General features: G+C 30.2%; 2 protein-coding genes across 3 annotated transcripts; one reads left to right on the top strand and one right to left on the bottom strand.

Annotated features, from left to right (window-relative positions):
- The first annotated feature begins 14102 nt into the window (after window positions 1-14102).
- AcCoAS (acetyl coenzyme A synthase) lies at window positions 14103-33590 on the top strand. The gene is made up of 16 exons (XM_067287948.1): window positions 14103-14506; window positions 18513-18604; window positions 18713-18816; window positions 19712-19784; window positions 19886-19961; window positions 20042-20156; window positions 20224-20339; window positions 20410-20602; window positions 20678-20811; window positions 24091-24223; window positions 24316-24372; window positions 24454-24534; window positions 25519-25627; window positions 31247-31446; window positions 32665-32710; window positions 32816-33590. The coding sequence occupies exons 1-16, from the start codon at window positions 14184-14186 to the stop codon at window positions 33013-33015; spliced, it is 2052 nt and encodes a 683-aa protein (XP_067144049.1). The 5' UTR covers window positions 14103-14183; the 3' UTR covers window positions 33016-33590.
- Window positions 33591-38388: 4798 nt separating this feature from the next.
- mtTFB1 (mitochondrial transcription factor B1) lies at window positions 38389-54071 on the bottom strand. Of its 2 annotated transcripts, none has more exons than XM_067287954.1 (6): window positions 53972-54071; window positions 52137-52460; window positions 49074-49156; window positions 42490-42761; window positions 39110-39263; window positions 38389-39034 (listed from the first exon to the last, which is right to left on the bottom strand). In XM_067287954.1, the coding sequence occupies exons 2-6, from the start codon at window positions 52446-52448 to the stop codon at window positions 38860-38862; spliced, it is 996 nt and encodes a 331-aa protein (XP_067144055.1). In that variant the 5' UTR covers window positions 52449-52460; window positions 53972-54071; the 3' UTR covers window positions 38389-38859. The 2 variants fall into 2 exon arrangements, with proteins under 2 accessions (XP_067144055.1, XP_067144056.1); XM_067287955.1 differs by lacking the exon at window positions 53972-54071 and adding an exon at window positions 53629-53675.
- Window positions 54072-72089: the final 18018 nt, after the last annotated feature.

Raw genomic sequence — 72089 nt, forward strand, 5'->3', positions numbered from 1 at the left:
GGATCATCACTCCTCAACGTATTATTATCACTTTCCCCGACTAGGTAATAACAGTATTCATAATAACCGGTCAATTTGATAAATTATTGAAATTTATTACAATGCCCCATTTTGTTGGTCATTGTTCATAATGACCGTATTAATCACTTTGTCCATAACATATAAAAAACGAGCAATTATTTATTGTGACATCATCACAATGCAAGGCTGCAGATTTTTAGATCTCGATGTATAATGCTCTTGTTTTCATAGTGTCGTGCCCCTGTACATCATACTTTTCTTGTTAATAAAGAGCCATGCCGGTCATCTAACTGTTTTGAAGAAAAATTCTGAGTTGAAATAACGTGACTTCCGATCCAAACTTGATATATAGTTAATCGCGGCCTCCGGCTCTTAAGTTTTTCATTTCTGGTCTCAACTTGCATCTATCTAACTCCGCTCTCGAGAATAAGGAAAGACGGATGGACTTCAGTGGGAATTTATAGGATTTATAGGCCCAATTAATTGAAGAAAATAATGATATGATTATAATGGAAGCAAATATTTTGTTTAATGAAAAATCTGCTGTTTACTTCATTATTTTTCTAGCCGACGTTCATAATTTGTGGTCTTTAAAACTTTTTACGATAGCTTTAGAATCCCGCTTTCACATTACATTACACAAAGTTTTGTAATCTACCAAATATATTTTTTAATAATTTAAAAAAAAATTTCTTTCTAAACATTCAATTCGAATACGTTGAAATCGTCGCGCGAATCACAGGTTCGCCTTCACTGCATTAATTGCCTTAGCACTGTAAGTAGAGTTGCCAGGTATTTGGGAATAAAATCCGGGACAAAATCCGAAAGATACTGGGAGGTTTCGGTTTTCAGGAAATGCAATAGATGTATATTTTTACTCTGCCAGTGACTTAAATATATTTAAAATGTGGAAAAAGGTACTCCATTGTAAAAACAGTTTTTAGAATGACGTCCTCCTGTCGCTAGATAGTAGTCGGAAAAAGATTGGGACATCTGACAATCTACCTATAAGATTTCTAAAAATGATATTTATTTTCTACGTTCCTTTATTATTTTATTACTTGGACTTATATAATTTATACAATACGAACTTTATCTTTATTTAAAAAATGTTTCTACTCTTACATGATAATAATTTTATTTAACAAATTATTTCGATTTTGTAAAGGTTCGATAGGGGGCGCGACTGAAACTTATTCAGTTTCCTTGTCACGTGACTGAAGAGATTTCCGATTTTTCAAAAGAAAGGAGTGGATTCGAATATTGGTATTACAATAAACGTGTGCAGGAAGCTTTGTTTTTAAAACTTCCGACAACAAACCATCAATTAAAAATTATCTGTTGATAGTCTATTAATTGCTGTGTATTTTTTCTAATAAATGTACTTCCAAAACCAATACAAAAAATATTTACTTGTTATTATAAATTAAGGAGGAGCTATTAGCGCGGAACTTCACCAGATGGCGTTAAAATCACATTAACAATGTAAACAATGAAATCAGCATACCACTATGATCGAATTAGGGCAAGTAGAAAACACCTCCGTATAAGGCCCCATCCCTTTCCACCCGGCCACATCCATTGTAGACTTGTCCGAACCCACGATGAGCCTTTTAAAAGGCCCCTTAATTTAATGCCCACAGGAAGGAAAAGTTGAAAAAGGGCGCAAATTTCAAACGATTTGTTGAAACCAGGAAATTAATAATAGAAACATATTTAAACTAATGTTATGTAGATGAAATGTTATTCAAAACAGAAGACGAAAAGAATTTTGTGCTGTTTTAAATCCTCGAATTTCTCACATATTTAAACACGTTTGTTAAATTTATTATTATAACTATTACTGAAAATCAACGTAATATCATTTGAAATATATTACAAGTACTGTATATAAATCAAATTTTTTAAAATCATATCAGGCTATCACCATTGCAGGAAAGCAAACTTAATCATGTTGAAAAATATAAAATGTATATAATTCTTCTTAATTTAAACCAAACTATATTATGGTTTATTATTATATATATATATATTCATTTTCTTCATATTCTACTTTTTTCTCCGCACGAATAAAAGTGAATAGAACCTTGACAGATCGAAGGTCGCTGACCCATGTAGTTTCTGTTTTGACATATGCTTGAAAGGATAAATTTTTTTTAATGCACTAAAAAAAGTATTTCTAAATTATCTTAAGGACAAGAACATAAAACTCTTATATTCTAAATAGTCTATGTGTTGATTAAAAGAATAAAAATAATAATTATTCTTGATTATCAACTTCCCAAGAAGAACGAAAAATTTTTGTAAATCATAAAGTAATTGAGTTTTGTATAGGTCACGAATTAATGCGGAATATTTATTATCTTCAAGGTAATACAATTTAAAGTGTATATATATATATATTGACGTAATAGAAAAGTTTTCCTTATTCTCTTATATTTATTCTGTGGATCGGAAATTTGTCGATTGACAAGTAGGCGTTCAGAATTTACTTGCGTAATCATTATTTTCTTTTTTTCAAAACTCTTTAGAAAAATTTATTTTCTAATTCAATCAATGTCAGGTAAATTTAATTCATTATAAATAAGACCTTGATTTCTTTTTTTTTAATTTATTTTATATCGCTATTTATTCAAGATGTCAAAACCAGACCTTAAACAAAGTTGCACAAAAGCTGAGAAAACTCTTATAAAAACTTGTGGAAGGAAAAAGTTCTTGTTAAATTGTATAGTGTTTATTCATTAATTATTTATTTCAAAAATCATATATTTATCGTAGAAAATTGCGTTTAAAATTATAGTAAATATCCACTTTTACGACCTATTTGATTCCGTCGTAAAACGAAGACTAAGGGTCGATTTACACGCAACAGTGACCGTTTGGTGCATAAACATCGATAAATATCATACATAGCCAATCAGAGTTTCATCTACGACACGTGATCTGTATTCTGTCAATCATATAAGTGTCGTACATGAAATTCTGATTGGCTATGTGTGATATTTATCGATGCTTACTGCACTGTGCCGGCACTTCACTGTTGTGTGTAAATCGACCCTAATTTTCAATTGGTTCAACGTTATAAATTAAGATTCTATATTCTTGGAAACAAACTGTAAACTATATAATATTGTACCGAAATAGTCAATATCAAAAACACAATATCTGAATGTGGAATTTTGTACGGTCATGATAGAATTTTATATAGGTCGTAAAGCGAAGGTTTACATTTAACTTATACTTTGATAAAATTAGGTCTTAAAATTTGGATTTAAAATTCTGTTTATAATATATATATGATCACGAGATGTAAATTAAACGAACGTATATGTGTTTATTCAAATGTTTTTATATAAAAGTTTTAAAACAGAATTATTCGTGTTCAATGTTTTTTTAGATTAAAAATAGAAACATAGAAATTCGTTCTATAATGTTAGTTTATCAATATATTGAACTACAGAAGATGAAAGATTAATAGTAAATGAAGGTTAAATCGAATATTTATGTTATGGTCGAGAAAATATAGATTAAATTTATTTCGATTTATCTTTAACCCAATTATGTATATACTGTATATTACCTCTTCGCCCTGTGGACACTAAAAAATACGTTTTTTTCCATACCAATCGTGGATTCGGCCAGGCCCACAATAAGGTGGCAGGTGGTGAGTAACGGAGACAGCCCATAAAAGATTTTTAGGGAATTGCTTGCTCACAGGGATTTGATCCCCGGCTACCTACAGCGTTAGGTTGATGCCTTAACCGCCTCGATAATCCGACCGTCACGAATTATATTTTTAAAATGTTAGTTGATAATCAAATATTTATGACTAATTTGTTTGATATGTTTCTATGAATCACTATATGCTTTTATTAAGTTTGCAGTTTAATTTAAAAAATACCTTGTAGTAAATATTAAAGAAAACTCGATAAACTCCACATGTCCAGCCCATTGGTCATGCAAGAACCCGTAAGCAAACTACCAGTGTTCAGTGGTTTTATCCATTCGACCATTGATGGGCTGTAGTTCATTGACTTTTACAATAAAAGGTATATAGAACAATACAATACACTATACTGAGAATGTTATGTTAATAAATGTAGTTTTATTACATAACCCAATTCTTCCAGAGATAGTTAAACTTTCAAAACAACCCTTGTGCACAACCTTGCTTCGACCTGTACTAAACAAAACTGAGACACGAACCCGTATACTCCAAAACAATACACTAACATCTTTTATCCCGTAGTAAGGGCACGATGCAATAATGAGATAAATATAATTCTATAGTAGAAGTTCGTTAATCCGTAATCTAAGGGATCAGAGTTGTGCCGGATTATCGAAAATGCCAGATTACCGGGCGTTTTTGTATTTTCGTAAAATTCAATACGTTACATTGCATTGAACGTTGCAGACATTGCTGTACATTTAAAACATTGTATTCTTTGTACACGCTGGTACAAAGGATATAGCAATATCCGACACAACACATAAGATGCTAGAAAAATGGGTCATTTTTTCCATCATATCGCTCTCGATCCGACGGTCGACCTTTCAACATGTAGCGATATACATGTTCACACCTCATCTTCACTTTCATTTCTGCACGAGGTCTTTAGTGTATCCAAATAAGTTCCGATTCGTGAAATACTAGCATACCAGACAATTGCATCTACCATTAACAAACAAAAAAGAAAGAAAGAAAGAAAAAGAAACTGGAAACAATTCGATCCGGTCGGCGATTCTCTCGTATTTTTATTTTCATTCTAATTGGATACATTCATTTCTATTTACAATCATTATCTGTTAACAAATAGAAGTTCCTTAAAACTATTAAAAATTCTCTAATTGTTAAATACTGTATATTTATTATTTCTAAGCATCAATACATTTTCAAATATTTCTCAATTACACGAGAATAATTATAAAGATTAGTACAGTAACATTAGTAATTATAAACATTAGTACATTTTTTTCATTTTTGGCTCTTCCCGTCCTGTGAACATTAAGAGGATTTTTTAATCATACGCAACAGAAGGCCGGATGACCGAACGATTAGGGTAATAGCCTACCATTCTGCTACCCTACTGCAAGCCCATTATGAGACCAACCGTCCCATTGTGGGGTTTGGTCGATCCCACAATGGGCTTGCTAAAGAAGCCCTCATAGGGCGGAGAGTTTTAAAAAATATCATACGCAGCATGGGTTCGTCTAGCCCCGAAATGGGGCGGCTAGGCAAACCCATGTTGGGACGCGGCTAACATATCCGGGAGTTTTTCTATCTGTCCGTATTTAATCCCGGTCCCTCTGAACAATAGGCCGAGGCCTTAATTAATCTCCTCGGCCTTTCGGCCGTCTAACGAATTGATTTTAGATCATCATACACCATCCAACTATTGCATTCTTGGCAACCCTCGAATACAAAACATGTATTCGAAGGTTGAATGACGAGATAAATTTTTAAAAGTACACGAATTAAAAATAATTATAAAAAGATAAAACACATTATGTAAAGAAGGAAAACTGTATATAGTATGACATGGCATAATAATAATAATAAGTCAAAACGATCACTAATAAAAAAACAAAGAAAAACTGTAATAAGAAGAATTTTCATATTTTTTTAAAATTAAAAAAGAATTTTGTTAGTCGTGTTTATCGGGATTGGAGTTGGGAAATAGTGAGGGGGATGTCACCCCACCATATATATCATTACTGTGCATTTACACAAAAATCAAGATTAATTCTCCATTTAATTATTTTTCGGGCTTCTGTGAGGATGATGGTGTTTGAGGCCGCACCCATGAAACACTATTAAAATGCATTGTCATCGAACATAGAAGGCTGAACGTTGAGGACACACCTATGTAAATTAGATGTGGATGAAATTTGATTTGCACACTTTGAAGACACTGATACAAAGCAAATTAAAAGTAATCTGAATTCTATGATGATGATGATAACGAATTTTTTCTAAGGACGAACAATATACTTACATAAAAACATCTATATTTTAAAACTACAGTACACTCTCGATTATCCGTGCATGAGTTTAATTTTTAAAAAATAATTGTGTGTGTATGTATTTTTTAAATAGTTACAACACGGCCCTGAATTCTGTTGACACTTCGTTGGAGTACATCGATCAATAGGAATTTGAGTATAACGACATAATAGCTCTTAGAAAAATTCGAAATGATATTTAAAAATCATTAAAAAGATTCCTTCAAACAAACCAAAATCACAGATTTTTTAAATGATAATGAGCATTAAACATGTTAAAATAATTGTCTGCCTCAGAAATGTATAGAAATGTATAATAGTATTTTAGAAATAAATAATTATAGTTCGGATTATCCGTGCTACCTCTCCCCATCATTAGCCCGGATAATTGGGAGTTTACTGTATTCTCTTATCATCTTCTATAATGATTTTCGAATTCACATGTTAAATTATATGTGTATTATGTATAGCTTTAATTTTTCCATGAAATGATTTAATTATAAATGCAAATTTCCATACATGACTAGAATTCTCAATATTTTTGGACTAGTAGCGTATACACCACAAAGATGCTCTTATATAGCTTACATACGGTGCATTCGTTAATAGCGATCGCTCCTCGTCTCCACCATCACAACCATACGCTGCTGTTCGTAGGCATTTAGGGACGACGGTGAGAAAAATAAATAATAATAAGAACCAGTTTCCGATAGAAAATCCTTCTGGGAGGCACACCCTTCTTGGCAGATAGTCCATGTCCGTATACAAATAAAACAAACAAACAAAACCCAATTCTATTAACGAGTGTTTTAACTAGCCGTTCGACGTTGTCAGATGGAATAAAAAGTGCCAGTGTCACACCTTAATGTGTCCGCTGCCTCTTGATTTGTCCGAATCTACATTGTCTGGCAGCATTCTGACACGATATTGTTCAAAATTTGGATGTTTTGATGCAAATTTTTTTGGTAATTTTGAAAAATGAACTTGAAGTAAAATATATAAACATATAGTGAAGCAGATCAAATTTATCAATGTCAGAAAGAAGGCTAGAATACACACCATTCAAAATACAACTAACAACACTAAAAATTATTTCATGTGTAGTGTTTTGTTTTTAAAAAGAATTGATAAAATAATATTATGGTAATTTCTGTTTACGGTATCTTTGATAATGGACATCGTACATATAAAGTATTTTAAATCGTTATTTTTGTTTATTCTGGGAATTTTAACTTTAACTATGTACACAAAGGTTCAAAACACAGTTTCAACACAAAGGTTCAAAATGCACTTTCAATACAAAGGTTCAAAGCAGGATTTTTTATCAATGAAAATCGCTTTATTTGTAGGCTATCGTGTGGTGTAAATGACATCCACACAAAACGTATTTCTATACTCGAGATAAAACAAATACTCGGCTCCCAAACATCTATTGCAGCATTGATTTCCATATCAGTTGCCCAAACTTTAGTACTTACGAATCAAGTAAATGTATCAGAAATTTAAAAAAATAATTGAAAATATATGCTCTCCACCTCAAGTTAGTAGTGGCTTGTCCCTGTACATCATACTTTTCCTTTAACAATACAGTCACCTATCTAACACCTTTCGGGGGAAATTTTTTAAATTGAAATAACATGGCTTCCGGATTGCGTCGGAAGTTCGTATGTAATTAATCGGGGCCTTCTGCCCCTAAGGTTTCCACATCTGTTATCGTCTTTCGTCTATCTAACTCTGTTCTCTTGATTAAGGAAAGACAGACAAACGAACGGACATATAGAGTATTTCACTTTGAGGTATGACACCGGCCGTGTAATTTTTCGAGTTGTAACGAACATCGTTATTGTGGTGCATTGCCTATGACGATAAAATTGACGTCAAGTTTTGTGTCCAATGTTAAAGTCCAGAAACGCGTGACGTGGCTTGTGCTTTGTCACTTCGGAAAAGCTGGAAGCTGTGTTCTTTGTATTGTATATAATTGTTATGAATTGGCAGGACCGAGATATGTTCGTATTACGTTCAGTATTGGCGTTTAACTGTATATATAGCTCATATATAAACGACTGGAGCATTAATGTTTTACATAATTATATTTAAAAAATACAAATAGTAAAGCAATTAACAAACAATTTAGAAAGAATTAACATTTCAAAATTTTGTAACACATCTATTAGAAGTTCGTGGCACATTTACGTGTCATTGCACATCCGTTATAACTTTTCTTTTCTCGAGTATGAAACAATTTTCCTAAAATTAATCAACATTAACAACTTTAGAACGATTAAAGCGTGATTCAAATTTTTCAGTTAATTTTATCGTGAGTCAATACGATAGATTATTGTATCTATATCGAACTCGGATAATGAGAGTGGAACGAGTGATGTAGTCACATCTGCCTATCAGATTAACAAATAGGAAAGGCAGAAGATACGCGCGATATACTATTATTGATTTACACACCGATTGTTTCTTTAAATAATCTATAAATAAAATTGATCATTCGGTTGTGACGTGATCGATGTCTCGCGATCGTTTGCGCTTATCTGAAAAGCAATATTATTTTTAGAATTGCTACGATAAGAAAACTAAACATTTCTCAAACTCCATATAAAGTTACTTTAACGATTTTTTTTTCGAGTATTGAAGGGAAGAGAAAGGTTTTTAAAACAGTAAAAAATATTCCAGAGATTTTTAAAAAGTTTTTTCTACTACAAAAAAGTTTCATTGATCTATCTTTACTAATTATAACGCAATAGCTCTACTTATACTTTACCTTTCTTTAATTTCTGTTAGTTCAAGGTAAATGAAATTAGGTCTTTAAAGTATATTTATATACATAAAATGTACAATACATACCTCTGTACTGTACCTACTTATATTTATGTATTTATTTATATATTTATATCGATTACTATTCATTTTATATTAGTATTTATCTTTATATTTTTTATACAATCTTTTTCTTTTTAAAGTTTCAATTTATAAAGTTGTGAAGACAAAATTGTTTATTATTAAATAGTTTATTACTTAAAAACTTTGCAGATGTTATTTATTAGTACACAAATTATAAACTTTTTAAAAATTTTTTGACAGGAAATAAGAAGAGACTTTATAAGAAACTCCTGAAAATGTTTAAATATAATTCGATGATACTCAGTTTAGCGTGCATATATTTACTGTACTATAAAAAAAGACAATCCGCGCATTCTTTTATTCAGCGCGCTTGCAGCGCTTTTAGCGCATGTGTTCAATTATTAAGCCTACTGCCAGAGCGCTTAAGCTGCGCTTTCAGCGCACTGGCAGCACCTCTCGACCACGCTAAAAATACTGCTTACAAGATGGACGCCTCCGTGAAGAAGTATCTTTTTCGATTACCAAACGATAAATAGTTTTTTTGCTACATTAAATGAGCAGATTTTTAACTCCTTTGCTTCAAGTATCTTTTTAATAAATGTGAAATGTATAATAACAAAACGAAATATAAGAATCTATTATTATTGTCTTTGTTTATGAAGTCAAACCTACCGTTAAAAGTTGGTTTATGAAATACTGTTTCTAATTTTTATTTACAGATTCTAGCAATTTACTGCAATATTTGAGAGAGAATAAAATTTTGCCTTCTGAAGTAGACTTATCATCATTAAATCATTTAAAAATACATAAAGTGTTAATAGAATCAGTCAACGCCAATGACACAAATAAATCATCATTTCTACGTTTTCTTATAAAAAACATCGAACTTAATGGCTTTTCTTCTAATAATACTGAACAAACGCGCGTAAATATAGCAGTAAGAGAATCATCGTTTACATCGGCCATTTTGAGATAGCTTTCTCTCCAGCAAAAGTGTTTTCGACCGTCAGCAGCAAAAACGTCACTTCCGGTAGCAACTGCTCAGCACACTACTGAATAAAAGAATGCGCGGTATACAGTAAAACCTATGTAAACCGGAATCGCACGGTACTGAAAATTTTTTTCCGGTTTGGCAGGTTTCCGTTTTAAACAGGTTTTTTTTTAAATAAACAAACCCGCTCTGTTCCGAAGAGAAGTTTTTCCGTTTACGGTGGTTTACGTTTTATTCGGGTGCCGTTTTTGACAGGTTTTACTGTATTTAGTATAAAAATCCATGTTTTCTTTATTACAATATTAAAATCTGAATAAAAATTATCTTCTTCATACATAAAATATTTTAGTTTATTTTTAATATATTACAAAATTTTTCCATCGTCATCATCATCATTTACAGTAGCCTATTCCTAAATAATTTGCATAAATACAACTTAATAAACAAGTCCTAAACAAGAAAAATATGTTAAAAATTTATATAGATGATTATTCTTATAAGCATTCGACTATACATACAGTTTAACTTTATTGTACAAAAGTCAATTATGACTCTAACTTTTTAAAGTTATAATGTGTTATAAATTTCGTACAAAACAAAATATTATATTATATAAATCGAAATAGTTTCGATATCATTAGTTTTATACAGATTTGTTGCATACAATTGACCTACATACTAAAATTATGAACCTGTATTTCCTGTATTTGAAGATAGAGGAAAATCGAAACTACTCTTTTGATGCGTTATTTACTTATTAATATTGTTAATTAATAATTTAAAAAGAACGATTATATAAGTCTCTTATAACTATAAGAAAAATAAAATAATTTTATGACTAGTAAAATATACTGCATAATAATTTTACTGAAGGAATACTTGCATCATTATATAACTATTCTTTGTTTTAAGAAAAGAACAACAAGCTATAATTAAATCTTAAGTTATACATAATTTAAAACAGTAATAATATATTGTATATTTTATTATATTTAAAATAAAGTATTACATACATAATTTTATTATATATGTATATGTAAGTGATATATCAATACACGTGTATGTATACATACATACAAAACTTCGATTATTTTATTCAATTTATGCTTTTATTTTTCTAATGCAAAAGTAATTTATAACATTTATTTGTTACATTTATTACAGCATTTCAAAGAACTCGATCCCCTAATTCCCAATTTATTTATATTTTAATGGGGCATAGGGTTTTCGGCTTACCATCCCAACATTTTAATTGTTAAATAAGAATTTTGGATAATGGGATGTACAGGATGAGTCAGGAGGAGAGGGAAATATCTAGGAAACGATAGTATAAGTCAGGGATTCCCAACGAAGTCGATATAGACCCCTTGGGGAGTCAATGGAACTGAAGGGGTTATACTTTACAGCTCGTGTCCGAACAGCACGTAATGTTCAGAGACAAAATTCGAGTTTCATCGCAGTATTTCCCGGAAATAGATGTTGAACATGCGAGCATGCTGATAGTGATAGGGATGTCAAGTCAAAGCGATGTAAAGTTCGATTGATTCTATTGTAGCGTGTTGAAGTTCAGGATTAGATTTCTGAGCATTTGTTTTGAATTTTGAATGTAACACACGTGTCATTCATTAACCATTATTATTGTTGTAAGTGAGCAGCTTTCGTGCGGCTGTATCTACGAAATTACTGAGACTAATACCTATATTGACTGACTACCTGAGCAAATAACTTTATGTTTACATAACGTTATTTGCTTACAATGACCTATATTACCGTTTCCCAAAATATTGCCCTCTTCTCTTGACTCACCATATATAATATAAGATATTGGAATGGAACTTCTATATCTGACCTTGTAATAACTATAGCTAATTAATTATGTTAAACTTTTATTTCGTGTAATCAATTAACGCGAAACCTTTGATTACAACACCATTTCCGACAATAAATATTCCATAATTTAAAATAGGAAACTGTTTTCGTCCTATTTAATTAATTTTCTCCTTGACAAAATAGGATTAATAGAAGGCAACGCTATTGCGTTGTATTCTATCAATCCTTGGGCGATCTGCCAAGAAGGACTTTCTATGGAAAACTGGCTCCTATTTAGGTGTTAGAGTTTTCTGGGTTTTCTTCACGTGTCTACGTGGCCAGCTATTGTTGAGGTGCGAACCCACGACTAACTACTGTACTAGTGTTCAGTAGTTTTATCCACTCGGTCACTTGAGCACGCTTGACAAAATAACTAAAGAAAAGCCAACTCCGATTATTTTCAATATTGAAAAGTTAAAATTGCAAAATGCAAATTATAATTGATTAATTAATTAATTAATCGTCAACATAATTAAAATTAATATAAACTATTACACGACATCCAACCATGGAGGGAAATATTTTGAAACTGTAGCTGAAATGTGTAATACTTCCAGTTAATGTCATCGTTGTGAAAGTAAATATTGGTGTAATTAATTATAGTTTCATAACATATTATAAATGAATAAAACTATAAAACAAATTATTAATAACTTAACGTAATAATAATAATAATAAATTTAAAATAATATTTTAATTGTAAATTGCAGGAGTCCGGATGGCCAAGCGGTTAAGGCATAAGCCTACTGGTTGGCAGAATCCGGGCAGAAACTCTTCAGGAATTTTTCATGGGCTGTCCTAACCGGATATGCTGGGCCAGTTGTGAGCCTCACCAAAACGGATGTGGAAGTAATGATGTGACTACTATAATGGGTATATGTATTGTTTTTTATGAGGTAATCACACCAGCACTGAGGCTTGAAAGACCCATAATGCCAATGAGGTGCCCCGAACTGATATTCTATAAACTCATTACTTTAGTAAGAATATCGAACTTTAAATTTGGCGCCATATCTGGGGATCCTAGATTACTGCTTTAGCGCAGCACAGAAGTAAATCCTCTAGAGGATACCGGAAAATTCCTCCCAAAAAAAATTCTCCTGAAGAAAAATGTCTGAAGTCAGCAGTATTGTATATGAGGACCCCTCATTCAAATTTGTCTGGACCCCGTGAAGCTATAACGCGCCACTGGACAAAGCAACTTTTTGTTTTTTGCAATTTCATTATTGTAAATACTCAGCCAATAAGTGTACAGTATATTTTAGATACTAAGACTATTGTTTTTATCCTCCTCCCACCCCAACCTCACCAATCCTCCACTCCCTTAATACAGACTATGTTACTGCAATTAAGACCAAACGGATCAATAGTAGCAAAAAAAAACAAATACAGTAAATTCAGTCTCGAAAGAAAATAAAAAATATTTTACAAAAATGGGCCAAATCTATATTTTTATTTCTTTATATTTCGTTTTTAAAAAGCAAATAAAAATAAAGCGCCAAAAAATTGTTAAGATATTACCACAGATTTTTTATAAAGTATATCCAATGGTCGCGTGTATGCGTACGTATTAATACATTATTATATTTATATAAAATAAATAATATAAATATACATATAATAAATGTATATACGCGCTCACATATACACAGGAAATTACCCATATACAGGTAACATTTAACACACGAAATTTAATAGTAATGTATACACTACATTAATACATATGAAATAATATAGTTTATATATAATTTATTTCGCATTCATATAAACAAATATTGCAGCAATTAAAATGTTTAGCATTTTTCCTTTTATGCTAGCTCTAATTTCTCCATTTTTATATTAAAAAAAGGGGGGGTTTACACACAAAGAGAATATAATTGTTACAGACATTTATACAGAAAAAAGATAAAATCAGAAATTTTGTGTGTGTAAATTAACATTAAAAATAAATAATAATAAACCCCGGATTTCGTCACTTTTCATAGAACTTGCTATTTTAATCCTTCAAATATTTTTTTTCTCCCATTACAATCGTCCTTCGAAAGTCACGTGACAGCTAACTATTAAACGTTGTGCGTCAACTGTCACGTGGTCCAGTCATGTAATTATTATTGCGGTTCGGTCGAACACTCTTTTTTTAATTTCTACGCGTGTATTATAGAACGGAACGTATATTAAACATAAAGGAAGGAATTTAATGGTGTTTCTAACGATTTTACGCAAGTTCGTTTACTCCGTTCGTACCTCTTCCCGACGGTAGCATTGAAAGGCGTATCCTTCTGTTCGGCGATCGTATCAGGTTGTAGGAAAACACTTACGTCATACAACTGTATAAAAACACACACGCGCGGCGCTGCCAGCTTCATTCATCGTTTCCTACTTAACTTGTGTTTGTATCTGTATCGTCGTGGCCGTCAGGTGGAGTCGAATCGCGTCCGAATCCAACATGGAGGTTGCTACCGAAAGCATGATCGATAAGATTTATTTTCCTAACAAGAATATCGAGAAAAATGCTTACGTTTCGAGCTTTAAAGAATACAGTCACATGTACCAGACGTCGATTAACGATCCCGAAACGTTTTGGGGTGATATAGCTAAACAGTTTCACTGGAATTCCTTTTGGAAAAAAGATTTCTGCACTTATAATTTTAATGTGGAAAAGGGTGAAATCAGCATACGCTGGATGGATGGTGCTTCCACTAATATTTGTTATAACGCGCTGGATCGTAACGTGGAGAAAGGCTACGGTGACGAGATAGCTTTTTTCTGGTAAGATTTTTAAATGTTTAAATTAAAAATTTCTGGCTAACGTTGTAGATATAAATAGAACATATTATATATAAATATTTTAAAAAGTACAGGGCGTAGTTTATTTTTTTTTAATTAAAAAAAAAAATGAAAGAAACTAGGCTACCGGCGGATGCGACGGCGCGCTTCGCGTCGCGCCCGACTCTATATATATGTATATATTATAATATTAATAAAACATAAATAATCTAGTTTTACGTACAAAAACTTAATACATATTTTATATATAACATATGTATAATAAATTGGCTGATTATTAATTTCCTGCGCTTAATGGTCTATTAACGCTATACAGCGCGATGATGCGTGTGTCGCATTTTATTTTATATACCAAACAGATACTAAATCTATACTGATGTAACTAAATTAGAAATATAAAATATAAATTAATCGAAAAACATATTAAAAATCTTTTTTTTTTTTTTTTTGCATTGAATGATATTCTAAAGAGGTGCGAAAGTCAAAAGTTTGCGTTGCGTATAGATTAAAGGCCACAATTTTTCCTTAAAATAATGAGAGAAAATTTGAGATTTTCTTTTATTTCATTAGTAGAAATATCGCATTAAATGCCCTTCTTTTAAATGCTTATTGGAAAGACAGACAGTTAGACAGCCGCACTTTTCCTATTATCGTAGAGTAAAATTTAAAAAGTATTTCGAAAAGATTGGTGGAAAATGCTTTTTAAGTTCAACCAAAAGTTTGTGGTAATTAATATGAAATATAATAATTCATAAATAATAAACAACACACTATAAGTGTGGAAGAATCCTAAAATAAATAATGATTAATTTAATTTTATTGAGGAAAAACATATATTTTTCAATTATATTTTCGACATTATTTTTATGTCGAAAAGTAGAGAAACAATTTATAAATAAATAAAAAAAAAATATATATATATATATAATTGCAAAATGCAATTCCTTTACTACAGTTATAGAATTTCCTATCCGGCAAAGTGTAATGTGTTAATTATCATTTATAATTTAACTTCCAATTAAATATTATATGCTACCTTACATAAATTTTTTTTTATTTTAATTTTATTGTATATGACCATAAGGTGGCTGATAATATAAAAGAAAAATAATTTTTATTCTATTAATAGAATTCTTTAAATTATTATAATTTTATTAATTACAGTTGATTAATTTAATCTCATTGAAATCTTAAAAAGTAATTTTCTTTTCATAAAACAGACTTTTTTTTTCTTTTTTCTAAGAGTAATGCAATTATCATTATTGTTTTTCCCCTTCTCTTTAAGATGAATTAAGGAAAAAGTATTCAGAAAATGAAAATTTCTATTAAACTGATTCAAACTTTAAGGAAATTTTGGTTGTTAATATTATTTATTTTTCTGAGAATTTTTCCTTATAACAACTACATTGCTCTATAAAAGTACTCTCTCCCATATACAAGTTTTGTATAAAGACTTTTTTTTTTATGAGAAAAACTGTTTATTTACCATCTTGAAATATATGCTTTCGGTTGGGTGTAAACACTTAAGAAAAAAAAAATATTTTAAAACACTTATGCTGAATTTGCTAAAATACTTTAAAAATTGCTTAAAGATCTACTTCCTTATTTTGTTTTTTCTTATTAAATTAGTTTTAAATATACTGTATATAAATTATTTGTTTAAAGAATGATAAATTTATGTTATTATTTAAGTATTGTTTGACATATTTTAGTAGCGCGCGTCGAAGATAAAGCAGTTTTTATTTTTTTAATATTTTCAATATTTTCTCATTTAATACATCGGCACATGCTCTTTCTTATCGTGCTCCTAATATTTTCCCATACGCTTACATGATTATATTATTGCAATTTGGAAAATGGTTTTAACCACTGCATCGTATAATTTACATTTAAAAAAATATCCTTAACAATATTTTAGATCTTAATTAATCATTTATATTAAAGAATATATTTTGTTTGAGGTTTAATATGTATATAATTTTAAAATTAATAATTCCTTATTAAAAATAAACGATGACCTTCGGAAATAATGATAATTAATTTATTGACGATTCAACAACAACTTGATATTGCATTTTTTAAATGTAAATGTAAAATATAATATAATAAATGTAATTATATCACAACTTTGAATAGTCGAGGGATTGTAACGGTCATCGCATAAAGCATTTATACTAGCCATATCAGCAAACACAAGGCACATATAGTTAAAATAAAAAGCAACTACACCTTGTATTCTCTACAATACACTTCATAATAGCTATAGTAAATGTAATGTACAGTACATTAATGGTTTTTATGACTATAAACAATAATCAATATGTATCATGTATGATACTTTTAAAGAGATCGTGTGACCTCTTCACCATCTGGCATTGTTATCATTTACGTATATTATTTAGATTTATGACAAAACTGAGTTACAACCAGGTTGTTGTAAGATGAGTTGTATCTATATTTAAAAATAATCATAATTACTGTTATTTGAATTTTATTTCAATTTAAATAAAAAATAAAATAGTTAAATTCAAATTTCTTTTTTAATGCATTATTAATTCCACTTTTTATTGTTATACTACAAAAATACTATATTGAAATATATCTTTGGAAGAATTAAAATCAAGTTAAGAAATTTTCAAACATTGAAAACCTTTAGACTTCTAGATTGTAAGACTGTGTCTTCATGAATTATGTTTACATTGTTGTAATTTAATAGATATTTTTATATTTTATACACTAGAATAAATTATAAATAATCTGTGAATATTTCTGATAAAAATGAGCTGTTATGAAAAATATTCTTTCTTTGTTTTAAATTTCAACCATTTTTAAAATATTTATAATGATAAATTTACTGTTTCCATTATTTTTTCTGAAGTTCTGATGTAGATTATATATTTTTATATTTTGACAGTATTTATTCATTTTTCAAATATTTATTACTAATGCCAATCTTTGCTAATCTAAAAGGCTGCATTCTGAATGAATGAATACACTTTTTAGCCTTAATACTCTAATCAGTAAAACCAATATTATAGAAATGAAATTGTATGATATAATGTTTTTTCAAATATCTGAATTTCACAATATGGTAAAAAAGTGAGAGAGAAGAAAGAAAGCGTAAAGCAATTTATTTACAGATAAAATAATATTAGTTAACATATATTACCATATTAAATAATAATAATGTTATATTTTAAAAAATTAACTTTTACCCTAAGTACACTAACCATTTTTGGTTAATGTTACCCTAGGTATACAAAATGGCGACTCGTCTCAGATTCCAGCAATCAGAAGACAGGGAACGGTGGGGACACACATTCTAACCTAACCTAACCTATTCTGATAATTTGGTTGCCAATAATTGTGGTAATTTATTAGAATAGGTTAGGTTAGGTTAGGTTAGAAAGTGCGTCCTCACTGTTCCCTGTCATCCGATTGCTGGAATCGGAGATGAGCCGCCATTTTGTATACCTAGGGTAACATTAACCCAATCTTTAAACAGATTTTTTTTTAAGTATAATTACTTTGCATTTCACTGAAATATACTGAAAAGAAAATGCAAATTGTTTTATAATATAATTTAACAATTAATAAAATATGTATAAAAAATATAATTAAATAAAAAAAGAAATAGTTATAGGAGTTTAAATATTTGTTTATTCTATAGTTTGTTTATTTATATCTTTCATAGAATCAGGAAATCATTATTTACATTTTTATTAATTATCCTTATCAAAACAATATCTCAAGGAAATACGGTTTTATGTTTCTTGACATCTAATGTTTTACAATCTAAATCTCTGAAAGAATAGCTGTGTGAAATTTTATTGAACGTAAGCATTTAAATCTAAACAATATGTCTAATAATTTAAAATTTTAAAGCATAATATAAACAATTATTGCTAAAATTAAATTTTAAAAATATATATCTTTTTCATTTAATTATTTTTTTTAAATTTCTATAATGAAATTTATTTTTATATAGGGAAGGAAATGATCCTGGTGACACCAGAAAAATTACATATAAAGAATTACTACAAGAGGTGTCTAAATTTGCAAATGTTCTAAAATTGCAAGGTAAAAAAAAAAATTAAAATGCAGAACATGAAATGGTACAAATATAATTCATTTTTATATAATAGTTATTTTAATAATTTGTCTTTTTGACATTTACAATTTTTATAGGAATTAAAAAAGGTGACAGAGTTGCTATATATATGCCAATGATTATTGAATTGGTAGTAGCAATGTTGGCATGTGCCAGAATAGGAGCAATTCACTGTATAGTAGTAAGTTATATATCATATATAATTTTTAATAATAAAATTTATCATAATCAGATATAATCTGCAAAACTTATATATTTTTTTAACTTTACAGAATAACATAATACTGTAATATAAAACTAATTATTATTAATGATTGATAGCTTCATAATTAATTATTTTATTATTCATTATCTATTTGTAAATACTTTGATAGGAATATCATTCAACTTCCTTATTATCTGTACTGATATTATTTTTAGCTATACTGTGGCTATATATTAGAGTGATTCAAAAGTCTCCAAACAGATGTTCTTTCAATGCATGTGCACATTTATCAGATGTGTTATCCTACATTTGGCATGAGTGAGAGGAATTCATTTATATGCTCATCCAATTAAGTGGCACCTGCATAATTATATTCTGTAATTTAAAAGTGAACCCTTTGTCCTTGCTTAGAGACTTTTGTGTCACCTTCTTTACCACAGTCTGGTAAAGAAGTTCACACTGGAAGCTGTAGTCAGATAAGAAATGTTCACTTAAGCCAATGTTATAAGCCAAACATAAGTTTTCATTAAACTAAAATTAAAAAAACATTTAAATAAACATTTATCATCACTCAATCCCATTTTTTATCTGTTAAGATTCATATTTTTAAAAAATTTTAATGCACAATATAATTTAAACAACAGATTTAAGAAAGAAAGTCGACTGTTAATATGCAAGATATAATTTAATTATTACAATGATTCTGATTTAGTTGCACAAATATTGGATAACAAGATTGTTGAATGTTGCAAAACTAATAAATTCTTATAAACCTTATTAGTTAATAACTAAAGTAAAATAAATCAATATTCAAAAACAGTTAAGTTCTAATATTAAAATAATTGCAGCTGAAATGTTTTGAAATTTGCAGTTTGGAGGATTCTCATCTGATTCCCTGACTGAAAGAATATTAGATGCAAAATGCACACTTCTCGTTACAGCAGGTATATTTTCAGCCTGCTGTTTTTTTTTGTTAATTTTCTACATTAATATTCATTTAGACTACTTTAATTATGCATTAAACAATAAATTTTAAATGTAACAGATGGGGTGTGGAGAGGAACAAAATTGGTAAATCTTAAAAATATAGTGGATGATGCCATTGAAAAATGTAAAGATAAGTAAGTAGAAACTTTAAGAATTAAAATTAACAACTTTTATATTGCACGTAATGGTTGAAAGTATATAATTTTTAAAACAGAGGACATAATTTAATTGCTAATATTGTTGTATGCCATCTAAGTCCACCATCAGAGATAAATGGATGCAATACAAAAGTGTGTCAGCCAGCTAAAAGGCCCACATATGATTTAGAAGTAAGTATAGCATTTGTTAATAAAAATGTAAAAATTACTAAATTTTTAATGTATGAGTATATTTTAGATCACATGGAATTCAGAAATAGATAAATGGTGGCATGATGAAATGTCTAATGTAGATGAAGAGTGCAATCCAGAATGGATGGAAGCAGAAGACCCTTTATTCATTCTTTACACAAGGTAATTATCTAATAATGTTTTGAATTTAAAATTCTCTAAATGAAAATAATGGTGCAAACTCTTTATTTAGTGGATCTACGGGCAAGCCAAAAGGTGTATTACATACTACTGCTGGATATATGATATATGCAGCAACAACCTTAAAGTATGTCTTTGATTATCACAGACCAGATGTTTATTTCTGTACAGCAGATATTGGCTGGATTACTGGCCATTCATATGTTGTGTACGGACCATTACTAAATGGCGCAACTAGTGTTCTTGTAAGTTTAATTTAATTATTGTCATACTTTATTCTATGTAAATTTCTCAACGTATACATGTTAAAATATTTTCAGTTTGAAGGAATACCAACTCATCCAGATCCTGGAAGATACTGGGATATTGTTGATAAATATGGAGTTTCTAAATTTTATACAGCTCCAACTGCTATTAGAGCATTAATGAAATTTGGAGAAAATTATGTAAAAAGGTAATTTTAAAAATATGAAAGACTCCAAGAGTTATTTTAGATATTGTTTATTATATATATAATACATTGGATAAAACTATAAATCACCCAATATTATAGACTAAATGGAAATGGAAAAACAAGTCCTCATTAGTGAAATCAGTCATAAAGACAGACTGAGTAAAGGATTTAGTTAAACTAAATTCTGAAATCGTTTTTAAGAACACAAATATGTACATACACTCATTGACAAAATAAAATTAACCACCTAAATATATGTATGCCAAGTTTTGCAGTAATTGAACAATTCTGTCTCTGACAGGCATGTTTATAGTTGTGGTCCATTGCATGCACACCAAGTAATGCCAGTAGAATGCCTTAAAATTGCTATCCCAATATATGCAGAAATTTACTGTGTTAAGAATTTTCGGAATACCTAATATTTGGAGGTCTTTGATGTTAGTCATTCCTGTACAAATCTAAGACATTGCATACAACTGACAAAGGCTTTTGTTAAGCTCAGTCTGTTGTATGTAATGTTTTCATCATCATCATTGGGTTGAGGGGAATCTGTGGAATAGTCACCATACTTACCAGTCATAACTATATTGGATGTTTTCCTAAAACATAGGGTCTATTCAACTTCTACAACTACCATTGCAAAATTGCAGCAGAATGTGCAGAAGTTACTGCAGACATCATTCAAAATATTTGATTCAATCACCTCCTCTTCTCAGTTGTGTGTTGATGTTGAAGGATGGCATTTTTAGTATATCATTAACTAAATTTGGATGCAATATTTAATGTTAAAGAAACTTCTCTGCATAGCATTCATTCTTTGTATTGCAGAAGTAAGCTACTCTGCATGCTCATAAATGTAAAGTTGACTTATTGTTTCATAATATGTTCTCGGAGAAATTTAAGTAAAAAAACAACAATTCAATAAAATTGATTTGAGGCAAGCTTTAGATGAATTTCATTATTTTCTACAACTTTACAATTGGAAAATTTGATGAATCTGCCATAGTAAATAAGATATTTGAATGCTCTTTTAAATGAGTTTCAAGGTATATCAACAATATTAGTAAATCATGTATGATAAATCTAACAAGTATCACTTTCATAAACATAACTTTCACATTTTCAGTTATAGTGAAGAAAGTATAATAAAGTTTCCACCTTTCTGAATCATCCTGTATATAAAATTCTTATATTAAAAAAAAAAAAAACATTCAAAATTTACATATATATTTGATGCACAATACAGCTCTTAAAACATTCAAACTGGATTATAATAAAGATAACTTCTTAATTAAATATATTCTAGTTATTAATTTAAAGATAAAAATTATGAACGTATATAAATTTTTTAAAAATTATATTCTATTTGGATAATTCAGATGTTAAATATACATTTCAGAGGAGAATAGAAAATGTAATGAATTTTTCCTATAGAAAAATGTTAGTTTTGGCATTTTCTCTCTTCTAAAAGTAACATATGCTGTATATCTCGGCGGATAAGACGATAATTGAAACAAAAAATGGCCCCGAAAATCCGGGGTCGTCTTATAGGACAGATACAAAAAAATTAGATTAAAATTTATATAAATTAAAACCATTATAAAAAGACAGACAAACTGGTAATTATTTACTAGAAGAGAGTAGGGTATGTGCACAAAATAGAATAGCCCATAGGATGTTTTTGTAAATAGTCTAGGTCATTACCCGAATGCCCGAATTAGTGCGAATGTTTGCAAAAATTGCCAGATGCAAGAAAATAAAATTGGTTCATTCGAAAAATTACAAATAGGACATAATTCCGTATACGCTATACAGTATTATTATTCAGATTATGATTACTGATCTAAACTAAATTCATAGGCTGTTGATAGTTTGGGGGTCGTCTTATAGGACAGATATATGCTAAAACTATAAAAGTTCGACGAAAATTTATACATTGTCTTATCCGAACGTCCTCTTATCCGCCGAGATATACGGTAACTATCTCTATTTTACTCTTTATATATTTATACAAGTGAAATTTTGATCTGAATAACTTATTTGTGTTCTTAAAAACTATTTCAGAATTTAGTTAGACTGAGTAAAGGATTTAGTTAGTCTTTTTATGACTGATTTCATTAATGAGAACTTGTTTTTCCACTTCCATTTAGTCTATAATATTGGGTGATTTATAGTTTTATCCATTTTTGTGAAAAGACCTACAAATAAATGATTTTGTTAGCAATATGAAACATGCTGATTCAAAAAGAGTGAATTGCTGAGGTTTGTGCATGTTTGTGTAGATTAACATACATAGAAGTATACACAAACCTTACCTAAAAATTCAGGAAGCCTGATCCCACCATGACCAATATCAGACTGTTAATTAACAAATTCAGGCGAATGGATAGAGTTAACTCTGTCCAATGTTCTGGAAGACCCACCATACCTTATGAGGAATCAGTTTAATGTGTAGAGATTGCAATAACATGGGTGGGAGGACTATCAACCAGGAGAGCTAAGCTAGGAGTTCAATGTGGATCCTGTGTCCAGATGTTGCATAAGCTGAAGAACAACTATGCCATCTGCCAAGCAATGCATCATGTTCTCTTGGTATAGATAGTTTTGTTGGAACATGTGTTTAGCAATAATATGTTAATCTACCCAAATGTGCAGAAATCACAGCACATTCTCTCTTTTCTTGGGTCAGCATGTTCTACATGACCTGCAAATAAATGTTTTTGTTAGGATTTTCACAAAAATAAATCAAGACTTTATAACCATCCTGTAGTTAATTTATTCATAAACATATAGTATTGAAAATATTAAACTTCATAATTTTTTCCTTCTATTTTGTAAAATCCTGTAACTTCCATAAAAGATAATTTATGCAATCATACTTGTAAATGAGAAGCCAAAGTTTTTCAAATAAGGATGTTTTAAAATAATTTGGATAATAGCGAGGTTGAGGCCGAAGTTTTAAACGCATAAATGTGTATGTCAGACGTTCAGCGCCACTTTCCTGTAAGCCTAGAAGTTTGGCAATGGCATTTGGAATGTCGAGCATGATTCCACTGACGTTCCAAATGCCATTGTCAAATTTCTAGGCTTACGGGAAAGCGGCGCTGAATGTCCAACGTATATGTTTTTGCGTTTAAAACTTCGGCCTCAACCTCGCTAATTATTATTAACAACAAAACAAAAAGTATGAGATAAATCATTACAAGTATGTTTGTTCTTGCTGTTTTTAATTCATACAAATGTATATATATATATACACTTTTTACAATATTTTCTTAGATATAAGAGAGAAACATTAAGAGTTTTAGGAACTGTAGGAGAACCTATCAATCCAGAAGCATGGGTTTGGTATCACAAAGTAATAGGAAATGGGCAATGCTCTATAGTTGACACATTTTGGCAAACAGAAACAGTAAGAAATTAAATATTGCTATATTAATTTTTTATTAATATTTTTAATACTTAATTTATAAATTTACAAATATACCTATTAATTAAAAATAGGGTGGTCATGTGTTAACTCCATTACCTGGATGTACACCCACTAAACCAGGATCAGCAGTGAGTCTTTTGATTCAGAAATTAGTTTGCCAGTATAATTAATCTTAATTTTATGGAATAAAATAATTATTTCTAATTCAGACATTTCCATTTTTTGGAGTTATACCGGCTATTGTTGATGAAAATGGTAAAGAGATAACTGGACCAGGTGAAGGATATTTGGTATGTTTTTAAAATCTTTTTAAAACTAATACTTGGAAGTTATTGATTGTAAACTTTATATATTCTTTATTAATGAAAAAGCTTCTTTGAAGAAAAATATTTCTCAAATAAACTTTTTGGAACTTATTTAAGAAACTAGTTACCTCTTTTATTTTTATCCTTGCATCTATAAATTATAAAAAATAATATTTAGGTGGTATTTATTAATAATAGTGTTAGTTTCATTTTTCCCAATAATTCTATTTTAAATAAACAACAAACTTAAATGTTGATGATACAACATCGTCGTGACTTTAAAAAAAATCATGCAACGTACATTATTTATTCTATTACTTCACTTATTTTTCAATTAGTGAACTAAAACAATAAATGAAATTTAACAGATTTCTTTAATGTTTGTTGTACTGTACATGATTCAGATATTTAATTCGGAATTCAAACTTTTTTTAAAAATTATTACTGCATTTTGAAATACTTTTGTGTTTCGTTTCCTAATGCAATGAGTGAATGATTCATCACAACATGAGTTTGAAAAGTCATACTAGCAAATTTTACATATATATATATGTCTTTTGAATTTATGTGAAAAATAATTGGACTATATAATTAATTATTTCTTCTAATATAATTGATTATTGTGATGTTTTAGTTTTGGAAGTCTTTTCACATATTTAATGTGTGAAATTTTTAAGAATTTTTAATCTATTTATTTTTAAATCATAAAAATTTGTTTAAATAAATCTTATCACCACCTAACACTTCTTACACGTGAATTTTTTAATGTTATTTAATAGTAATGTGAAAAACCTTTTAATGAAATGATATTAATAACGTAGTAGGATTAAAAATTGATTTATTGATTCAATATATATTACTAATCCGAAGCTTTTAAATCTGCATTGAGATCTCGTTTGCAAAAATATTTAATCATTGGAAAAATATATTTCCATAAATAATTTTATAAATACATTATTTTTTTTAAAGGTTTTCAAAAGACCTTGGCCCGGTATGATGAGGACTGTGTTTGGAGATCACAAGAGGTTTGAAACAACATATTTTCAGAAATTTCCTGGTTATTATTGTACAGGAGATGGTAAGATTTTAATATAATATTATAATTGAATTTATTAGGCTAGATTTTTATTTTTTTTACCTAAATATAAAACTGAAAATATTATAAACAAACTAAACTTCTCATATCTTAAAATTATAAAAACATAGATGTCATTTAGATTTTAAATTTTACAAAATAAGAAATAGAACTTAAAAAAAGCAGTTACTAGTTTTAAATACAATCTATTGCCTTTGAAAATAGGGTGGCCACTAAAACATTTGTCCAGAGACAAAAGATCTTTTCAGCATTGTACAAGTGTATGCATGTAGTGCACACTTCATCCAGTGCTAAAATAACTGAAGGGAATCAATTTAAGGTGATTTAGCATAACATATAAATAATATCTGACTGTAGAGAATAATGTCAACATTGCAAAAATTGATCCAAAAATGTGAGCTTTATTTTACTAGAGAAACACATTTAAAACATGTTCAAAATTCAAAAATTGTTGTATTGCCTTCAGCAACAATACAAAGATGTAGATGGTCAAACATAGCATTATGGATGGCACTTAGCATTCCTGGTGTCACAAGTCTGTCATATAGGTCTGTCCAGTTTGCCATCATCACACAACACTGCTGGGATCATACACTAATGCTTTTAGATGACTCCATTGGAAAAATCCAGAAGGGTCATATGTGAGAAACATGGCCATGGAATAGGGCCATGTTGTTCTATTCAGCAGTTGCCAAATTTCTCTGTGAGCCAATAATGCACATTTATCAGGTGCATCATTACATAGATATATGCCATTGGTGCAACCTGTTATAGTTGCACCAATAGCAAGTGATCAAGCCATCAACAGTCTTATTTAGGATGTTCAGCTATTGGTCAATGTCATTAGGGTGCAGTCTATTTGTAGAGCATGGTCTGCCTAGTGGCATTTTTTTATATAAATTAAATATCTATTCAGGTAATAGATTAAGCATTAATTATTTTATTACTAGAACAAGCATGCACCACATGCATACACTTAAGAAATGCTGGAAGATCTCTTTTGCCCCTGGACACCATGTATAAAAATATAGTATTGGTGTGGTTTAAGTAACATATCCACATAAAATAGAAAGATGGCATGATTTTCTAAACAGAGGGAAAATCAACTTCTTCAGAGCATATACTGTAGTTTAGGAATGCATTCATTTATCTTTAATTTTAACATTCTGATTGCAAAACTAATGGAATTGGCAATATTCTTCACTGTGAAGAAGTTATCAATAGCAAATACATTATCACGAGATAAAGATTAAGTAAATTATCCTGATGAAAGATAAGTAAAAATACCTTGCTCTAGACTTTTATCTGGAAAGATATTCTTAATTCTAGCATTAAATTATAAAAACTGTCCCACTAATAAAAATAAATATATTGTGTAAATGTATAGACATTAATTTTTAGAGGCTTAATGCAACAAATTTATTCATTATTTGTACAACTGGATATGAATTTCTCAAATTCTAATAAATGCAGGTATGAATTTCTTGAAAAAACTCATCATAACTATTGTAAATACTTAATGATAATATTAAATTATAAAATTTTATAATTTAATATTATCATTATGTGAATCCATCTAAAGCAATCTGGAGTACAAATTTTCTGTTCAAAATCATTTTGCAAAACAAAAAGATTGTGAACCACCGACCTATGTAACAACAGATCACATTCACAAATAGACAATATAGTTCATTAAAACAAAGAAAACATTCACAAACAGATATGTGAATGTTTTCTTTGTTTCAATGAACTATATTAAAAACCTGCAATATACACATATACAACCAGTGCTATAAACTAGCTTTTCACATGCCCTGTGCATGATTTTATTTTTGACTCCATTTTTTTGAAAAAAAAACAAAATAACTGACATTTAAGTTGTAGCTTTAATCGAAATTGTTATGAAATCTGCTTCCATGGCAGCAGACTTTAAAATTTGAAAATAAAAATAGAATACTGACCATTTTTTGATATCTCCATTTTTATGATCCTCTTTGTCCTGGGCCCTAAACCTATGCACCTGCCTGTACAGTTAAAGCACTGTATACAACACTGGAATCACTCCAAACTTCATGCTTTTATTAGTTCTACTTTTGAATTTTCACAAATCTACTTTGAAAATTTCATAATACTGGGTTTAGTGAATTCCAGTATAGCAGTGTGTATGAAAGAACATGCATTATAACAAGAATTTGAATACAGGAAGTTCAGATACTGGGACACAATTGTATTTATTTTTTTAATGATGAAATATACAGTTGGTCCTGTATCTCAAATCTCACAGGAACAAGAAAAAAATTTGAGATAGACAGGTTTCAAGATATAGAAGTTCCCACATAGTAAACAGTAATAGCTATAACTGGAGGTACAGTATTTTATTAAAACAAAAGCAAGTACAGTACAGGGTGTTTCAAAACTATATGTCAGAAATGAAAAGGCAGGTAGAGGTGACCTAAATAAGCAGATTTCGTGAATGAATGTGGGTGCGAAAATGCAGTGAGAGGGCACTGTTGAGTTCGGCGGATGAAAGTGCTTCGCTGGCTTGAATCATCATTCTCCGCACAGATTTTGAGCAACATGCATCGTTACACCAATACCGAGCTTGCCGACATGCATTTTGTGTATGGTGCTGCACAAGGAAATGGAGCAGCTGCTCACTTCAGCAGGATCATCAGGAATCACTTGGATGCTGTCTATGGCCAGCATTGGATAGAATGGAGTGACCTGTTCCTTGAGCACTGCACTCCCCAGATTTGACGTGCTTGGATTTCTTCTTTTGGGGTCACATTAAGAGCATGGTGTACGGTAGTCCCATAACATCTGAAGAAGATCTGGTTGCCCGATTGTCTGTTGCTGCTGGAAATGTGCGTGACATGCCTGATGTTTTCTACTAATGTACGCCAATCCATGCGTTGTCACTGTGAATCTTGTATTGCTGTTGGTGGTCGCTCTTTCTAGCAGCTATTGTAAACTTCTTGATAAATAAATTGTTGCTTTCTTTTGTCTTTTCACTTACCTGTTGTTAATACTGACTTACGTAATTGCACCTCAACGCTGCATTTTCGCACCCACATTCATTTATGAAATCTGCTTAATTAGGTCCCGTCTACCTGCCCTTTACATTTTTGACATATAGTTTTGAAATACCCTGTATATACCTAATATAGGTATAAATAAAACATTTTTGACATACCTTAAAACAGAAATAGTTTGTCAATAGTTTGTCAATAGTTTCTGATGCCCAACTTTCTTCAACTAATAAGACACACACACAGTGGTGATATTCAGCGGGTTCGCACAGGTTCGGCCGAACCCGTTGTTAAAATTTTCAGTTTTCCGAACCTTGTTAAACACACGTAACATTTCTGGGTTTGTTTTTTTTTTTAATATATTAAAATATGCATATTATACTCTGTAATACTACTAAACCAGAGCCTTATACCCCGTTTGCACCGAGCATTTCAATCTAGATTGTGAGCAAGGTCGGGGACTATGTCTTGGTGCAATCTCTCTCTCGACCGTTTCAATCTCGACTGAAACAAGGTTTAATCGCGATCGATTCAAGAGAGTTTTTGAAAGTAGATCCAGTCATAAGAGAGATCCCAGAATGCCACGCGCGCAAGATAATACAAGATGGCTGTGGAATACGTGTCGGGTTATGGACAGCGAAAGAAAAAGGACAATGTATCTCGAGAGATGACGACATCTGTCTATAACCAGGAGTACCATTTTGCGGTGAAGAATTTCTCTGCCTAAAAAAAAAAAAAAAAGGTTGACAGCACTAAAATACTATTGTTACCTGGTCTTCACCCAGGGCTCGTTAAGTTCCAAATACGCCACTGATTGTTAGATATATCGCAAGAAAAGGTATTGTATTTATTTCTAGCTAAAACTTCCATTTCGTTTGTCGATGATTGTCAGGGAAAAATTTTCTGCTAGCGAACCCCTTGTTAAATATTTCGAATATCACCACTGCACACACACTCCAAACACATAGCCAATTGGAGAAAAGCAACATTAATTGCAACTAGGTACAGTAAAACCTGCATAAACCAGAATTGCACAGTACTGTATATTTTTTCTGGTTTGACAAATTTCCATTTTGGACAGCTTTTCTGTACTGTATTGCAAGAGATGATTTCTCAATTGCAATTTATGCTATCAAAATGAAGTCACTGGGCTTTGAATTTGTAATTGGAATATACAGGTTTGGGAGAGAACTATCTGAGATAAACAAGGAAAATATATTGAATTTAGGCTGAAAATGTAGGGAAGAAAATAAATTTCAAGATAAACATGTTTGAGATAGACAGATTCAACTGTAGATAAATATCCATATATAAAATTCAAATAAACTGGTTAAGCATTTAATTTCTTATTCTTTCTTGAAAAAAATATTAGTTTTAAAAATAACTTATTATATACCTTTTATAATGAAGAACATAGATCTAGCAACTGATTGAATGGAAAAAATCATTTTCATATCTTTCACAAGAATTTCTTAAGTCCTTTATATAAAAAGTGTTATTCTTCAGTAAGATTATTTCATGATAATTATGTTATTAATATAAATAATTTCAAGCTTAACAATGAAAAACAAACAAAAATTATTTCTCCTATTAATCTAAACTAAGATCTACAGCATCTTGTTACGTACAAGCCCTAAATTAAAGATTATCTTAAAAAGATATTTTTATTGGAATTTCCTATTAGTCCATATATTGTCAATTGTTAAAAATTGATTAAGTTATTTGGATGTTTTCTTTGTTTCAATGAACTATACTGACGACGAGATCAAATTATTGAGTTGATTTCTAGTCTAAACTTCTAAATTTTGTTAATGATGACAAAATGCAATAATGAAAAATTGGCATAACAACTTTAAAATTAATTTAAAACTATGGTAAATATTTGAGAAAATAAACATTTTTCAACAACATTCAATATATTACAAATCAAAAAAAGTACATTATGTAATGGAAGATGATGATCTTGTTTCTTTGAATTGTTTAGGCAATTCAAACAATCTAGAACCAAACAATATCAGCTACAAACAAACTTCTAGAAACAAAATCCAGTAACAGCTGTAACAACACAAGACAAGTGGAGATTATAAAAATCATTTGATATTCCTCTGTGAGTCAATCAACATCTAAATATATTTTTGATATCTTGATATTCATATCTGTGAAAAAAATTCTCTTAAGATATTTGCAACAATTGTCTTATGATGATACAGAAGTTTTACAAAGATGATACTTTGAATTTATTCTATCCTTTAAAAAAATTTAATCTAAGCAAATAGCATTTCTAGGTAAAACATACTTTTCACTTCAAAAATGTTAACAAGTTATTTGTCATTATGGCTGTAGATTGAAAGGTTTTTTTTATTAACTGTATTCTCTATGTTTGGAATTGGACTTGTTTTACGCTATGACTTCAGTGTGAAAACAGAATAAAATAGTTTCAAAAACAATGTATAATTCTGTTGACATTTTCTTTAAAATGTACTTTGTAACTATTGCATTTATTTGGAATTTTAAAATTATTTTTAGCAATACAAATACTTAATCAAAGTTAATCTATACAAAATCATTGCAGGTGCTAGAAGAGATGTGGATGGATTCTTTTGGATAACAGGAAGAATAGATGATATGCTTAATGTTTCAGGACATTTGTTATCCACAGCAGAAGTTGAATCAGCTTTAATAGAACACAAAGCAGTAGCAGAATCTGCAGTTGTGTCACATCCTCATCCTGTTAAAGGAGAATGTTTATATTGTTTTGTTGTTTTAAAAGAGGTAATTAGCTCATATTGTTGCTCTTAATGAGGTCTTATTAATAACAATACAATGGAGTTCTTGGATTCCTATGAAGTGTATTTGAAACACAATCTAAAGAATGACATCATCAAGGGCTATGATTCTCTTTAACATCAAAAAGACAGTTTTTAATCTCATTTAATTATTTTTTGCGTGTGCCTTAATATATTGCAGTTTGGATAGAGACCTTTTGATGGAAAGAAAAAATTACAATGATCAATTGTTTGCATAAAATTAAAATTTAAGACAGCACAAAGCATAGACTAATCTATGATTTAAAAAAATGAGTTCTATCATTCTACTACAGTAACATGTGTTCATATTGTATCTAAACTGTGGCTCTAGAGCAGGCCTGGCCAACCTGCGAGCTGCATGTGGCCTGCCACGTTAAATTGTGTGGCCATCTAAGCGATATTATATATCTATTAGAACTTTAGATTTTAAATAAATGAAAATTTGTATGTGTCATTGTTATTATGAGCAAGTATGAGTACGAACTCTTGGTATAACAATAAAATCTTATTCATTTTGTATTTGTTTTACTTTTTTAAAAGCGTGTTTGCCTAAATTGTGGCCCACCGCAATGTTACGCGTGATCAAAGTGGCCCGCAAAACAATTTGGGTTGGCCAGGCCTGTTCTAGAGTGACTCATGTAAAAACATAAGCTAGAATTAATTTTTATGCTTCTTTAATCTACTATAACTTAGAATATATACAATGATAAAGATTTAAAAACGTTTAACTTTTGCAAATTTTCAATGAATAATGAACTACAGTAGAATCTGCTTATAATTGGACTTACTGGTATTGGTGATAACTTATATTAAGTACAATAAGACTATATAATTAGTAAAAATTCTGGTTTTTTGACTTAAAAAACACATAGTAATATCAATTTAAACTATTGTACTTCAAGCAAATAATGATCAGAATTTAAAACGTTAAGACTGACAACTAGAACTGATGATAATTGCACTTTATTGGCCACGTGTTGAGACCGATTGCTCATTGTAATCAGTTTTGATTATAGTTGCTATTATCTTCAGGTAAACAGCATGAGAAGACAGGTTTTACAAGTATTTTAAGTTAAGATATTTTAACTTAGAGTTGGCACATCCCAAAACTTATATTATTAGATGATTGATAAAATAAACAGATTCTATTGTGTATATTAATTTTTCTATTTCTTTCTTTTAGGGACAAAAATTTACAAATGAATTAATTAAAGATTTAATTTTAAAAGGTAAGATTTTTAATTTTTGATTACTAATACAGAATAAAATATATTCTTCTAATAGAAAATAATTTTAAATATTTCAAACATAATAATATTAAATTTATATTTTAGTACGTACAAAAATTGGAGCTTTTGCAGCACCTGAATATATACATCACGCTAGAGGGTTACCCAAGACACGTTCCGGAAAAATCATGCGACGCATACTCAGGAAGATAGCGAGAAACGATCGCGATCTCGGTGATACGAGCACTTTAGCAAACGAAAATATCGTCAACGAATTATTTGACACACGACCGGCTAATGCATAATCTTTCACCAATTCCGTAGTTGATAAAATTGCCACTTTCTATTACTGCTTTTTATCTGCTGTGATATGTACAGAATAGTAACTTCTAGATCTAAAAAGTTGCATTTATTCACTTGCCTTTAATCATACTTAGCAACATACGTATCTGTTGCTATATGCATTTTTTTTTATATGCATATAATATTACTTACCTATCTAAGATTTTATATTATTATTATTATCACTAGGAATTATAAATTTATACTTAAACGAATTATTAAATGATTATTTATTACCACGTTATGATATAAAGTTGTATATTTATGAAGTCGTTAGATAAATTTTAGAATATTTTTTGAGATTAAAACTTGAAGATCAAATTAAGCATAATTTGTAAAGTAATGAAAGTTTAGGGATATAATTTTATTTAATCTTATGTCATATCTGAATTTACAACATTATTAATCTATTATATGGAAGAATAGTAAATAGAAGGACCGCTGTACTTATTAGTTTTCAAAATTGAGAATTATAAAACAAAATTTACCTTCACAATTAATAATAGTGAAGTAATGAATATATCTCTAATTTTTAAATTGTTTATTTTTGTTTTTGCTAGAATTAACATGAGTAAGGTATCAAAATACTTGAATATTAAGAATTTCTTTGATAATTTATATTTAATAGGCTTTTACAGTTACTTGAAATGTGTGTAAAAGTATAGATAGGTTTAATAAGTTAAAAGGAAATGTATATCTAAAATTATACAGAAGTGATGATGCTGTCTTTTAAGAACTCTAAGTTTGTACTTTTAGCATTAAAGATGTGATTACGTTAATTTGCATGGATCTAAACAGAAAAAGCATATATCTGACGGATAAAATGCTTTAACATTACAGCGATCACGTGATTTTGGATTAAATCCATACAGAACACATACTATTCTTATTACTAAACATTATCCAACAGTTCATGTTTTCGAAGAAAGTTAACTTTATTCAATCCATATTGAACAAATTTAAATTCGAAAAATAATAGAGACGATACATATTAGTTTTATTAACATCTCAATTATCATTTTACCTTCAACTTTCATATCCTTCATAATTTTAATATATTTAACTATTACTTTTATTAAATTATAAAAATAAAACTTTTCTACATTCTAAAAAGTGAAATAATTATAATTATGATAATTTGGTTAAGTTTATTTCACATTTTATAAAATAAAAAGTAATCATTACCATTCTGAAATGTCCGTAAGTGATCAAAAGAACGTCGAATAAACATTCTTTTCGTCACTAACAGACGAATAAACTGCCCTGCATAAATATAGAAATGAAAAACAAACAATATTTACCATATACATTCATTCCATTGACAATTACAAAATTTAGAAAGATTTTTCAATTCATGCCAGTTAGTGTAAATCAGCTTTAATTAATTTATGTATAAACAGTTCATTTTCAGTGACAAATAAAAGCTCAATAGTCGCATCAAAATATTCAGAATAGCTTGTGGAAATGTGAAGAGAACTTTTATAGATCTGCTTGATTTGGCTCTACATTATTTCTTAAATAGAATAATTTGATCTTAGAAAATATATAAATAATTTGTTGTAAACACTATACTCAAACTGAACAAAAATAACAACTGGAAGGTTAAGTATTTTAAGTCCCACATTCCTACATTCAATTATATCTGTAATATTAGTATTATTATTACTGTAATTTAGTAATAATTTTTTGTATTATTCAATTATATGAATTATTAAAATGGACTTGTTTGAATGTTTGACATGACAGACATGAAATAATTTTACGATTTCATTTAATTTACATTGTTCTTTGAAATTAAAATAAAGTTCTGTTATTTATTGACTTGTATTTTAATTACTGATTTAAGTATTTTTTTTTTTTTTTTAAATCAAAAATACTTATGGAAAATTTCATCAAATATACACACAGTATATTCATTTTTTAAATGTTTGATTGAAAATTTAATGAACAAAATAAATGCTTAATGCAATCATCATCACAGGGAGGAAAAAAGCTTCGAAGTTATTTAAAACTAAACTGAAACATTTATTCATCAAGAAGGAAGCATAAATGAATTGAAATAGGATGCAAGTAATATTGTTCTACAACAGTGGTTCTCAAAGTGGGTGCTACCGCCTCCGTGGGCAGCGAGTAAATCTAGGAGGGTGCTGGAGGCAGGGTACTGAACGGTGACTAAGGCAAAAGTTGGGGTCACTGACAGCCATTCCCTTTCCTCTGTTAAATGGATAAAAGGAAACATTGCATTTAATGGTTTCCAGATGTTGAGAACAATGTATGGGAAGGGTACAAAGTGTGAAATTCATAGAAAAGCAGTGGAATAGCGTAGTGGGGGCAGCAGGGGTGGCACTTTTAGGGGGCAGCAAAATTTCACAATAAATTATAATACAATACACAATGATGATGATTGTTCTTGCCGAAAAGTTCTTTTGAATTACTGTATATTTTAATCTTTTAAATTGAGATACCTAAATAAGGGGGCAGCAAATTTTCCTCCACCCTGGGCGGCTTACACCCACACTACGCCACTGTAGAAAAGTTTTCCTAAGACTATTTCCAATCCTTTCTCATAAAAGGGAAAATGGGTTAGGGGCGTTGGGTATAACTTTATGGAACAAAGGGGGTGGTGGATCAAAAAAGTTTGGGAATCACTGTTCTACAGGATTTGATACATTTTCCAAAAATTCCAGATCTGTTACCAATGTATCAAAAAGAACAGATACCTAGCCAAGCAGATATTTCACTGTCTTTCACCTCGGTTAATCTGGCTTTTGCATTCAAACTATTCCTCATATAACTTGATCATTTTAATAATTTTAAGTTTTCCAGATTTAATCCAGTTTTTAATCATATGAGAATTAATTTACTTTTATCATCTTATGACCGAGTGAAATGATAAACAGGATCAAATGCATTCTACATATTTAAATTTATATTTTTTGACATCTTGACAGCCATTTAAATACTTTAAAAATACTTTAAAATGGAAAATGTTACAATTATCTAAGAATTTATTAATGTCATCATTGGTAGTAATTATGGTATATAAATTGTGTATGATTAGATTCTTCGAATGGTATTAAAATATTCAGAATTATTATTATAAGAATGTTTGTTGGATACAAATAATCACAAAGTTTATCAAACTGAAATAACAATATATTAATATTTCATTTGGCAAAATAATATTAAAATTACACTCAGAACTAATAAAATTTATGAATACCTTTTGTCAGAGTATTAAAATAGCAACAGTTTATTATTTTAAAAAAACAGGTTATTTCCTATGTTTGGTGCTAGCACACTTTTCCTATAAACAAACTTATCAAACTGGACAGCCTTGGGACAGAATGACCCTGAGACACAATTTTCTACTATGTACTTATTGTGATATGCATTTCAGACCTAACAGATTCCTCCTCAGTCATGATACATAGATCTCTTTGTGAATTTCTAGGTATATGCACATACATTATTAGTTTTATAGTAAAAACTTCTTAACATATGTACTTGTATGTGACAAAATCCACTAAGAGGGTGTATTTTATCCTGGATACAAATTTGGAAAGAAAATTCTGTACTATTTGATACAAAAATATGGAATCTAATGAATCCATACTGCATCACAATTTTACATACTGGAAATTACACAAGCTACATCTCACTTACACATCTGCATTTACTTTGCCTTTGGGTGTTTCCCTCCGGCTCACAAATATGTGTAAATCCCTATCTGTTATAAAATGCTCCCAAGATTTGTGTATCTGTAGGCCTATATTTTCATTTATTGTTTTATTTTTGTAATTTCATGAATCTGAATCAAGGTTTTTCAAAATGAATTTCAGGAAAAAAATAACAGAGACATTGGAAACCCTACTATATACATATACACATTTTTCTAACTATCAACAATAGATATTTATTAAAATACTGTACAGTATATTAAAAACCAAATACCTATAAACTATATCTGAATTATATTAAGCTTGCTGACACATATACAAGCATAATATACATATTTCTATAAAATAAATTAGTCATTGAACAAATAGAAGTACCTATTAGTAACTGTCTTTAATATTAACACTACGAGGTGTTCAGAAATGAGTGTGTCACTTAAAGCAATGTATTAACATAGTTATCTGATATCAAATTTTAATAAAACTTGTAAGCCTGCTGGTCAGGACATATCCTACAGATAATGTTACTTTAGGTAGAAGAGGAGAACTGTCAACTAGCAAAGTAAAAGAAGTGAGGCTCTTGTTCTGTACATTTGCTGTTACTATGAAAACATTGCAGGAAGAGATCAAAAAACAGCTAGGCAACATTTTACGCTTGAAAATATCCATTGAACAATTATCAACTGGATATTGGAAGGTTTGAGGGATGTGTATCTCTAAAGTATTGAAAGTCTACTGATCAGTTTGCAAGCATAGGAACCTCTAAAGTTACACAGGCAGTGGAATGCACCTTCAAGCAAGGCCCGGAGAAATCACTGAGAACAGTGGCTGCTAAACTTGGTCTTGTGGTAAGTAACCTATATGACATAAAAGTGAAGAAGCATCACTACCCACAAAAAGAAACCAGCTCTGAAGTAAAAACATTTTAGTCCAAAGTTTTTAGCAAAAACCAACCTCTAAAAACATGCTGATGTTCAGCTATGTGCCAAAGGAGAGTACATATTGGTACTACATGAGACTACTGGCAAGAAAACCCAAAACAATAACCTTGAATAAAATTCTATCATTCCACTAACAAATCAGAGGCACCATAGGTTTATAGGAAAGCTAAGTTTCCAAAAAATTACTTAATATGTCAGGCAATTGATGAATGTAAACACATCTGGACCTTTCATTTCTTGAGATCTATCAACATTGATGTATATCTCAATGTGTGTATTAAAAAGAACTTGATTTAAGATTTTAACTTAGGCCATGTTTATAGTGACACAGTGAGCAAAATGAGGAATGTGGTGAAAAGAAATGAGAACAAATACATATAATATTTGCACAACTTTATAACTTCAGGATACTGGCTTAGGATAAGAAGCATAGATATCCATCTCACTTTAAAACGTAACTGTACTTGCACATGTTTATGGTGATGTGAACTAGTTTGAGGCTCCAAAAGAGGCGAGCAGTGAGAACAAAAATAAGTTTGATAGCTCCATTCTCCTCATTGATGAAATTTACATAGTATTTTACTTATAATTTGTAACTAATAATAGTAATTAATATTTTTAGTAAAATTATTTTGTTTTAGTAATTATTTAAAAAACTACTATAATAAAATATATTAATTACTATTAATAAAAACTATTGACTGTTAACAAAAAATGAAAATACCGAATAGTAATTTGTAATAGTAATTATTCCTTAATAACTTTTTCTAGCTATTATTAGTGTCAAATTATCATTTATCCATATATTTAGCAGTATTTACAATGGATGCTGAAAAATTAATCAGAGCTGTTTCCTCTCCACTTTTCTTGCTGTGCCATTACGTCTTCCTTGCCATGCTGCTTTTGTTACTGCTTTGCACACCACATCTCCATAAATGTAGCCTTAATCAACTACTGTATCTGTTGGCAACTTGTTGTATTCATATATAATAATATATTATGCATAGTTCTATAGTTTAAAATACCATCAACTACTACTAACATTATATAATTCTTCTTCTATAGAAAAATTAGAAAGAATATGTGAGAAAAAATGTTATAAAATTAGGGTTATACTCTCTAAAATTATTGTATTTTATTACACAATATATAACAATTTATACAAAACGTTCTTATATATTAAATAATTTCACCTAAAATTATAATCTCTAATATCTGAATATTCATTACAAAACTGCTCATATAACATACAGATTTGACCAATTTCTTCATTAGTTAATTTAAACGGAGGTGTTTCTGGATCAATTCCGGTCTGACGAAAAACCTCATTCAACAACTGCTGTCTGTTTTTTGGAAATAACAATCTAAAATAATTTAGTTATATTAGTTTAATCATTCTTGTTTTGTATTTTTTAACACGTAATATCTACATAACTTACTTTACAGTGTGTTTACACATTTTCTGTCTCAAGTGAAACAGAGTACGATTAACTTTTTCTACTAATGGAAAAGGGCATTTAATCAAAGGCTCTTTCAAAGGTGTAAAAGTAACTACACCAACATCAACTTCAGGTGCTGGTAAAAATGCTGATCCTGAACAATAAAATTATTAAAATTCAAGATATAAAATTAATAATAATGTTGAGTTATTCATTTTGTTATTTCATCATGTAAAAAATATTAAAACTTTAACACAAAATCATTTTTTAGGAAATAAACAGGCTTGAAAAATTTATTTCCAACATTATATAATTTGTATAAACAATTTATTCATTGTGTTAATTTTTAATTACAGGCGGCCCTCGACTTTCACACGATTCACTATTTCGTACATTTTTAAAAATCCAACTTTTTAAATATTTTTGTCGATAATGAAAAAATTTGCTTCCATGCAGAATGCTCATACACTACAAAGTGCAGTAGCTCGCTCTACGTTCTCAGATACACATTACTTCCCACAATAGCAGACTTCTCGGAATTGTAATCACTACCGTGTTGTTCCGGACAAGAAGTTAAAACAGTTTTAGTTTTGCATTAGGGCGTGCATCAACATGTGTGTTTTGCCAATTTGTTTGTTTATGTATAAATATTTCATCCTTATAAATTGATAATCATGAGTGAGAAACAGAGAAACTGCAGTGCTGATACGAACAAAAAGAAATTAAGGACTCAAACTTCATATGATCGAGACACAAGATAGAAATAATTAAACGTTCTGAAAACAGTGAATCTTTTGCTTCAATCAGACATTTGTATGATGTAAACAGATCTACGATATGTTCAATTTTGAAAAATAAGAGTAAAATTAAGGAATACATTCAAAATTGTGGAAATATATCTTCAGAGATTGTTTCCAAAAGACACGGCATAGTGATGGATGAAATGGAAAGATCTTTGTCATCATGGATTGATGTTCAACATCAAAATAATGTTCCTCTGAGTTTTTCAAATATTCAAGCTAAGGCTCTTAGTTTGCATGAAAATTGGAAGACTAGATTAAATGAAGATTCTAACACGGGGTTTCAAGCAAGTAATGGCTGGTTCGACAAATTTAAAATGAGATATTCTTTACATAAAATTAAATTCACTGGAGAATCGGCTGATGCAGATAAAGATGCTGTGAATTTATTTCCTCATTGTCCAAAATTATTGTAGATGGAGAATATTCTCCTAGCCAAATATTCAATGTAGATGAGACAGGTTTATTTTGGAAAAAAATGCCTAATCGCACATTTTTATTGAAGGAAGAATCAGTTGTCTCTGGACATAAACCTTCCAAAAACTGATTGACATTGCTTCTTGGTGGAAACTTAGTTGGTGATTTAAAATTGAAGCCATTGTTAGTTTACCAAGCAGAAAATCCCAGAGCATTGAAAGGGAAAGATAAAGAATTGCTTTCAGTCATATGGAAATCAAATAAAATTGCCTAGGTTACTGCATTAATATTTAAAGATTGGTTCACTTTTCATTTCATGCCGACAGTTAAGCAATATTGTAAAAATAATAATTTACAATTTAAAGCATTATTAACCTTAGACCTCCAGGACCCCCAAAATCTCTGCAAAATTTATACCCGGAAATCAATGTTGTGTTTCTTCCTCCCAATATTACCTGCCTCATACAGCCCATGGACCAAACAGTGATAGCTATGTTTAAACAATATTATATGAGGACAATAATGACTAAGGCCATCAAAACAGACAGGGAAGATGGGCCAACATTAACAGATTTTTTTGAAGAACTATAATATATGGAACACAATAAACAATATTGGAGACTTGTGGGCTGAAATAAGAGTCGACAATGAAAGATTCCCGAAAACAATTGTGCCCACAAATGATGAGCGATTTTATATACCGTATTTACTTGCATATAAGACGAGGTTTTTATTCATTTATCACAGCTTCAAATTCCTTGGTTGTCCTATATTAAAAATATGAATGAAGCCTTCAAGCACCTTGACAAACTTTTGATTATCGTGAAAGAATGTAATCCCAATGGCGAACATATATCTCAAGTACGTAGGGCAATTAAGAAAGATACAGGATGTTATAGAAATCTTTATCAAGAAAAGAAAAAAAAGGGTGGTTTTCAACTAACTCTTGACAAGTTTATAAAGAAAACACCCAAAAGCACTTAAACACACCTTGTTAACTTCATTATGTATACATATTTATAAATAAATACGTTAAAACACAGTTTTTGGTGCATATTTCTTTTACATTTCTCTACTTTCAAACATTCAATATTCGCGCACACTTTCAGGAACCAATTGTGTGTGAAAGTCGAGGGCCGCCAGTATATAAAATGAAAGTTATGAATCTAAAATACAATGTGACTTTGTTCTATTAAGTAAAATAAAATATTTATATATGAATGATCAAATATGTCTTTAGACTGCACTATTATATTTCCTTTGTTCCAGTAATGTATATTGGTTAAATCTTTTTACAATAATGAGGATGCTTATATATATATACAGTCAAATCGCGATAAGTCAACACCTGGTTAACTCGACACCCTCAGTCAGCTTTCTGTGGTCCTGGCCAACATACATAGGCATTAATGTTAAAAACTCCGGTTTACTCGACACCATTTAACTCGTCACCACTGGATAAGTCGACATACTTTTGTTGTCCCACACTCCGATAAGTTGACATCCCTCCTGAAAAAAATGAATTCACTCCGCATGTGTGGTGCGAACTCATTTTTTTCAGGAGGGGGAGTCGATTATTTATTAATATATAATTAATATATTTAATAATATGTTATTATTATTAATATATATACATATTAATAAAAATGCCTTAACATTTTATGTATTTTTATGTATAAAATAATAACAGATAAACAAAAAAAATATACAATCTACATCGTCATACCAGAATCCAATTTTGCATTTTCTCATGCCAGAGGCATTAAGAATCCTTAGACGTTACTAAGGATTCTTAAGGACCAATTGTCACTTGTTGGCAACAAGTGACAATTGTGAAGATGATGTTTTCAAAGCATTCATGTTCGTTGAAAAAGAAAGTCAAGATAGTTAAGTACTCAAAACAAACAACACTAAACAAATTTTTCAGTTTATTATCTACAGAATAATTGTAAATGGAGAACACAATGTTTTGTAAGTCTATGTTACTGTATAAAGCACTACTGTATTTTATTAATTGTAGTTTTGTGGTTTTTTTCCAACTTCGCTTTAGTCAACACATCGGATAACTTGACACATTTCCACTTCCCCTTGGGGTGTCGAGTTATGCGGAGTCAACTGTATATACAATAATATATTTGCATTATAATTCAAAAACTTCCTTACCTAAAATTGTAAATTTATAGTCAGGTATACATAAATGTTGACACATTACAGATAACCTACATCGCTGGGGTGAATAGGGAGAAGCAATTAAACGTTCTGCCACTTCCCTCTGAAATGTCAAAGTTAAACGAGTTCTACCATATCGAAATGGCCCTCTTCTTTCTGACATCTGGCGCAACAATCTAATAATTAAAGGAGTTGCAATATTGAAAGGAAGATTTCCAATTATAAAAAAAGGTGGACAAATATCATGCCAATCCCTAGACATTTCCCTGTAAATAAAAGATTAGAATTCAAATAAATTTTTTAAAACAAAAAATTGAAAATTTTAACTTATAGCATAAATATCATAATTACTTAGAGAAAAATGATGTAACAAACTGATACAAACTTTTAAAAATTTTAGTTTTAAGAACCAAACTTTATTGATATAATGCTGGTTATGAAAGAGTACATGAAGGCAAAGGATTTGGTGGTAGAAATTTCGAAGAAGAATGTGTTTTGCAAATGGCCACCACCTACGATTTAGCCATGGTCAACACTTATTTTGACAAATGTGAAGAACATTTAATAACTTATAAGAGTGGGAATCATAAAACACAAATAGACTACCTATTAACAAGATGGACAAATCTAAAAGGGATTAAGGACTGTAAAGTGATACCAGGAGAAGACTTGATTACTCAGCATAGATTTTTAGTAATGGAATTAAAGATTGATCTTAATAGGATTAAGTGTAAAGATAAACTAATACCTAAAATTAAATGGTGGCTGTTAAAAGGGGAAAGTACAATAGAGTTTAAAGAAAAAGTAATAAGTGTTATTAACGGTAACACGAAGTGCAATGACTCGGCAGATGAACGGTGGACACAGGTGACCGGGGAAATACAAAGGATTGCAAAAGAACTACCAGGAGTAACAAAGTCAGTTAGGAAAATAGAGAAGGAGGTATGGTGGTGGAATGAAGATGTAAAGAAAGCTATAAGAGAGAAGAAAGATGCTTTTAAAAGTTGGCAGGATGAGAAAGGAGATGATAAGGAAAGAGAAGAGAGATGTCTATGTGCAGATGAAAAAGAAGGCAAAGACAGCTGTCGCCATAGCTAAGGCCCAAGCCCAAGACGAAATGTATAGATCACTCACAGGAAAAGAAGGTAGAAAAGTCATATATAGACTTGTGAAAATGAGAGATAGAGGGAGTAAAGATATGACCTATATCAAGTGTATAAAAGAAACAAATGGCAAAGTGCTAACTAAAAATGAAGAAATTAAGGCCCGGTGGAAAACATACTTTAAAGACCTTATGAACGTGGAGAATGACAGACAAACTAACACTGAAAATGTAGAGCCAAATATTGGACTAGTAGGCATAATAGAGAAATGGGAAGTAAAGCGGGCATTGAGTAAAATGAAAAACGGGAAATCATGTTTTGTAATTTTGACGGTTGCACTGGTACTGGCACGTTAAAACTAAATGGAATACCATTGCCAGAAGGTACTGAATTCCATTATCTGGGATCTCTGCTGCAAAATGATGGCAACATTGATAAGGAGGTTACTAGGAGGATCAATGCAAGGTGGTTAAAGTGGAATCAGGTGACAGGAATAACTTGTAACAAACGCATGCCACTTAAAATAAGAGGGTTAATATATAAAACTGTCATCAGACCCATGCTTATGTATGGGTGCGAATGCTGGCCGATGACAGCCACCGAAGAGAAGCAATTGCATGTGGCAGAGATGCGAATGCTGAGGTGGATGTGTGGAGTCACGAGGATGGATAGGATTAGAAATGACTACATCAGGAGAAGTTTAAAGGTAGCACTTATATCAGAAAAAATAAAAATGGGCCTATATCAAAAAAAATAAAATAGGGGCCATGTCTGTAACTGGCCCCTATTCAGACATTACAGACAGGGAAAAAACCCAGAAAACTTCACATGGCCAGCCCATCCTGACGAAGTGAGAATCCACGACCAAACTTTCAGTGTTCAGGGAATGAAACTGTTGGCCAATGGTGGGTTGTCACGGGGTAATGCTCACACAACAAGAAATAACGTCACACTGAGTCGGAAAATGCATGCATCATCCTTTGTTTTAAAAAAATTAGCAGCGAGGACACTTAATCACGCCAACGAAATCTAAGGCAACTGATGAAAACCGAGACAAATTTTTCACAAAAAATGTCAACAAAAACGGAAACCGACAATAACCGAAGTCAACAAAAACCAAGGTATTACTGTACTTTATGTTGTGCCAATAAAGGATGAAAAAAACCTCAGTAGGTTTTGAAGGTTTTTCAATTTATTTATTTATAAATAAAACATTCCAAAAAATTTTCAGACTGATAAAGGAAAAATATTTTATAATAGAATAATAGTAAAAAATTATATATTATATAATAGTAAAAACTTTGTTTAAAACATCAAAAATTAATCAACACATTCAGATACAAAAACTGCCATTGTTGAAAGATTAAATAAAATTTTGCAGAATAAAATATACAGATTATTTACTTATCATAATTCTTATAAATATACTAGTTGTACCCAGCCACATGTTGCTGTGGCTCAAAATATATCTATTATAAATGTATAACAGTCCCCGTGGGGGGAATTTCAAAAAATCCCTTCTTAGGGTACATTCTCTTGACGTACCCTATTAAAATGCAAAAAACTGCATCTAAAATAGTATAATAGAAGCAGAGTTCTTCGTGGTCAGCCTTAATCCTGTCCCTCTCCCACATGGGGGGATTTCGACATCTATATTATATAAAAACACGTGCGTATTCGAATGCAGCGTTGTATCAAAATTTCAAAGCAATTGGTGAAGAACTTTCAGAGATTAGCTATTAGGAACAAATGAACATGTACATTTTTATTTATATAGATAGATTAAAAAATTATCCAATATTGTAAAAAGCTATAATAATTGTTTTCACAGAAATATCAGCATGGCTCCCTCCAAAGTTACACCCTTGCATCGTACTGCAATTTTTGAAAGACTATATGGTATAATAGGAGGAAATAAATTTAAATTCAATATTGACGATCTCATTCAAATTTCAAAAATATGTAAAACATTTAGTCGAGGGTATCCACGTGGGGACAAAGGAAATATTTATTAGTCCCAATCAATTTCTATCACATCCTAAAACATGCATATTAAAAGATACTGTCACATTTCATGGTGAGAATGAGTCATCCTATTAATTTACAAAGAAGTTGGACAGTTGGACTGAAATTTTTAAATATAAAATATCATTAGTTTCTGGTAACTTTACAATACACTCAAACCTGTTTTTGTGCGGTCTTTTTTTGTGCGATTTTTTATACGTGCAATGTGTTTTGTGCAATTATTTTTGTGCAGTATACCAATTTGATTGAAATTCATATACCGCACACAAAAAATCACACAAAAGAAATCGCACAAAAACAGGTTTGAGTGTATTAGAGAGAAACTATGTCATATTTTACAAGATATTCGTGAATCCAACCACAGCTTTGTAAAAATAAAAATATTAAAACAGTCTAGGACAGTGTTTCCCAAACTTTTTTAGGCCACGCCCCACTTTAACATTTCTAAAATCATCATGTCCCCCCATATAATAATTTTAGTTAAAAATTTATTTTTGTTCTTTTTAGTAATATGAATGATAATTTTGAAAGCGATTTCTTACAACTGTTGTCAAAACAAAGAAACGAACTTTTAATAAATAAAAATAAGATATTTTTAAAACTTAATTTAATGTGATTTGTGGACTTGATGCTTTTTACACAGCGATTTTATACCTGGCTCAAGCTTAGTTAGCGTAAGTCTCAAATCTCCACGTTGTGTTATATCCAGACGATTTCTTTTTTTAGTCAACAAATCACTCACAGCTCTAAAGCCACATTCAGCTAGATATGAAGATGGAAACGGTAATAAGAGTTTTCTTGCACATTTTGTGGTATTGGGGTATTTTTCTTCTGTTTCATCGCAAAGCAATGCCATCGCACCTTTAATATTAAATAGAGTTATTACAGATTCGTCACTTTGCAACTCCGCGAGTTCTTCTTGATATTGCAGATTGGATATATCAGCTAAATCCACCAAACCTGGTTGCACCATCCATGTCGGAAAATTCATTTCTTTTAAATCAGCAAATCTCTCTTTAAAATCCGTAATTAAAATTTTTAAATGATTAACAATTTCAAGTATTGCAGAGTCAGAAACATTACACTTGTTGAGCCAATGAAACTGTTCAAAATTTCTGTTACTTAAGTGTTTCTGACTTAATTCTAGATTCTTAACAAAACCAAATATTTTTGCTTTGGCATCGACCAGTGTTTTGCTTGGTCCTTGTAGTTGCTTGTTCAATATATTTAGCTTCTCAAAAATATCGGCTAAGTAACTTACATATGCTTTGCCATTTGTTGTCAATAAGAACTTCATTTCAGGCTTATCAATTAAAAACTTTTTAAGCGAATCAAACAACTCATTAAATCGTTTTAAACAATTCCCTTTTGATAGCCACCTTACTTCAGTGTGTAGTAACAATCGTACATGGTCTTCATTTTGCTCCTCACAAAATAGCTTAAATAAGCGCTCGGTTTTAGCGCTGGCTTTTATCGAGTTAATGCATTTGATAACTGCATTTAGTGTTTCATGGAGGATAGGAGACATGTTTTTAGCCACCAAGTTTTCTTTATGAATAACGCAGTGAATAAGGGTCATTTCTGGATTATCAGCTTTCATCAATTGTAAACAACCATTTTTCTTGCCCATCATATTGGGGGCACCATCTGCAGCACACGAAATAACATTCTTCATGGGGATCTCATTGTCATCCAAGTAGCATTTGAATATGTTGTAAATGTCTCTCGATTTGGTAGTGCTTTCTAATTGTTTACAAAATAGCATTTCTTCTGCAAACTGTCCACGTTCAATATATCTAACATAAGTGATAAGAACGGCCTCACTGTCTCTTAGAGTTGACTCGTCCATCTGCACAGAAAAATTTCTGGTTTTTAGTTTCAAAACAAGTTGTTTTTCAATGTCATTGCCCATCTCGTCGATCCTTCGGCTGACAGTATTGTTACTAAGAGGCATTGCTACTACATCCTCGTCATCTTTTTCTAAAATGGTTTTCATAAAAGCAGAAATAGAGGGCTTTATTAGATTCTCCCCTATTGTGTGGCTCTTCCCTGATTTAGCAATTAACAAAGAGATTTGGTAACTAGCCTCTTGGATACGACTATTTGTTACATTTCTAGACGTGAATATTGAAGTAATTGTCATCCTTTTCTCGAACTTTTCCTTCAATGTTTTGAAGAAACTTAAATCTGAATTAATATAGTCCTTGTGTTTGGCCTTCAAATGTGCTTCAAGCCGACCCAATTTCATAGATTCATTTGTCAAACATTGCTGGCATATTAAGCAAAACGGCATCCTCTCATCATTAACTGCTGGTATGAATCCATATTTCAGATATTCCTCTGAATATTGACGAACTTTCTTTTTTGTTGTTCCACTCATTTTTTATGGGCTAAAAAAATAAAATTTTGTAAAAATAATTCAATGTGACAGAGTAAACGTAAATTAAGAAAAAATTGTTTTTGTGTAGATATACATTTTGCCGCAAGTAATACTAGGGATAAACGCAAGCCCTGAAGATTACAGAAGATTAGATTGCGGGAATTAAATTCTTATGGACTCCTTTATCAAAGACACTCCTATTAGAGATATTCAAACTAACAAAAATAGCACAGTTTATTAGTTTATAAATATTATCAATAGTTTTAAACTTTAAAAACTTATATAAAAAGTTAAATGTTTAAAAAATAAACAAAAATTATTCAATACATAAAAATTATATTTATACAACATGTATCAATAAATTCATTTAATCATATAAATGACAGACAATTAAAAATATTACGACATATAGGTGTTAAAAATATAAGAGTTAAATTCTTAGAAAAATTTTGCAAAAACGTTGTTACTTAGCGACTTTAAGAGATACAAGATTTCTGCGACAAGAGATACAGCAAAGGGAAAAGCTGAAAAGTTACAGTACTTGTGGACTCTAATAACATAGTTTAAGTTTTGATACCATCTTAAAAATTATTATAAATAATTAAAGTCCTCTATTTAAAAAATTGCTTTTTCATATTATTTGTCACCTAAAGCGTTGCGTTAAAAAAGCTCATAGCGAAGGGGGTAAATTATGTCATGTCAATTCTCAAATTGCCCCCCTCCAACCAGCAAATTGCCCCCCTGTGGGGCGTACGCCCCACTTTGGGAAACACTGGTCTAGGATAAAATGTATTTGCAATGTTAAAGACTAAATACAAAAAAATTTCTTTGTATTTTTTGGTATTTTCATTTGGAATTTAACAGATGTTTATGAACAAATGTGCCAAAGAGTTTAAAAAAAAAAGTTTTTTGTACTTAGTCTTTCAACATTGTAAAAACCAGCTTGTTTGGAAATTGTTATTTTAGTTTTATTTTATCTTCCTGTAATTGATTTATAACTTAGAATAATTCAATTGAATTTTTGCAATATACTAAAATAGAAAAATAATAATAAATTGATATAAACTTACTCGGGAAAAATAGTTTCCATATTATAATCCAAAACATCTCCGAGTATTATTTTCATTCTTCCTGGTGCTGCATTTGATAAAAGCTTAAATTTATAACATTAAAGAATTATTTTATGTACTTCTTGAAAAATTCTATAATACAGTAGAATCTATTTACTGTAATCACTTTGGATTTTCATCTACATTGATAACGTTAAATGGAATAAATAAATAAGACTACAATTAGAGGAAACTTGCTTTATTGACTAATATTAAAAGGATATGCTAAAAAAAAAACAAAAAAGTACTTGATATAATGGATTGTCTTTCAAAGGAATTTTGAAAGACCATCCCCATTTGGCTATGAACTTGAATATGTTGGTTCCACTGCAAGGCCACTCAAAATAAGACTAGCTGAACACAAACATGATATTGAGAAAAAAAAACAAAATGCCGCTCTAGCCATGCATGCAGTGGATAACAATACATCGCTTGATGATGGTAGCCTTCCTTGACAAGGCTACCATCATCGAGCGATCAAAACACGCTGACTCCAACAAGATACTAGAAACATCGGAAATATTTAAATCTGACAAAAAGAGCCATTGCATAAATTTTAAAGATGAAAAACAATTATATGCATAGTAATCCTTATATGATCACATGACCAAATATGATGTAACAACATGACCTAGGGTCAGTATAACAAAAAGTTCTCAATTATAGTTATAGCTTTTTTAAATGTTTACTATTCAAATCCCCTGCAAACCTTATAACCGGTGCAGTCAAAGTTCGTACGCGAACGTTTTCGGCCCCTCACTAGGTCCTTCTTCAAGCGGAATTTTCTTTTTCGACCGTTACATCGAATAACATCCTCTTAACGGATAAAAATTCGAATCGTCAAAATTCCGAATCTAACGAAACCGCGTGCTATCCAATATTCCAAAGTTTACGTAAGATGATCGCGTGCTTATCTTCGTGATGTAATCATCTAAACGCAATCTGATTGCACTTTTTCGATGCGACTTCCCCGTAAGGGTCTTTTTTATTCATTTGGCCCCCATTGTTTCAAATCGCTGTCTTGAATTAGTGCCTGCCACGCTAAAGACAGCTTCATCTCGTCCTTCGAATTGATTGGTTGGGTGTACTCAAAGGCTTTACTCGCTGTATAGGTGAATTATATTAAATGTTTACTTTCTTACTTTTATATTTTTGGTACCGCTATTAACTTTCATATTCACTGTTACTTTTAATTCTATTTTATATATTTCAAGAATTGCTTTCGTTTAATTTTTCAAAGAAGTCATTGGTTTGATTTCAAGATGATCTCCAATTGCAGATTGAAAATGTTTGGATCAGTTGTTAATATAAAATAGGAAATAAAATCAGTTATTAATATGTTGTTATTAAATTATTACCCAAAAGTGATTTTAGAAAAATGGCTTAAATTAAAAGATCAAAAAATAGAAATAGATAAAAGTGATGTTATATTAAATTACTTTATGAACAAAAATTATTTGAAGTAATTAAACAAATAGTAAGAAAGGAAATAATAGTATTAACACCAGAACAAACAAATAATATATGTAAATTATTAAGATTTGAAAAGGAAATGAACAAGGTGATGTACTAAAAAGAAAATGTGTTGTATATTCTTTTGAATATAATTGTAATAATAAATATAAATATGTAGATGAAATGGAAAGAAAACTAAGTATAAGAATTTCTGAAGACATTAGAGCAATGAAAATATAATTACGCTAACTCATCACTGGGCTAAACATTGTCAACAAAAATGTGAAATTAATTTAAAATCAGTAAAAATTGAAAAAAATGAAGATCATAAAATTATGAATCCTGTAGCTATATAGACTGTGTGATTAAGCTAGTGGTCATACTTTAGTAGTTAACGTTAAAATGGCATTTTTCAGCAAGACAATGTCCACTTAAAGATCACAGAACGCTTTTGAAGCAATTGAGATAACCAATCGGCCAGGTTCCCAAATCTGCTCCTTATTGAACACACATGATAAAAACATCCTTCAAACACCAAAACTCCAGTTTGAAAATATAAATTTAATGCAAAACAAATGTTTTCAATTGCCTTAAGCAACCATCATCAGGTTTCAGAAATATTCTAAATAAGAACACAAATTTAGAACAAACAAATTTAAAAAGGTCAGAACATCAACATGGTTGAAATTAAAAACTGACTTCAAATAATGCACTAATGACACTCAAATAATGCACTAATTCAAGCGCCAATTTGCCATTAATATCAGGGAACTGACTACACAATTGAAGACATTCCTCAAGACATTTTAAAATGATTACTGTTAAAAGAGATCACATTCACTATTAATTTCACAATGAATAACTTTAATGAAACCATATTTTTCATATGTCTACTGATAAGATAATTAAGTTTATTTAAGCCAAATTTCTATAAACTTAAAGGGATCTTCATGGTTCATTTTAATTTGTGCCAGTGTATATTATTGCTAAAAATATCACAAGCTTAATTATATAATACATTTTCAACTTCTGCTATTGCTAGGTTATAAAATTTTGCTTCTAGCAATACAATTAATTAATAAAACAAACAAAAAATAAAATGTAAATTGTCTTAAATGTATAATTTTTTAGTTTTACCTTCCTACCATTGGAAAAATTCGTACGGCAACAACATAACTGCATAACATCTAATAAATTCACAGATACAGTTGTATGTACTTTATTAAGATAATTCTGACTTATATTAATGGAACATATCAGAAGCATTTATCATTTTAAGAAGACATAAAAATGAAGAAATGTCTGTATTTGCAAAATTTAAAATTATAAACTAAATTAGATCTCCCAATTCCTAAATAATCAAAAATTAAATAATGGCTCAACATTTTGGATACAGATAAGCAAACAAAGTTCAACAATAATATTATTTTTCATACTAAAAATTTTTTGATGCATTGATAATAGAAAAGCAGCAAATTGCATTATTATTTAAGCATGTAGAAAATTGAAAAAAAATAATCATTTCTTTATTTCCATTAATTTAAAAATTTTATTACTGAAATTACTTACCTCTAGACTAGGTAAAAATCTATCATCTTTCTCAATCACAACAACGTGTTTGGCTCCTTTCATCAAAATTGAACGAGTAATATTTCCTGGTCCAGGACCAACTTCACAAACATAACAATCTTTGATTCTACCAGCAGATTTTACGATTTTATTTGTAAGCTTATAATCCAGTAAAAAATTCTGAGATAAATGACGTCTTGCTTTTAACTTGTACATATACATAAGTTCTTTGATGCTTGGTAAAGGTGGAAGACGATTTACAGATTCTTGAATGATATTTGCTGAAGTTTTGATAATTGTTGAAGAAGCCATTATTTATAGATTCTGGAAAGGAAAATTTTCATTAATGTATTTTTGTGTGTATAACCTACAATGGTGTATAGTACATAGAAAATTGGTAAAATAATAATATCTTTACATAACTTGCACACGTAGGTGCAAGTTTCTATAAACTTCTATGCATCTAATTTCATTATGATAATGATGATGAACTGTCTAAATATTAAAATAATTAATAAAGAAACAAGAGTCAATTCAAATTCAACCTAGAGTTGTTATTTAATGCACAAAGTTTTCCGATTCTCGTGAAGAGGTTAATATTTTAGAGTTCTTTCCAAGCTGGTTCTAAAATCAAACTTGGAGAAAACACTTTGCAACTGACTAGCTAAAATATGTTTTTATTTTATTTATTATTACTTTTTTTACAGATAACTGGTCGAAGAATTAATATGCTATTGAGTAAACCCTATATTAAATTTCAGTTTTAAGAAACAATATGATAGATTGTTTGGTACTAAATTATTCCAATAGTAACACACAAATTAGATAAATTTTTTGCTTTTCTCCAGTATTTGAAAAGCATTGAAAAAAACAGAACAAAAGCATTGAATACATTAGAGTAGAACAAATTAGACACCAAGAAGATCTAACATAATTAACCCATGAAGGAGAGATGCTTTTCAACCAAATTTATGGTAACATCATTTATGATGTTACCATTAATGTTCGTTGGCAGTGACAGAACATTTTGTTTTTGATATACAGTATATATAGAATAGATTTAGATATAGATATTATCATATTGCATTTAAAGGCATTTTTATGCATAAAATACAGCTAAAAAGCTTTAAAAAAAAAAAAAAAAAGGGTTTGTTTTGGAGATTAATTGGAGAGAGAAAAGCAATCAACATTACACAGATTCTTTAACCCCCACAAATGGAAAAAACACGACTAATAAAAATGCAAGACTGTGTATATATATATATTTTTATTATTGCATATAAATAAACATAGTAAGAAAGTATATATTTTTTTGGGTCTCCAGAACAAATTAATCAAATTTCCATAAAAACATAAGGTAAATCGAATCGGTTAACGAATAATTTGGATAGCAAACAAAGTTTTGGAACAGATTATGTTTGCTAACCGATCACCCACTGTAATATTTTTCCAGTGAGTTATAATTGAATGCATAAAAGTAAAACTTTTCTACCTCAATTAGATTTTATTTTCTTTTATTTGGATGTTATGAAAAGAGTTCCATTTCCAGAGAGAACAAAACATCTATATAACACACAGCTGTATTGTTTAACTTTCAGACATTCTACCTTTACACATATTTTTAAGAATACATTATGCCCAAAAGTCAAAAGATTACCCGTACGTCATTTATCTCTGCATATAAAATAGACTAATCAAAGGGTTGTCAAAAGCAATTGCAGTACTACCATAATAATAATTGCCAATAATTTAGTTGAGCAGGCATCTAAAAGAAACCGGTGTTTGCACGCTGTGTTGACAATAAACATTATATATTTCAAGATGATGTTGCATACAACATTTTCTTCCTTCCGTTTTTAGCCAGATTCTATCCATGAAAACTGGAGATTTGGTAATCCTAAGGCTAACATTTGCATGAGTTACAAGCAACAGTCAGAAAACGACCATATCCCAATTGGGTTAATGTAATCCTTGGTGCCAAGATGGCGGCTCGTCATTGATTCCAGCAAGGAAACAGTGGGACGCACGTTCTAACCTAACTTAACCTATTCTAATAAATTACCATAATTATTAGCAACCAAATTATTAGAATAGGTTAGGTTAGGTTAGAACGGGACCACTGTTTCCTTGCTGAAATCAATGACGAGCCGCCATCTTGGCACCAAGGGTTACATTAACCTGTTTCTCTAATGTTATTAAATTATTGACAATTAAATTGATTTTTAAACAGCAAATAAATACGTAAATTTATAAGCCATTACTCGAAGATTTAGAAGTTCAAATATTTAATAAAACTTTAAAAATTATATAGAATTACCTGAAAAAATTAATTGTATATTTGCAGATTAAATCCTAATAGAAACATTTTATGCGCAACATGTGTAAAGTTTAAAACGCCCCCTTTCGACGAACAATATAATAACAATTTAAAATAATTTTATTCATATAATTTTTTAAATATAATATTAATTATTTTAGAAATAAATTACTTTTATGTTAAATTCTATAAAATAAAAATATTCTTATTTTTATTAAAATTCTTTTTTATTTAACAATATATCGAAAATATTTCCTGAAATTTAATTCTTATTAGGCCTGTATAGTTTGTTAAAAATACAGTTTAAAAAAACGCAAACAAGTTAATAACCTTTGACTGATTTTATATATAAACCATTAATCCTGAAATTGAATAATTAACGAACTTAAATTCCAATTTTTTAAATTCGAAAAATCAGCAAAATTGAATATATATACTGTATTTCAAGTTTTCAACCCGGAAAAAGCAGATGGGCCGGCAAGCCAAAAGGGCTAACAAGTGAAAGTTACTTTACTTTAGTTAAAACAAAAGAACAGATCACAGCATCTGTGTATATGAATACACCGAACCATTTCCTGTGTGATAACAAGGAAATGACAATTAGCAGCGAATACACAAGATCCCCAGAACTGCAACTTCAACCATCCTTTGAATAAATATAAATTGCTGTGCCGTATGAAAGAATGAGAAATACAGTTTTTTCGTGATTTTTGCACTTTTCAATTCCTTATATTTCGGCAACCGCTTTATACAAAATCTTGGAATTTTGCATACTACCTAAGAAAATTAATTTTCTTTCGAACCAGACGAGATATTCGAAATTCCTATAGGTGTTTGGGAGTCGGAAAAATCGACCCCCGAAAATCGGCAATTCTGATTCCTGTATATGTAGTCAGTCGGTGACTTTTTTACTTGTCGGGAGTCACTACCGTGACTCCTGATGTAAGACACTAACTTATTGGTCAAATCTCATGTCATTATTAAATACAGAACGTCCTTAATATATGTCTTACTTAAGTTCCTGAAACGCGTCGTGAACAAAATGGTGTACATCGAATATCAATTTCTCACCGAAATATTATGTGAGAGATATGGTACGTTGCAAACCAACTAAAAACAATTTACGTAAAAGTATCGAGTGTACAATGACCGGATGGCCGAGCTGTCAAGGTGGCAACCTAACTCTCTGTGGGATCGAATCCGGACTGGTCGAAAAATCCCCAGGAATTTTTCGGGGAGTGGTCCGTCCGGATATGTCGGACCCCGTTCATCACCCGGTTGCTCCATTGTGGGCTTGGCCGAATCCGTAATGGGCCTGCTAAAGAGGCCCTTTTAGTACCCACGGGGCGGAAAGAGTTTTAAAAGTGTACAATAACAAACTGTTTATATAGAAGTGTCGCTACTTGTTATACTTTCAAGAGCTAGTATAACAAGGTGACGGCCGGATGTTTGAGCGGTTAAGATCAGTCTACCGCTCTGAGATCAAATTCGAGCTATCTGTACCTGATGTCTCAAGTCTCGTCCCACACCATCCGGCTGCCCACATTGTGGATCTTGACAAACCAAGGAGGGGTAAGATTAAAACAGAGTCCTCGATAAACAAGACAAAAACTCACCAGTTGCTATATTGCATATGTGATGGAATATACGATGAGCACGAAGATCTTTAATGATTCTGTGTGTGGCGTCCTTGTAATCCAAAGAAATAATTCTTGGTAGACGACCTTACAGCAATTCGTTACAGAAATTTTACGGTTTTATTTTACAAAATTCTTGAATCAAATGCATTTCGGGTTGGTTTATGTTTCCAACCTTTCTTCAGTGCTGATAGAAGATACAAAATCTTTAATGATCTTAGCAATACTGAAATACGAACGAGATTCTTATCATACAAAATTTCCAGAAATTTAACAGAAAAATTCATCCCCAAAATGATTATTGATGCAAGTGTCTGATATTCCATTTAATTCATGTAAGATGTGATGATCATCAGAGCCCCTTCGGCCGCCAATTTAAAGTGTTTTAATTTGTGTTGTTAAAGTGTTGTACAGAGAACGAGGCACATGACGTATAAGTGCGTGAGTGCGAGAATTCGAGTAAAGGTTAAACGGTGTATATCTTCGCGTACGGTGATGTTGAGTGTGTGTGTGTGTGTGTGTGTGTGGTGTGTGTGTGTGTGTGTGTGTGTGTGTGTGTGTGTGTGTGTGTGTGTGTGTGTGTGTGTGTGTGTGTGTGTGTGTGTGTGTGTGTGTGTGATCCAAGAACATCTTCGGCATGTCTAAAAACAGAAAAATAGTAAATTACGATAAGAGAATAAGATGTCTAAAAAAGTAAACGAGAGTTCTTACCATCGGCGATTTCGGGAAATGTTCACTTGTATGATACTTCGTCCTCTTCGTGGGGAGGGAGTAAAATCGCCATCCCAAAAGTTCCTAGAAAGCATAAAGACAGTGAGAAAGCGAGAAGTTAATTTATTATCTAAGGTCAACATTATTACCTTTATAAGACAGAAGACGAATGATCCCTCTTTCTTCCCGAACAGTGTCATGAAAGGAGCGAAGGATCTTACTTAGCCTAACCTAACTTAACCGAAAGCTCAATCCCCGTCACTGCTGTTTGGGAAGAAAGGTCAACCGAATGTCATGTCCGCTGAGTAAACGTATCACGCCCGGGTAGTCACAATCAGAAGTCAAATCCGTTGTCGTCACGTTCGGGAGACAGTCCGTGGTCACATCCGAGTAAGAGACGTCACCTCCGGGAAAAAGTGTCGATTCCGGGTGAAAAGTGTCTAATCCGGTAAGAATGTCGCATCTAGGTGCAGAAGGAAATCGAAGAGGATCACCACCTAGGCCAAGGGAACCACAGCCGTCCGCAGCAACAAAACCACAGCCAACACAGTCCCGCGACTTCGGCGGTTCTCTCCTCCGATTCATCCCCGTTTTTCAAGGCAGTGGCGTCCCCGTGGCAAACAAAGAGGCAGAACACGAGAAAACAGGAAGTAACTCGGACGAGCCGTCACTTCCTATATCCTTCACAACAAGGTCTGTGGCTGGCCGATCCCCGAAGATCTTGGCCAATTGCAACGGACCCAGAGTGTAGCGTGGCAGTATCCCAACTCCGGGAGTCTGCCACGCCACACGCACTTGGGGAAGGTCGTCACCGCTGCCTCTTGCTCGACGGTCTCTTCCGACACCGAACTAATCGATTGGCAAGACACACAGTCGAGTCCCCGGTCCTCGAACGTCTCTTCGGGCGCGGTAAGAGTCCGAAAGATTCGTTCCGTGACGTGGGAGCCAGCGGAGGAACCCTCTCCCTCCAGCGCCACTGCCTTCTTCCGTCCGAACCTCCTGCAAAACCACTCCAACATCTTCATTCTGTAAAAAATATAATTTGCAATTAGTCGAGTGAAAATAAATGCTTAAATTACGTCGATGAGACAAGAAATTATTAGGGAACTGCGATCTTAAATCTAAAACATTCGAATCGACCATCGAACGATGGGCCGAGACATCTCTGGCAACGATTCTTCCGGGAATATTAAATAAATTCTTGCGTCTAGAATGAATATGGACCAAGATTTACCTCAAAAATCTTTTGTCTTCTGTCGCAAACCCCAAAAACAGCACACAATTTCACAGTGCAAAAAATTTCACGACACAAACGAGAAACAGAATCGAACTGCGAATCGTCATGAGTGACGAATTTGGAAAAAACGTTAAAAGACACGTCAATAATGTTCGAATTCTGTAAAAATTAAAATTAAAAAATTCAATTTTATTATTATTACAGGTATTTTTAATTTATCTATATATATATAATCGAGACGAGTTGATAATAATAATAATAATAATCAGCGCAGAGCCCAAACGGTTAGGAGTTGAAAGTTGAAATTTGGTACGCAGTTAGGGTAGGTCACGAGAACGCACACTAAGAAGGGATTTTTTGAAATTCCTTCCCACGGGGGAGAGGGACAGGATTAAGTCTTAACACTTCCATCAAAAATGGAAGTATTAAGTGACAATGGAAGTGTTAAGTGACGATGGAAGTGTTAAGTGACGATGGAAGTGTTAAGTGACGATGGAAGTGTTAAGTGACGATGGAAGTGTTAAGTGACGATGGAAGTGTCAACAATGGAAGTGTTAACAATGGAAGTGTCGACAATGGAAGTGTTACGTAACAATGGAAATGTTAAGAGCCCAAACGGTTAAGAGTTGAAAGTTGAAATTTGGTACATAATTACGGTACGTTACGAAAACGCACACTAAGAAGGGATTTTTCGAAATTCATTCTTAGTGTGCGTTCGGGGAGAGGGACAGGATTAAGGCTTAACACTTCCATCAACAATGGAAGTGTTAAGTAACAATGGAGAACAAGAGAAAGCGACGTGCAAGATTTACGGGCGCTGGAAGAAAAAAAGGAAAAGAGTAATATTCGATTTTCAAATTTAAACAGATTAATTCGGTTTTTCTCGATCTTTCTTGTTTAGAACATTCGATAAAAATCGAACGATATAATCAGAACACGTCGTGAAAATCGAACAATATTAGAATATTCGATTTTCAAATTCGACCTTTCTTTAGAAATATTCAGTTTATTAATGAAATTACTTTTTTTCTTCTGTGACTATAACGTAATAATCTTAATCTTCGCTATCGTTACTTTTGCCCGAGCAACGCCGGGCCTATCTGCTAATTTATTTATAATTTTTTATTTTTTTTATTTTACTTCGATCGTTTTCTTGTGTTCGGAATTTGATAAATTATCTTCAGAATTTACGTAGTGCAGAATTTTCACCGTGGAGAGGTAAAAGACGATCTTCTGAAATTCTACATCTTGAGGCTTGACGATCTCCGAAAATTGCACGAAATTTGTCTGAATAAATTGATAAATATATTTATTTTTCGTCCATTTTCGGCCATCGGATGAAATGAATCAAATTCTTAAGATTTCGATTTATTTCACCCAACATTATTTCGCTTTTCGGAAAGATTCCTCGGTCGCCGTCGGGGTTGACGTTTCGCGTATTAGTACAACATCAAACTGGATAAAGTTAATATTTAAAAAAACTGAAAAATCTTTGAATACGGCGAAACGAAAACGAAGTCCGAGACAACAGGGAAACAGAGACGGAGTATAAATGGATTGAGCCAGGAAGAAGCACCATTCTTTCTCCATGAATTTCTGGCTTTTTAAAGGATCTCTCCCCTAAATTCTTAATTTAATGAGTTAATCAATATGTTACTTCGTTCGACTTGGTATGCCAATGTCGATTCAACTTTCGCTAGTATCTCACGCCATGATATTTTCTTATCTGACGGGTATGATTTTTTTTTCTTTGGTGTGTGTCTTCATCCAAATTTTGTCATGTCTACCAGAGTCAAAGCTGGATTTTTCCGATTGACATTCTAAACATTCCAATCCGTTAGTTCGTGTCGACTCGTGACCTCTCGGAGATGCAATTTGAAAAATTGTAGATCAATCTATAAATTCCCACTGTCGTCCGTCCGCCTGTCTTAATCTCGAGAACGGAGTTAGATAAAATCTGAGACCAGTTAATAGATGACCGGCACGACTCTATTGTTAAAGGAGAAGTATGATGTACAGGGGAAGTCACTACCTATTTCAGGTGGAGAGTATACATTTTAAATTAAATGATTTAAAAATATGAATAAAAATTGCAGCCCGGCATTGCTCGTACTTATAGTTTATCTGTGGAAACTTTGGTTTCAACTTATGAGAATATTTACAATGAAAAACTACATTTTGACCTTTGTCGTGTTATAAACCACAATATTGAAGTTAAAATCTTTCTAAGAGGTAATAAGAAGTTAATGCACAAAAAGTTTAGTTATTAATAAAATAATCCAATGTCAATGGTCATCAATCAGAACGATCCTTAATGCAATGGATTTCAAATAGAAAAACGGAAGTATAATGGGATAAACCGGTCTTAATTTTGGTAAATAGATCTAACCTCCACTAATGTTTTTAGAGCAAGTATCACATCGTAGGAAATACTTTTAATGAGCAATTATTTATTATGACATAGTCACAATGCTGGGCTGCAATTTCTCGTCACAATGCTCTCAATTTTAGTAGTGTCTTGCTCCTGTACATCATACTTTTCCTGTTACAATGGACCCATGCCGGTCATCTATCTAACTCCGTTCTGGAAACATTTTTTGAATTGAAATAACGTGATTTCCGGTATAAATCCAAAGTTCTTATGAAGTTAATTGGGGCCCTCCTTTCCCCAAGCTTTCCATATCTGGTCTTAGCTTTCATCTAACTCCGTTCTCGAGATTAAGGAAGGCACAGTAATAAGTGTTTGGTAATAATCTCTGGTAATGTTAATAAAGAAAACATAAACTTCCTTATCGATATTTAAGAAAGTACTGTAATACAGGACCTTCCAGAGTTCAAGAGAGGCCCAGGCCATTTACCTTTTTGAGGCTTCCGGTATGTTAAAAAAAAATGTCATTTAATTACACTTTTTTAGATAATCTTTTATTTTTTGTCAGATTTTATTTAATACACGAAAAAATACTATGAAATGATTAATTTATAAACAATGTTTTTGAAGCTCCCGTAAATGGGTTTGGACCAAATAGTTCTGCTCATCTAAATGAATAAACAGAAGAATCTCCAATAACAGCGGCCAGTTGTTAGGAACAATTTTAAACAAAAATGCATTCATAATTACCTCCGAGTAACAGCCATTTTAACATTTCTATCAATGGCCGTTGTTGAAAGGTTTGACTGTATCGATGTAATGTATACCGAATTCGATTTCTATATAACTTTTCACCTTTCTTTTAGAGAAAAATGTTTTATGTCATAGAAAACAAACGTGACCTAAAAACCTAAAAATTAAAGTAAACTTTTATCAATAAATACAAAGAAAGTTAACAGCTGAAGAGATAGAGCAAACAGCATAAGCTATACGGTATTTTTAATTACTTTTACCTAGAAACGACTACTGTTTTAATCTTATCTTACATTGTTTTGGATCCATTTCAATCTTGTGATTTTATCTACTGGAAACTAAAACAATTTAAAACCTTTTCTCGAAGAATTTGAGCAATTCCGAACACTATCATTAGACATTTTTTGTGTTTCTTCCACTCTAAAATATTAAATTACTCCGTCGGAACGCGTTCTCATTGGCCAAAATCAAAAATGGCGACCGCTGATACATTTTTGTTAGTACAGTACATTAACTTAATTTATAAATTGGGTAATTTGTAAATAAATAATTTCTTTAACTTACATCTAATAATATTATTTTAAAACTAAACATATCTTTCTTCTGCAAGATAATGGGGAAAATGGCGCATGTTTGCGCCATTTCTTCCCGTTATATAGATCAAGAAAATCCCGACAGATGGCAGCAGTCAATTTTTAAACTACTCGGAATTTTGGCATGTTGCTGATTTATCAAAATTATTTCTGTTTCGGCTAAATGCTTTCTATATTTGGCAATTATATAATTTAAACGTGAGATTAAAAAATTTAAAATTCTAAAACATATTTAAATTTATAAAAATATTTCAATGTACTGTATTTATAAATTTCGAAAGAGGAAAAATTCTTAAAACATTATTCCCTAACTATATATCATTATATCTATAAATATCCTAGAATAATTAACCGTAATTATTTATTTTAATACACGATAAAAGAATAAGACTTAGCTTTACTTAGGAAAATATAATGAATTTTTTATTATGTATATTATTTTAATAATACCATTCACAGAAGAGATTTGGATTTAATATATATATAGTTACTAAGAGTCAAACGTCGCTATTACGCACCCTTAAATAGCGCCAATAAACACTTGCAAACGTGTTCATTGGCGCTATTGTGCAGAAAATTGACACGATCACAATTCACGTGACCTGCAAACATCCCCAACTCAACGTTATGTGTGTGGACTTCATTATAATATATATATATATAATTCATATTGTTTGAAGTACTTCAGTTTACCACCGACTTGACTTAAATGACAGTTTCGTGCGTTAAATCAAAGTTTGGCGATGTAAATGTATTAAAACATATAATTTAAAAGTTAAATTTGATTTTTTTTTTTCTTTTCTTTTCTTTAAAATATCTCGTTAAAATTTAATATTTTCCTTAAAATATAATTTATATATAAAATATTGCTGAGCTTTTTTGCATATTCTATTATTTATATGTATTATAAAACCGTTGTAACGTTAACGACGATATCTTCAAGTTTCAAACTACAAGGAATCTTCAAGATTTCTTCAGTTTTCTAAGCAGAAAAGTAAAATTTTAACTCTTATTTTTGATTAAAATATATATATATATATATATATATATATATATCGGATCTTAAGTTACATTTTCTTATCTTAACAAGAAGCTGATTATCATTCTCCGAATTGTTTTTACATCCTCCGACATTACTTGGAATCAAATCTTGCATTTAATAAAGGTAAGTTTAGTATCAGTTTATATAAATTTTCGATAATTATTTTATTTTAATATTTGATATCATTACAGAAGGTTATTTTAATTTTTTTACATCATTACATAACAATGTATTGTTAGGAAACAGATTTTTCTGAAAGAAAAAATAATTTCTTCTTTATAAAAATTAAGTAAAATCTTTATCGAGTAATAAATTTGCATATTAACATGGCCATGATCTAGCGAATAAACTCAATGAATATATTTATTTTTACGTGCAATACGTACGACAGTTTATAAACTGCTAATATGAGGAACATTTAGCATTGTAACTCCTATATTATGTTTATTATTTCGTGGTATTGAAACGAAACCGAAATCCGAAAGAAAAACGAAATTCAGATTTCGGTTGCGAAAATTATAATTGCTCATATTACATTTTGCTTATATTATTTTATTTATTATTGAAAAATCACCTATCCCTTGTAATAGCAAAATACTACAAATTAAATGAAAATTTTGAATTTATTATTATTATTCTTCTTATTATTATTTCATTAAACACAAAAAAAAATATGAAAACAAAATTGCAAACAGAACCGCCCATAAATTTTTACTGTATTCCCGGCCTTTCGTGGTAATTTTGTGCTAACGATGCCAAATTCAAATTCGAATAGTTCGCGTTAGTACTTTTAGTGTTTACCTCAGCATCCCTCCACTATGAGCCCTTACCATGGGCCCATGAGATCATGAGTCTTCGTACGTGCCCATCTGTTTTCTCTTGTGGTTTGCCATGACTTGCAAACACAATTGCGATTAAGTTTGCATTTACAGATAGTCTATTATTCTATGTAAAACTGCCTGCGAAAATCGAACGTTTAACAGAAGAACAATAGACTTGCATGCTAAAAAAAGGAGTGGAGTTCCATGTCTAGAGAGCTACAATGTCTCTTGTTAAGATAGAAAAAGGTTTATTTTTCAATGAATATGTTACAACGTATAAAACACTATTTAAAATTATAAAGTAAACAGAAAACAGGGAATAAAAATTAATTTTCACAAATGACTTTACTATTATTAAAACTAAAACTGGTATAATTCATTACCATAATAGCTCGAAATTTTTGTTTTCTTGGCTGAAAATGTACGAAAGTGTGAATTTGCCGTGCGAAAAACACAGTATCGTGCACGAAAGACCTAGTTGCCGGAATATGGAAGATTTTAAAAATAAAATTTGTTTTAAAACTTAAATAAACTGCTTTATAGTTTTAATTATACTACGTTATAATATATTGAATAACCCTATTTTAAATAGCCACGTCCTCTTTTCCCCGGACATGTCCTCTTTTTGAACTTAGAAAAATATAGTCTATATAGTTTAATAAAATGTTTCTATAGAGACTATTCTTTCCTGTGTGTAAGTCGGTTCGAGAAATTTATGATCAGTAACGTAACCAGGGAACCTTTGTAAATAAATAAATAAAGAAAAAAACAAATAAGTACAGTAAAAAGATTTGAATGTGACAAACGCACTTACACATATTTATATACAATACGTAGGAGTTCACTCTTCATTCACAATAGTACAAAGATGGTTTGTACGTTCTAATTCGAGTCCCCAATATCGATTCCATTTAAGCAATTGTTTATGATATAAAATGGCGAACGTGAACAAAATTTAATTTTAAGCACATCCTAAAAAGTTCTATTTTTATAGATTAGTCAGTTATCGGTATGCAGACAAACTGACCGACGTAATGGAATTTTTTAATATATATATTCTATTGGGGAATCATTTTATTTTATAAATTCGACTGTATTTTATTACACTTTTACCGGAATTTTCTGTATTCTTAAATGTAATTAATCTGCAATATGCTTCTGTATTATTTTTTTTAAAAAGTAATATTTAAATTAATCATTTAATTTTAAATAAATATCAATTAGAACGATCTGTTTAAATATATATATATATATATATTATATATATATTTTTAAGTTTCTTAAACTCATTTTTACATAAGAATAGTATTAAAAAAATATCTTTCTAAGCTAGCAGTGACCTGTTAATTTAGCGTAACATATATTTTTTAACCTTAAAAGTTAATCTTTAGATGTCTTAGAGTTTAATTTGTAAATATAGAACAGCATTAAGTTCGAAAACAGATGTAAAAGTAGGCTACATCCTTTTAAAGAACAAAATATTTGAAATTTTATTTGTTCTTCGGTTTAAATAATTCATGAAATCAAAATTAGACGATAAGATAAAAATGATTTTTGCACAGAAAATAATCGGTCCATTTATCAGTCAATTGCTTATTTAAAAATAAAGAAAGAAAGAAATATTATTTTCCATTTAATTAATAATTTTATAAAAAAATTTCTAAATGGCCGCCTTTCCTTTTCTGTAATACGCGAATCGACACCTGTATGATTACATGCATTCTGTTTTTTTGTCAAATTACAGAGTTTGCAGGTGGACATCTAAAAATCAACACCTGCATTAACCTCACCTCCTCACTACGGAGCACACTCGTGACTTACCGTTTCCATGTCAACTGACGATCGTGACTTCACCGCTCCCGAGTATGACGTCACCGACGATATTCTTAGGTCAAGGGTCTACGGATACGAAGGTGGCAGCTAACCCCTCAAATCCCGTATCATATCCAACTTATGTTAAATGGGTAACACGCCTCTTTAATGCCGTTTTCCAACCAGGAAGACAAATTTACTAAATTATACTCGATTTTCTCTAGTCGCCATTTTTGAGAATTTAATTTGAAATTTTTTTTTTTTTAATTTAATAAAGAAAACAGTAAGCGAATAATCTACAACTCGAAAATTAAACTTAATTATGATTCGTATTTAAGTAAAACTAATTTTAATGCGTTTTAATTATAGATAAATCAATTTCCCCCCCCCCTCTTAAATTTCAAGTCGTATTGTTAAAATTTAAGCTATATAATTTCAAATTTAAAGCTATAAAAATAATCTATAATAAGGTAGCATTTATATGCCTTTATATTTTTACAAATAACGAATTTATTTTTAAATAATAAACAGCAAAAATAAGCTTTCACTTAGTATAAATTACCCCGAAAACTTATAATAAAATTGGTGCAATTTAGAAGAAAGATGATCGATCTTTCTATATGAATTTTGTTTATAAAAATATTCTATGCTATAAAATTAAATAATTTACACACGAATATTTTCATAACACCCAGCTTCAACTTCTCTTCAGAGAAAAAAGAAACAAAATAAGTAAGAAAAGTTTGAAGCAAGAGCAAGATCCATCTGTGTTAGATCCCAATGCGATATGATTCATTGGTACAGCTTAAACTTCAATCAGACAAGTTAGCTTTTTTATTATACGTTTATTTTTCTACATCTATACGAATCCATAAACCCATAATAATACAGCTTATATATTCTTTACCACGTTAAGTAAAGTCGCAATCGATTATTCTTAACACCTGGCTATTCAAATCCCACCTGCATCATATTCATAGTATCGAAAAACATAAAAATGACCCGGCTGACGTAACCATTTCCTTTCCGGATAACAAAAACACCAAAAAGAGGAACCTATTGCAATTCCGTGGCCGATTCAAACGAAAATCCGATTAAGACCTGTTTGTCTGCATTGGAAGTGTTGTTTCCTCGGATGCATTCAAACCTATGTCAATATTCTTCCCCTTATAAGTCACCCAAGATACTGTGGGAATTGAAAGTAAGAATGAAACACGAAAAAAAAAATCCATAAATCTGATAAAAATACAAATGGATTCGTTTTTTTCTTTTCCTTTTTTTTATATATAAGAACATGCTCGCTAGTGCAATGCGAGGATTTAGAATTTGCAGGTGAGGCAGGCTCTAAACATTTATTAAGATTCTTTGTACGCAGCTTCCTATATACTTTTATATTATTATATTATATTTGAAGCAAGAGTATAGGATAATAAATAAATTTAAAATATTAATAGTGTAAAAATTCATTCGTAATATTATTTTAAAATTGTATTAATTACAGCATTGTGAAGTTTTTCAATAGAATTTAATAAAATAATAATATTAAATATAAAAATATATTTCAATAGAAGGCAATTAACTAACTAAATTGTTTTAAATATTATTTTAACGAAATTTTGAATTGATGGCTTAATAAAGTCAATAGGAAACAAAACATTTAATGGTATTGACAAGTGGTGCCATTTTCTAAATTAAACAGGTTAAAATATCAGGATATTTAATATCTTGTTTTTGCCTTATGCCTTAAAATAATCGTCAATTTTAGCCGCGGGTACGGAAAAATAGCGTGATATTCCGTAATAGTGTTGTCATTGTAGAAGTGATGTGAAAGGTCGCACGCTTGTCACCTTCGATCTTTGACCTCCTACACCAACGTAAAAAAAAAAAAAATTGCAATTTAAGTTTGACTTGGAGGACATACATTTCTATACTCTGTAATTTAAAAAATATATTTTGAATATTTTGTTTTTATTTAAAACAAAATAATAATAATACTAATTTCTAAAATTTTCGTTAAATAATTTGTTTTTTGACCTTCTACTCGTTTTTTCTTGTTTAACCATAAATTTAAATCTCTCAACCCGGTTTAACTGAATAATAATTTTTGGTAAGTTTAACGTTATTAAGAATAGAAGGTTAATTAAAGTTTAAAATTAAAGAAAAAGAAGAAATTTGCATACAAAATTTTTGTCGTGAATTTAGAAAATTCGTGATAAAAATGTTAGTTTTACTTAATTTGTATACAATTTTCGTATTACGTTATTTGTATGTAATTTCTATTATATTAATTATATAAAATTTCCTGTAAATTTTTATCTGTTTATTTACATATAGGACTAATTATTTTATCATTTTATTTATAATCATTTTTATTGATTTATTCGGATGAAATTTTTCAATTATATTGTATACATTTCAATTGTTTTAATTATAATTTTGATAATTGTACTGTACCTACTAACTTTACTCGGATGCATTCTTTAATTTTATACAATTTATTTTCTTATTTTAACTTTATTATTGCCTTGTATATAACGGCCTCTTCTTAACAACGATCACCTCATTTTTTTTTTATACTGTATTTCAGTTAGTGGCCGTTATACAGAGGTTTGACTGTATATACATACAGCATAAGAAACTTTCATAGGCTACAATGTTTTCTCTTTATTTATCTGAAATTATTGTATTATATTAAATATATAAAGCAATTAATTGTATTACTAAGTATTTAGTGATTTAATTACATAAATTATACAGTATTTATGTTTATTAATTATTCTATAAAACAATTATAAATTTTATATTTTATAAAAAAAGATCAACCGAAATATTTAAATAATAATAATAATATTTGAATTATAAGGACATAAATTATATAAAAACAAGATAGCGTGATCGATCAAATTTCGTAAATAAACGGAAAAAAAAATATAATTAAGGATATTTACAAATTCGATTATCAGCATTAAAAAAGGGGAGTGATTAATAAGGTTATTAACATTCGGATCACACTAAATTGATTTTAGGACGTAACGCCATCAGGAGTTTGAGGTACAAAAAAAGGATAAGAGCGAGTGAAAAGAGGCCCCGGCCTTTGGGCCTTTTTTTTTTTTTTTTTTTTTGTTTTTTGGCTCATATCCTTCGGTAATTTTGCGGGAGGAGTGTGCGGTACTAATACAGAAATCACGTTTTAAGACCCGTCGTAAAAACCTAATGGTGAATTTTCAATTATCTTCGGCCTTATAATATGTATTTAAGAAAGTTTATAATTTTTCCGTAACGTTTAAAAAATCTCTATTTATGACGGCGGTTCGCATAAAGAAAAATGCACGCCCGAAGGAGAAAGTTCGTCATTGTCCTGCCACCGCTCTCTTACACATCCCGGAACTACTCCACCTGGTATTTATACCTCACCACTAGTAGAATATTCAAAAAGAGACATAAGAAAGAATATATATATACAATTCTTTACTTATGCATAATGTTAGTAAGATTCTTTAAAATGCATTTCTTCTACAAAAAATTGTGAAGATGAGAGTGCATCACTTAATCCAAATTTCTTAATTATGTATTGTTGATAAAGTCTAAAAATTATTTCTAATACAACAGTAATGTATTAAAATATCATAATACTAAATTGTATAATCTGTATGTCTGTCGGCATAGGTTTATGCATAAAATTTTTTATCTTCACTGATGCTTTTCAACTGATTTAAAAAAAAAATACGTGAAAAAAAGTGATTAAGATGGTTTCGGTTGTCATTTACGGTTTAAATTTCGTTATCTCGTGCTCTTTGATGCATATTCTTTATGATATTGATTACAGAAAGATATGGCGCCTTTCTGTAATCCATATCATGAAGAAAACTGTGGAAAATCTACATGATACGGTGCAGTTTTTTTCATAATATGAATCAAACAAAGAATTGCAACTCTAAATCTGTAACGTGAAGAAAAATGCGTAAAATCTACTTCAAATTTTTCAGAATTTTAACACAAATATTATTTTAAACTATTTACAATTTAATTAGCGAAAATTAACTTATTTACTCGGACACTTTAAAGAACACGAACGTTTTTACGGCCTTTCTTTTTTTTTAAGTGTCTTAAATTTAGAAACGATAAATATTTTTTTACAACTTTAAAATAAAAGGAAAAATTTACTAAAAATAGTAAATTAGGAAAATAATTTATTAAAAGAGACAAGTGATATGGATTTTCAACTCATTTATCGCGAGTCATCTACACCTGGTCCAAGTTGTGATTCATCTGTCTACAAAACTGCGGATAGTCCTGACACAGGCAGAATTTTCTGGCAACAAAACAAAATTTCGTTTTACAGAGCACTTCGAGCAGAAAATGACTGCCTATTTATTTACATTCATTCTTTAGAAAATACTTTATAAAAATAATTTTGAAAATTTCTTATCTATAAATCAAAACTGATTAAGCCTACTCAAGGCATTTACATCTTACAAATTTAAAAGTTTTTTTTTTTTTTAAATATAAAAATAATTAGAAATCTTAAAATGTTCTCTAACAATGCAATATCTTATTTATTATTATTATTATTATTATTTTAATATTCATTGTTTGAAATACATAAAATTAACTGGAAGATTTGCAATTTCGATTCTCTTGTATGAAAGGTCATAAAGGAGTATTATCAGAAAAATATATCGTTTTAATGAATTATGCATTATATCTCTTGATTTAGTTTATATTAAATTCTTTAATTGTATCTGTAACTGCAAGTTTTTAGGCTATTAAAATATCTTTGAACAAAAATAGGACATTCAAATAAACAAAAACAGGAAGTTATTTCTGAATGGATGGATCACTACTACTACAGCTTGCATTGCACCATGCAAACTAACGTTTAATCCTAGAAATGTTGGTTTTAAGTTATTAATTATCGAATTTTTTAATTTAAAATTAATCAAATTTTATCTTTAAATGTTTAATTATTCATTACACGTACAACAACTTAGATAATTAATAAATAAATCAAGAAATACGCACTATACAAACACTAACTCGTTGCACTATTCATTCATATGAAATTAATAAAATGTTCTACTTAATCCTATATGATATACGCTTATTGTACGAATTTATAAAATGGTATCTTAAGAAAAATACTCTTGCTGTTTTGTCAACTTATAAGTATAGTTTTCATATGTCTAATTGAATAAACTTTATTAATCATAATTATAAGTTAGCCTCTTAGTTCTCTGTATAAGGGAAGAGGGAATTAACTCCTCCATCTAACATGAAAAAAATTAGTTAAATAATAGAAGAAAATATGAAAATTTATGAATAATTTTAACAATTTCTTCTATTTTTATTTTATCAGCATTTATAATTTTTTCAATAAAGATATTTAGAAATCTATTAACTCCAGCTTTTTGCTGCTTCCTGTAAAGTTTGTACAACTATAAACTATAATTCAATTTTATAAACATAAATAAAAATGTTATTTAGATATTTTTAAAAATTTAGCTCTTATCATTATCTTCTTCATATTATTAATTCACTAAATTATCATACTATATAATAAATAATTAAATTATTAGTCTATAAAAATCCAAACTGTAAATAAAAGAATAAACCATTTTTTTTCCTGTAAAGTTATTGCATAAGTTCTTTAATTAACATATTAATTTAATTATTCTAACATAAATTATATCGTTCAATATCATAGATTAATGACCTTCATTTTTTTATTTTTTAAAATTATTTTTATAAAACCTTTATTGAAAAATAATTGTGTAAATCCCAATTTTCTTCAGAAATGAATGATACATTTAGAAATTTGTAAATATAAAATATCAGAATTCATTTCTAAGTGATGAAAGTCATAAATCAACATTGAATGTTGAATGGAAGGTCGTCATAGTGAGTCTACACAGGAAATTAGATTATATCAATTATAGGAGAGTGTCGGCATAGTCGTCTCTGACAATATCTAGAAAATCATTTCTTACTTTCTATTTGTTTCTTACACGTTTATTCTTCTCGATATTATTATTTTAACCTTCTAAACCATCGATTTACTTAACAGGAATACTTAATTCTAATTTTCAACAAGTTTTAAATTTAAAAACACATTACAAAGCTAAGGATGAATCACAATTAAATTTTTTTAAACATATCATTTAAATATAATTATCTCTTAATAAATTGATAGATAATATTAAAAATAATAATAATATACTTTTATAAAGATTAACACTCCATAAGTATTTAAAATTGCTCCAATAAAGCATTTTTATTGTGATTTTTCGGTCGTTTTTATTGTTTCCTAATTGTTATTTGAGTACTTTTCAAATGTTTCATTTACACGAAATGGCTTTAAATTTCTATAATTTGTTCTAAATTTACCCATTATTTCACCGGAAAGTAAGAAAAAAAAATAAACAAATAAAACAAATTCTTTTTTTAAACAGGTATCAGCTAAATAACTAGAATTTTGCTATCTTAACAAAACTTACGTCTTGTTTCATAGAATGAAACACACCTATTGAGCTTCACTTTAAACCCATCCTTTTAAAAAGAAATTTAATTCCGGTTATACCAAGTTTAACCTTAACAGGAGCCCCCACCTGAATAATTTTTAATACAATTTATATTATTCTTCTTTCATATTTAAATGTATGAAT

The sequence above is a fragment of the Centruroides vittatus genome, unplaced genomic scaffold (genome assembly GCF_030686945.1).
Source record: "Centruroides vittatus isolate TY-2023 unplaced genomic scaffold, ASM3068694v2 scaffold_752, whole genome shotgun sequence".
NCBI lineage: Eukaryota > Metazoa > Arthropoda > Arachnida > Scorpiones > Buthidae > Centruroides > Centruroides vittatus.

Coding starts and splice junctions, on each gene's coding strand:
- mtTFB1 (XM_067287954.1), bottom strand. CDS start 52,448: ATGGCTTCTTCAACAATTATCAAAACTTCAGCAAATATCATTCAAGAA. Junction 42,762..49,073: donor ATGGAAACTATTTTTCCCGA/GTAAGTTTATAT, acceptor TTTTATTTACAG/GGAAATGTCTAGGGATTGGC. Junction 39,035..39,109: donor ATGTGTAAACACACTGTAAA/GTAAGTTATGTA, acceptor AAATTATTTTAG/ATTGTTATTTCCAAAAAACA.
- AcCoAS (XM_067287948.1), top strand. CDS start 14,184: ATGGAGGTTGCTACCGAAAGCATGATCGATAAGATTTATTTTCCTAAC. Junction 18,605..18,712: donor AAATGTTCTAAAATTGCAAG/GTAAAAAAAAAA, acceptor CAATTTTTATAG/GAATTAAAAAAGGTGACAGA. Junction 24,535..25,518: donor GACCAGGTGAAGGATATTTG/GTATGTTTTTAA, acceptor TTTTTTTTAAAG/GTTTTCAAAAGACCTTGGCC.